This window comes from Xyrauchen texanus, chromosome 10 (assembly GCF_025860055.1).
Source record: "Xyrauchen texanus isolate HMW12.3.18 chromosome 10, RBS_HiC_50CHRs, whole genome shotgun sequence".
Taxonomy (NCBI): domain Eukaryota; kingdom Metazoa; phylum Chordata; class Actinopteri; order Cypriniformes; family Catostomidae; genus Xyrauchen; species Xyrauchen texanus.
Window position 1 is genome coordinate 40,078,283 of NC_068285.1, and position 51,897 is coordinate 40,130,179.

At 38.7% G+C, this 51,897-nt stretch overlaps 2 protein-coding genes and 1 long non-coding RNA gene across 6 annotated transcripts in view; 2 read left to right on the plus strand and 1 right to left on the minus strand.

The window, feature by feature from the left end:
* Positions 1–9,022, plus strand: part of LOC127650346 (solute carrier family 66 member 2) — a 41,392-nt gene extending 32,370 nt beyond the window's left edge. For all 3 annotated transcript variants that reach the window (XM_052135703.1, XM_052135704.1, XM_052135705.1), the window contains one exon: positions 8,000–9,022. In XM_052135703.1, coding sequence (XP_051991663.1) covers positions 8,000–8,207 — 208 coding nt within the window. In that variant the 3' untranslated portion in view covers positions 8,208–9,022. The remainder of the gene's footprint in view (positions 1–7,999) is intronic.
* A 10,042-nt stretch (positions 9,023–19,064) lies between these two features.
* LOC127650338 (potassium voltage-gated channel subfamily G member 2-like) lies at positions 19,065–50,483 on the minus strand. 2 transcript variants are annotated; one of them, XM_052135688.1, is made up of 4 exons: positions 50,372–50,483; positions 41,091–41,171; positions 39,958–40,848; positions 19,065–20,093 (listed from the first exon to the last, which is right to left on the minus strand). In XM_052135688.1, exons 3-4 carry the CDS (start codon positions 40,756–40,758, stop codon positions 19,254–19,256), a joined length of 1,641 nt encoding a protein of 546 aa, XP_051991648.1. In that variant the 5' UTR covers positions 40,759–40,848; positions 41,091–41,171; positions 50,372–50,483; the 3' UTR covers positions 19,065–19,253. The 2 variants fall into 2 exon arrangements, with proteins under 2 accessions (XP_051991648.1, XP_051991649.1); XM_052135689.1 differs by having other exon boundaries at positions 39,958–41,171.
* Positions 33,615–36,894, plus strand: LOC127650355 (uncharacterized). Its single transcript, XR_007971431.1, has 4 exons — positions 33,615–33,985; positions 34,528–35,174; positions 35,266–35,365; positions 36,224–36,894. It is a non-coding gene; the product is annotated as an uncharacterized LOC127650355 (long non-coding RNA).
* Positions 50,484–51,897: the final 1,414 nt, after the last annotated feature.

Below are 51,897 nucleotides of genomic sequence, written 5' to 3' on the forward strand. Positions count from 1 at the left end.
AAAATTGTGACAACTAGCTCTGGTTTAACCTGTATTTTTGCATTGTTTTATAGATGCTTTTCACTTGTTGCTATATCTTTGTTTTCACAGAAAGCCAAATTGGACCTAGACTCATTTTATGTAACCTGCATGACATGGTAAACTGTTTATCACATCTGATTAAAATCTACACAGGTCCACTGTGACCGGAGATGATTTGATTTCTCTCCCGGAGACAGCCTTGTATTACAAGATCAAATTAAGACAATTTAAGGCATCGCCCATCAAAACAATTTTGTTTCCCCCCTCATATCATATAACCTTCTATCTATTTCCCAGGCATCTATTTGTTTATTCATGCATTCATAATGTTTTATGTCAGTTTTCCAGTGGCTGGTAGTTAGAGTGAGTTGTTTGCCTGGTAACTGCTGTTGTGATAAAGACCCTTTGGCCATGTGCTACTCTACTTCATTGTCCATCAGTAGAATGCTAATGAATCACATTGGGAGGGAAACCGGTGACCCGGTTATAAGGTTCAATGCCTAAGTGTTGTTAGTCAGAGTTAGAGAACTGTCAGTGCCTTATTTAGCTGTCTGAATAATCTCATGGTCGCCCTGCAATTGCACCCAACTCTCACTTTATATATGTGTTTACCGAGCAGTGCGCTGTTTTGTATCCACAGGCTGCAAACAAACCATTCATTAAGTTGCATTCCTGCAGATTTGAGCCGCGAGTCAGGTGCTGGGTGGATCGAGCGCTCCCTCAAAAGGAAGTTGCTCTCTGTGGTTCTGTCAGGAGAAGCTGAGCAGGACGGCAGTATTTCACCACAGTGTGTTGGTGTTAACTGCTTTATGCCGAGCGATCTGTTTCTCTAGCTGATAGGATGTGTTAGTTGTCAATGGTGTACACAACACCAGCAGTCAAAGATGCTCACACATGATCTCTGATCAGCTTCAGTGGTATGTTCTACAGCTGCTTTGGATTTCTTACAATCCCAGGCCACGTACATTTATAGCATGTAATGGAATTTGTTGTTATTTTTGTGCGTGTGCATTAGAAAATGAAGTTTTGTTTAAGTCAGATGAAAGTTGTTGTAAAACATGATGTGAAGTCCTATTCATTTCTGTGAATCGGTTCTTTCGGACGGTGTGTTTGAACATACCAATAAAAAATAAAACTATTTTAGGGGTTCTTTTTCATCATTACGTAATGAAGTCACTAGTATGTAATTCTATCATCCCAGTACTATGATATTCACGCTGAAACATTCAAATAAAGCCAGATGTGAAAGCATAGAAACCCGAGAAGGAGGAGGCAATAAAAATAATAGATTTAATATAAAACTTAAACAAAAAGACAAACACACAAAGGTGTCAGACAGCTGTCTGTAAATCTCTCTCTGTCCCACTGCAGTCTCCAGTCGGCCTTTATCACTCTCTGAGGCTTGATTAGCCTGATTTGGGGCCTGGTGTGTGAAATCACGACCCGGCCCTGCCCTCTGCCCTGTCACAGATACATCTGTAGGTTTATACATTGTTTTTTTATTCGGCCACTGCCATTAACGTCTCATCACATTGCAAGTTCTTGGTAATCCTCTACAAACTTCGACAGTTAGTGGGACCGGCTCATTTGGTTCTTTTTGAGTCGGACTGTTCGACGTGCTGTGTAGCCAGTAGAAGTACTTCAGCTGTGTGTCTTGCTAAACTAACAATTTAGTTTTTTTTATTTATTAATTACTTGCTGAGAATCAGCCCAAATGTAAAATTCTTGGCCAAATGTTTGTTTTTTGTTTTTTTGTGCCAAATATTGAATGGAGAGGGGGAAGAGGAAATGGGAAATGATTGGGTAACAGTAATTTCAGCATCAGATGTCACAGCCACATTCCCGTTCACTGACCATCTGATGCATGTTCGGGAGGGTAATATCCACTGGTGGTTTAGCAATCGATAAATTTCCCCCACTGGAGCAATAAATCTCTATAATTTTGGACCTATTTTGATGAAATCCTTTTCCGTTTACGGCCGAGTAACCCACTGTCCAAGATATGATCAATACAAGCACAATGGTCCGTTTCAAGTCCATGACGTCAACAGACAATACAATACAACACACATGCACCACACAACTGCTCCTGGGAATGTGTTACATGTATATAGTTTAGCAGTCATTATACAAAATTATTTGACCACAGAATACTGTGATTGACCAACCAGAATCTAGGATGGCAAAAAGTGCTGTAAAATCAACAGATATCTATTTAGCTTTCTTTTGAGTGGGTAGAAGTTTTAACCTCATGAGAAACTCTGATCTTGTTGCGGATCATAACATTAGCAGGTCGCTAAACTAATGATTCAGTACTCTAATAAGCACAAAATCACACACCATACAATTATTGCATAAAATAATATATAATATAATAATAATTATTAGTTTATTTTATTTTATATCAATATTTTGCTCACAGCTCCAATCTGATAATGTAACCTATGAGTTATTCACCTGAATCAAGCTCATTAATTATTGATCTGAAATCAAATCTATAGGCCAATACCCTGCCAACCATCAACACAATGCTTGTGCTATATTAAGAGTCCCCAAGCATTTATTATCAACAGAGCGCTTCATTATAACATATTACACGGTGTATAATAACAGTTGAAATGAATGCACAGATAAACAGAAATTCATAGCATACTCTAAATATTTGGACAATGTGCATCATATCAAGCATCCCCCCCCCCATTTCTACATCAATTTTAAACTTTAAATCAAAATGAACTTTAACACATCCTATCAGCTAGAGAAACAGAGCGCTCGGCATAAAGCAGTTAACACCAACACACTGTGGTGAAATACTGCCGTCCTGCTCAGATTCTCCTGACAGAACCACAGAGAGCAACTTCCTTTTGAGGGAGCGCTCGATCCACCCCGCTCTGTACCATTTTTGGGAGTAGCATATATATATATATATATATATATATATTTTTTTAATATATCTTTTGTAGGAATCAATAAAAATGTTAATTACAAAAAAAAAAGATATATTCAGCAGTACAGTGACTTGGTGACCTCCAGAAATGTAATCATTGTCAAGGTAAAAACAAAGTTCTGGTTTTGTGGCACTTTCAAAGCAATAATGTGTTTTGTGCAGTCCGAAATATCAATGGAAAAGTATAGATTGGGACTACCTGTTTGTTTGAACAATGAAAAATGGCGGCATGCAAAAAGGGGGTGGTAGGAGTGTTTGGGATACCTTTTTGGAAGTTTTTGCAATTACGTTTGCTGGTGCTAGTGGTGCATAAATTATACACATTACCATCCATTATCTAACAGACTGTGACTGTGTTCATCATGACTCATGCTAATTAAACTCTTCTGTTGTGTGGAGTGTCGAGTGGTTTATTGGTCTGTCACAGAAGCTGATCGGTGTTGCCCGGTGGCACAGAGAGTGATCTTTCATCTCCCTCTCTACTTTAGGACATGCTGCTCTAATAAGCTCTTATAGGGCTCTTTTATCAGATGCTGTGGATCAGGACAGATTTCAGCTCTGGTTTGAGAGTGTAGTGCGGATTCTACCAAACAGAGAAAGTATTTACCAGAAATCTCTTCCAAGAACCATTTCTTTTGGACAACAAGAGATTTGTTTTGTCTCTTTGTACTGTTTTCTTTGGTCTTCTCTTCTAACCTAGTTGTTTAGTTTTACCCACCCTTTTGAGATGGCCTTTGGAAAGATGAATTTTCTCAATCATTGTGTTGCTATAACAACACATACAGTGTGTAGGATTCCTTTCACTTTCTGCAAGATGGAACGTCTCTGAAATAAGCACATTTTAGACCTTTCTGACTAAAGGATGTCTGGATTTGTTCACATGTGCTTTTTATTTAGATTCTAGTATGTCAGAGTGTGTGAATTGAGTATTTATTCTGTGCCATGTCTACTAAGTAGAATTTGACAAGGAGGGTGTCTTCCTGGATCAACATATTGTATTGGCCTTGGAATAACTTTCCTGTCCAGAAATCATTAGTCCCTTACCATAAACCATGGCTAAAATCAGATGTAAGTGATAGATTGATAAGAATGTTGTGCAAGCCTCAACCCAGTCACTAAGGCTAACCCTTGCCCTCCCGGCCCCTGCCAACCTCAACCCCTAACTCAATTTATTTAATATGATTTATTTATTTATAGATTGATTGATTGATTGATTGATTTATGACATTGTTTGATGAATTACCCAGCAAGATCAAAACTTTCTTTAATGTTATTAAGGAGAGCTTACTTGAGAGGTCTCATGGTTTTAAGTAACACAGATGAACATTAGACATCTCTATCTTGATCTCAATCCTATCTCTAAATTTAACCCCATCCTAAGTCTAATTCCCACCCTAGCACTACATATTTTCCTAATCCTACGTTTAACCTTTGTTAACGTGTTCTAAGTATTAAACTATATTTAACTTGACACAGTGACCTAAAAATGTTATGTTTATGAAGCAACACATCCAAGACGCTACAAGTATGTCTGACGCAGGTGTTTATTGACGGGTCCTTAAACAAGCCCTCATAATTGAATTGACAAATTCAATTCTGATTGACAAACTGATTGACAAATTCACTTGTAAAATGGATTGATGAACTGTGTGTCAATGATTGACTTATGATCAATAATATGTTAGTAAACAACACATTGTATTCTAAAGCCGCTTTTTGTATTGTCTTTAATGATTAACTCTTCTGCTACAAGAATGTAATGCATTTTAATTAATATATATATATATAAATATAAATATATAATTTTTAAATATTTAAAGATAACCATGTATCATTATTTCATCATTATATATTTAATTATTGTTATATGAGAGGCTTTCTCAGCAAATATTTGTATATGCAATTTATCGAGATTAATTAATCGGGACACCATGTAATTAATTTGATTAAAACATTTTATGGATTGACAGACCTAATATATATATATATATATATATGTGCATTCCTTAACAACATTCCTTAATTATGCTTCTCTGAATTGGAGAACCTCTGTGGGACAGTGGTCAAGCAGGATCTACTCTTACCTGGTTAATTTTATTTTCTTGGTAGACTGTTTGGATTTCCAAAAAGAGGTTTCTATATTAAAAAAAACTCATATGACCGAAAGAACATTTGTTTATTTTCAAAACATTTCACATCTTAATGTATTGACTGATGGTCTATCCCTACTGCCTCTGGAGCATAGTGGTCACAGAAAACAACCGAGGAACCTGAAGATCCAGGTTCAGTTCTGGGGAATGAAGAAAAACAGAAAATAGAAAAACAGTTTCAGGGAATTTAGAATTATAAGATTTATCATCCTTTTATTGTATAATCTCATATTAAATAAAATGTTTAGAAGTTGTCTTAAAATAGTATATTAATTTTAAAATGTAGTAACCTCATTTGGACTAGAGTGGGCCTTTGGCTATGGATTTGGGTTGGACTTTGTGGTTGAAGTTTGGGGTGAGGCTATGCCATCAGTGGTGAATGCAATAGCCAAAGTACTACCTAGGGTATCACGCAAGATGGACTCTTTCTGGGGCCCGGGTAGCTCAGCAAGTAAAGATGCTGACTACCACACCTGGTGTCGCAATTTCAATTCCTGGGCATACAGAGTGAGCTAGTCAGGCTTCCTAAGCTACAAATTGGCCCAGTTTCTAGGGTGGGTAGTCACGTTGGGTTAACCACCTCGTGGTAGCTATAATGTGGGAGAAAAGAGGGGAGAAAGTCCAAAAAAAATAAAATAAATAGATGGACACTTTCCATCTGACAGGCCTTCTAAACCTATCCCAGGATTCCCAGGCTTGACACTTATATTTCATTTAATATGATTACCTTTGAACAATCATGTACCCAGAGTCTAATAAAGGAACTTAATATTCCACCACTTCACCCTACCCTGATCCCAATCTCCAGCCCTCAACTCTCTTTCCTTATCCCAACCCTGAATTTACAACCTTAAATCCTTACCCCTAATCCACAAGCCTTAACCCTGGACCACCTCCTTTACCTAACCCATGTCCCTAATTTCTATACCTTATCCCTACCCCTGATTTCTAACCTGGATAATCTTCAACCCTTAACCCTGCCTTGGACCTCCCACCTCTTTACCCAATTCCAAAGTTAACAATGTTTAGTTTCCTGCCATTGACAGAATTGGCGTGTTTTGTTTATATGCAAACAAAGCATTTAACGTATTAAACAGTGCGTGCTCTCTCTGGACTGTAATGTAAGGGTTACCCCGAGAACGCAGGGCCGATAAGAGAAACTACAGATGAGAGAGATCGGAATATGGTTGAAGACGCATACCACTGTTTGTGTGATTTACACCAGAAAAAGATAGCCAACATATAGTAAAAGGACAAAGTATGAAAAAGATCTCACACACGCTATCAATCACATCATTAACAAGTAGTATTTCGGTTTGGTTCCGTACACACTACAGTTCATGCAATTGTCTCTACCAGAATTTTGGGGGAGTTAATTGGGTTTTAGAATGTGGTTGTCACTGCCTTAATTTACCTAACTGTGTGTGTGAAGAACAGGATAAAGCACTGAAAGGTGAACTGACAACCGTATTCAGCTACAGTTTGTACATTGATTATAATTCTATGTTGCACACTCTTAATGTCAACACATCACATTTATACTGAATTTCTTCACCACTAATATTTTTTAAGGTGGTTTTTAATCATAACCTGATATGAAATTTGTTTACATACATTTACAATTCATGGCAGAATGTCATTGGTACATCAGAAAATGCCAAATCAAAAAAATATTAGTGCAGTGAGGAGAGATGTATTCTGGAAAATCCTTCCTATATGAAGGAAAAGCTTCATATAAGCTTCCTCCCTGATGCGTATAAAATGCATGCACGAACACATTCTGTTTCATTCTTTCAATCTGCCAGTGGAAATGAAAGACTGCTTTGTGGTTCTGTGTGAAGTTGCTGATGCACCAAATATGGCTGCACAAAGAAAGTTTGTTTATCTGCCTGCTTTAAAATGTGAGCTGTTCAGAGGGCTTAAATAGGCTTGCAGAGGGGTTTCTACTATCAACACCACTTGAGAAAACCTTTTAAAGGAATAGCTCTCCCATAAATGAAAAGTCTATCATTATTTACTCGCCCTCATGTCAATGTAAACTTTCTTCTGGACTCAAAAGGAGAGATTTTGGTTATGCTGCTCTTGTCTAAACAATGAAGGTAGACCAGGGGCTGTCAAGCTCCAAAAAAACAACATTAAAGCACCTTTTAAAATACCTTTTAAAATAGTCCATGCAGATAGTCCAAGCTCGGTGTGTTGCATTTGGTTACAAGGTATGGAACAACCAGTTGCGTTTGGTGTCCCCTAGTTTTGCGAATGAGATTTTAGAGCTGTGGTGGACATGAACATTTTTTGCAAATAATGACCTAAATTTAGTTTTTTTTTTCTTGCAAAAGCTATTGTATGGCTTTAAACTGCTTGCATTATAGCACACAAGTGATATTTTTTGAGCATGCTTTCATTAAATTGAAAACTGCAGCATGAACATTCTTCATAAAACCCTTATTTTTTCCCCATGGTATAAAGTCATATTTGCTTGGAATGGCATGGAGTTGTTTTGATTTTTGCCTGGTGGATGATAAAACAGGCAAAATATATTCAAAGACTTACAAGGAGAAACCCAAGACATACCTAGGGAACAGATTATCATAGAGATTTGGGAGTGGGCTCATTTCACTCGAGCCAGTTAGCAACAAGTTAGCAAAATGAAAAATGATGCAAACATGAAATCAACCTACAAATGTACCTGTATTTTGAAAAGTGTTTTAACATCGAAGTTACACTCTTCATATTTAGGGTAACCCTGCAAGGACTACTATTACAAAGCTTTTCCTCTCTCCATTTGTATTTTCTTTATATTGATTTTCTTGTTTCTCTGTTTTACCACTTTTATGGTGATTTTTATAAATTTGTCTCTCTCGCTCTCTTCCTGTCTCTCCAGCATTAAGATGGTGTTGATGTGGACCAGTGGGGACACTTTCAAGACAGGTTACTTCCTGTTGACTCAGGCTCCCATGCAGTTCTGGATCTGTGGTCTGCTCCAGGTGTGTGTGGACATTGCCATCCTCTTCCAAGTGTACTACTACAGCCATTACCCACAGAAACCCATCTCACACACCACACACACCACCAGTGCCAAGGCCCTCTAAAACACACCCTCCCTCACGTATTAACAAACGGACACAGTGGACTTGGGCATGGGCATACACATAAGAAAAAACTTGCTTTCAAGTGTCAATGGATTAGTGGATGGCTTTTACCTGGAATATTTGTAATTTTTGTAAAGAACTGCTACACTTTGGACTGATATACAGTATGATGCATGCTGTACATGGGTACTGTATGTACAGTATATGTATGCTGATTGGATGAGGATTTTGCTCACATACACTGATCAACCACAACATTAAAACCACCTGCCTAATATTGTATAAGTCCCCCTCGTGCTGCCAAAGCAGCACCAAACCACATCTCAGAATATCATTCTGAGATTATATTCTTCTCACCACAATTGTACAGAGTGGTTATCTGAGTTACTGTAGACTTTGTCAGTTCAAACCATTCTGGCCATTCTCTGTTGACCTCTCTCATCAATAAGGCATTTCCATCAGCTGAATTGCCCCTCACTGGATGTTTTTTGGATTTGGCACCAACAATCATGCCACGGTCCAAATCACCTAAGATAATTTATTTTTTCCCCAATTCTGATGGTTGATGTGAACATTAACCGAAGCTCCTGACCCTTATCAGCTTGATTTTATGCACTGCAGTGCTGCCACACAATTGGCTGATTAGATAATCACATGGATGATTGTTGTCGTCAGACGGGCTGGTTTGAGTGTTTCTGTAACTGCTGATCTCCTGGGATTTTCACACACAACAGTTTCTAGAATTTACTAAGAATGGTGCCAAAAACAAAAAATGTCCAGTGAGTGACAGGTCTGTGGATAGAAGTGTCTTGTTGATGAGAGAGATCAACAGAGAATGGCCAGACTGGTTTGAACTGACAAAGTCTACAGTAACTCAGATAACCACTCTGTACATGTTAGGAATCAGACGAGGGCAGACGAGGAGTGAGGATCTACATGCAGTTGATTTAATGGAATAACAAAAGGTGAACAGGATAACTCAAAATAACAAAACTACACAGGGAACAAATAAAACATCCACGAGGAGAAAACAAACTATAAACACCAGAAACATCCACGGAGAGCAAGGCAGGACCACAGTCAAGGACAACCATTACATTTAACAACCAACCAAGACTGAACAAACAACAGGGCTTAAATACAAAAAGACTAATGACACACAGGTGAGAACAATGAAGTGCATTGGCAGTGATGAGGGCAGGGAATTATGGGAAGTGTAGTCCAGAACAGATGACAGGGGATCGTGACAGTACAATTGTGGTGAGAAGAATATCATCATCACCCAAAGATTCCAAGCACAAAATTTTAAATAGAAGTTTATGTTTTAAATGATTATACAATAGATTAAAGTGTTGGAAAAGTAGACGAAAGACGCAATCCCAGATATTTCTGATTATCTTAAAAACCTTGTGATCTAGAACCTCTATGATCAATACTTACATGCTCTGTAAATTATGAATTTCTTTAGGAAACTAGCATTTCTTTTTGGTGATACCCAGAAATCCATCTCATGAATGTCCAGAGTGTATAGAGCTGTTATGTTGACAAAGCAGCAAAACTATAAATACTTTTTAACATTTTGGACATTACATAATTCTCATAGTTCCAACGTAATATTCCATATTTCATTATTTCGTATGCAACGTCCACACTAATATGTTTTCAGCTGAAAATGCAGTGAGTTTGCTACTTTTATGCCTTTCATCCACACTGGAACTGTGTTTTTCAGCGTATTGAAATCGTTCTCCATGGACCCTTTTCACACAGTAAACAGTTGCAGGGTAAACTTTGATAGCAGAGAATGGGAGACCACGGCAAATATAATTTTTACTTACCCATCTGCTACCCAACATGAAAAGAGAAATGGCACTGTTAAGTTTCCACAAATTTCCAAAAAAATTAAAATAAATTGAGAATGATGGATTACAACCGCCACAAGCGATAAGATGGCAAATTTACCGTCACTCTCACAGCAGCTGTATTAGAAACCTCATCGCTTTGGTGATGACTCATTTTTAAAACTAATCTCAGGGTCATATAACACAAAGTATAATGTTATAAATTTACACAAGATAATAAAAATCTACACATTTTGATAGATATACCTTGCTTGATAAGGCAAAAGCGCATCATCACAGTGTGTGAAAAGGGTCCATTGCCGCATACTTTGGAACGTGACGTTATTAGGAAACTGAAAACAGAGTTTTCAAACAGAATCTCTTTGGTGTGAGCATGGCCAAAGTTTTGTTGACTTTACTATTATTATAAAAAATGAATAATAAAAAGGTTGTAGGCGTGTCCAAACTTTTCACTGTTAGTGTAAATGCAACTTACAGGTTTGATATTTCATCATCTAATGCAATGATGTTCATGCATTTTTAAATGTAACTTAAGTCTCCAAATACTTTTTTGGGCCACATGCATACATAGGAACAACTACATAATGCATACATTCAATATCATAAAGAAATGCAGTGATATTACAATTATTGTGGTTATAAAAACTTTTGCCTTACACTCTTGAATAGAAATGTATCTGACATCAGCTAGATGAATGTTATAAGAGATGAATGCAGTTTTGATTTATTTGATGTGGTATTGAGAAGATAAGAACTGTCTTTACCTCAGTAGGCTGCTGTAGTGTTTCACAGTAAAGGCCAAATGAAGATCACAGGAAGTGCCCTGTGACATCTTGAACCAAAAATTAAACCCTTTTCTTTTTGTAGTGTAGCTTGTATCAGACTTAGGAGACAATCCTCACATATCTCTCAAAACTTGATTAAAAATGCATATATTTATATAAAGGATTTTATATCTAGCAATCATTCCCTCAATCAGTTTCGTTGACTTATGCAATAATTTCAGCTAGTGTGACTGATTGTTGACTATTAAAGCAATAGTTTGCCTCAGAATTCAAATTGCCACCATTTCCACAAGTCATGTCACTCCAAAGTCATTTGACTCTTTCTACCAAGAACAGAATGTCCTGGCTGTAAATGAATGTCATTTCCATAAAATGAAAGCGAATGAGCTCCATTAGAACAAAATAATACCATAAAAGTAGTCAATGCGACTTTATTGCAAGTCTTCTAAAGCCACAGGATAGCTTTGTGTGAGGAAACTATGAAAAGTGAACTAGTTATTTGCTGAAAATCTCATTTGTGTTTACGTACATTTTAATATGACACTTCAGGACACGTTGCACCTGGTTTAGAATGACATGAGTGTGAGTAAATGATGACATAATTGTCAGTTCTTTTAAATACAGTAAATATTGTATATTTTAAATAGGAAAATATCTGGGCCATAAATGTATATTTTTATGTGACTTTGAGGCCAAGTGCTTCAAATGTCCAGTCAAACTTGTAGTCAGGGATGTATGTTTTCTTATGTTATGAATGAGGTGCTGTTTATAAATGTGTTCTATATATATAGTCAGAGTTAACAAGGAACATTTAAAGACCATTAATAAATGTTGTTTTCCATTCTTATTTTGCCCAAATGTCATGACGTTCTTTACGTCAACACTCCAGCGTCACATGAAATGGATGTCATCGGCCTGACTCAACTATCCCCATTCAGCTCAGAAAGACTCTTTAAAGGACTGCTTCAAGGAAAACTTTGCATTTCTATTGCTGTTATTTATTTATTCTATTTGTTCGGTGATATGTATTTGATCTGAGCCTCATTCAACTGTATGTGGTTTCTCTTTGGGCTATTACTGTTAGGTTATGATAACTGTTTGATTTAATTTGATGTTTTTATCCATATTGCCTTTATTTTAAACCTTTAAACCTTCTTGCCATACATTGAATGAAAGTAACTGATGTACAGTTCGCTACATCAGTAACTTTCTGTTCCACTAGCGATTAGTAATGTTCCTCTATAACTGCACTCCACACAGTATTGACATTGACAGTTTATGGTTATTGTTGGAGACCATTATTCACTCCACATATTTTCAATGCTACTTTTTATAGCAAGTTTTATGAATAAACATTTAAAATGTATATATATATATATATTTGTTGTTGTTGTTGTCATTTATACCTGAATTGATCGATGTTTAGAATTTTCATTAAGGATCAAGATTGGTGATAGCACTTTACAATAAGGTTCCATTGGTTAACATTAGTTAATGCATTCGAATGCAGTATTTATTCATCTTTGTTAATGTTAGCTAATAGAAATATTGTTTATTATTAGTTCATAGTGCATTAACTAATGATAACAAACACAACTTTTGATTTGAAATGTATTAGTATATGTTGAAATGAGCATCAACCAAGATTAATAAATGCTGTTAAAGTATTGCTCATTGTTAGTTCATGTTAAGAAATAGAATTTTATTGTAAAGTGTTACCAGATTCATGGACGGTTGCATTTGATGTTCACGGATCTAACAACTCTACACCAACAGTTATAAATAGATTTATTTGTATATATCCATAGGAATCTCATTTACCAAACAATGTTTTTTACATTTGTTATTAGTAATATAGGGCAAAACTCACTGAATAAAATGTCCAGGTTATTTATTTTTTTTTTTTGTTTAAAGCCAAAATCAAATATTAAAATAGAATTTTCTGGAAAATTTAACATATTTTGCATTTTTGAGTTTGCTTTTGAGTAAATATTAATTCTCAACCTAGATTCGTATTACTGTAATACAACCCCAATTCCGAAAAAGTTGACAGTATGAAAAAGGCTAATAAAACAAAATTGATTTGGAAATTCGTTTCACCCAGTGCTATGTTGAAAGCACTACAACTTCACATTATATGATGACCTTGTTTTTTTTTTTGTTGTTTTTTTTTATGTACAATAATTTCAAATCGGATGATTACAACACATTCCACAAAAGGTTGGGACAGTCGAGTGTTTTCCACTGTGAAACCACCGTTTATTCTTATAACACTTATTAAGTGTAAACTTGAAGACACAAGTTTATTAAGTTTAGCAAGCAGAAGTTTCCCCAATTAACCATTATGCAGATCTTTAGCTACACAATTGTGCAGAGTCTTGATAATAAAATAATAATGATAATAAAAATTTAGATTTTTTGATTTTGAAATGAAATATTACCACAAATTCTAATTAATCATTAAGCTTTATATTAATATAATTAAGAATTTTTCTTATTTAAAAAAAAAAAGTATCTGAAGTGTACAGTTATTTTAGTTTAATTGCTGTCTTTCACTGTCTGTAGTAACACAAGCTGGATCTTTTAGCTGTATTGCTTCAGTAGTATAATGTACAGTAACTGAATGGCCTAACTGGCATAATTATGATTATTAAAGGAATATTCCGGATTCAATACAAGTTAAGCTATATCAACAGCATTTGTGGCATAACGTTGATTACCACAAAAATGTATTTTGTCTAATCCCTCATTTTTCTTTAAATAGTAAAAATCGAGGTTTCAGTGAAGCACTTACAATGTTAGTGAATGGGGCCAATTTTTGGAGGATTTAAAAGCAAAAATGTGAAGCATACAATTTTATAAAAGCACTTGCATGAATTATTCCGTTACAACGTGTGTATTGTTTGATCTGTAACATTTTTAAATCATCATTTTTACAGTCCTTTTAGGTTTTAGGGTTTGTTGCCATTACATCGTCATGTAACGAAGTGGTCAAATTGGTTATGATATTAATATGATAAAAATCACCTTTGTGTAAAGTTATGTTTACATGCATATTGTTCATACTGTATCTTGTGGCTATACTTTTGAAACAGTGAGTATTTTAACGTTCAATGATTGGCCCCCATTCACTTCCATTGTAAGTGGCTCACTGGAACCCAGATTTGTGATTTTTTTAAAGAAAGGGAGGGACGGGTCAAAATAAATTTTTGTCGTAATCAATACTATGCCAAAATGTTTGTTGACTGACCTTAACTTGTATTGAACCCGTACTATTCCTTTAAATGGAAACCTGAGAGTTCATAATGGCTGTCATTATAGCAGTGTTTGTATTGGCAGAACACATGGCCTCATGCTTTTATAAGTACAGTACTCTCATTGGAATCAGTGTGGACATATCAGTCACTGATCATTGGTATAAATCCTTTACTGATATTTAACACCAGCTGAAGTAATCTGACCTCTTTACATTCAGACATCTAATCACTTGCTAGAACAGAACTCTGTATAGTTTATAGTCAGTATTAGTTTACAGAATATCATCTTCAAAAGTACTTAATTAATTGTGTTATTGTTTTTCATTTTGATTTGGTATTCAGAGCCTTCAAACCAGCTAACACTCAAGACCGTTTCAAAAATAAGAAACTTTTATTCCTTTAAAGAGATTTTCACCATGTTTATTACAACCGGCAGATTCAGAGACTGGAATCTAAAAGCAGAACTGTACAGAGATGTGTGTAAATGTGTTTTCATAAACTTTTTATTGCAAATCAGCTATATAGAAGCATCAATGAAAATTCATAAATGCATCGTCTAAACAGTGTAACAGACACCAAATGCTCTGTCACCAAAAAATAGCTCTTTGAAGGTGGATGCCAAATAAAATGGCAATCTTCACAGTCATACAGTTTTCACAGGTAGGAGCATCCCTCTATCAGGAACACCTGCTTAAAGGAACAGTTCACCCAAAAAGGAAAATTCTGTCATCATTTAATTACCTTCATGATGTTCCAACCCCATATGTCTTTCTTTCTTCTGTGGAACACGACAGCAGACTGTTTAAAAGCAGCTGGGGAAACCAAATCGTTTAAGTGAATTGGTTCTTTCGGACGGGCTGAAAATGGGATGAAGGGGTTTATTGTCAGCAAATAACTAGTTAAATTTCTGTCAAAGCTATAGTATGTCTTTAGAGGACCAGAAAATATCATTTGCATATACAAAGCAATTTATATATGATGAATAGTACAACACTGCCTGCATGATTTTTTTTTCTAATTGTTGATTTATGTAAACATGCACTAGACGGCCGTCTTCGTGCCTCTGTTTTGCAGGGCAGCAGATCAGGAGCGATAGAGGGGAGGAGGAGGAGGGGGGTCCTGAGTGGGCCCATTGCTTGACACTTAACTGGGTTCAAATGCATCAAAAACGCACATTAATTAGTATTGACATTGCTTGAACGGTTCCAAATATAAAAAATGCACATTAATTCATAAGGTTAAAGGTCACACCGCAGAGCTAACGCAAGTAACTAAAAATGAAGGCTTTTCTTTTAATTTGTTGTTATTGAAACATAAGTGTAAGCAGTCCAATTACTACAATAGCTGCACAGCTAAATCATAAAGTTATAATATAAATGATAAAAAAGGATTAAGATAAAGTGAGCCCATTTGAGTATTCTGTACAGTATAAAGCCTATGTCAGTCCTTTATATAAAAATAACATTGAAGGGTCTCCTCAGTGAATCCTGGCCATTTCCAGCACTGTTTGGACAGTTCATGTAAATGAACTAGTTCACATAAATGATTCACTGATTCACTTGAGCCTAAAGGGACTTTAAGATCTTCTTTTTTGAAGCCAGTACATTTCATGTATTGCTGCTGCTTATCACTATATTCTGATTGTGTTATATACAGTATGGTGTTTTCTAGTTTTTTAGTGTATATTAAAGCAATAGTTCGCCCAAAAATGAAACTTCTCTCATTTACTCACCCTCAGGCCATCCCAAAAGTGTATGGTTTTTTCTTCTCTGATATTACAAACTGTAATATTACAAATAAGAAAAAATATAACTATTCCCATAAAATGCAATGTAATGGGTCATGCAAGGAATTCTGGGAACGCCCAATTACAGTTTTTTTACCATAATTTTAACAATAATTTACCTGTACTCTCTTGTTAAACATAATATATGTTTATTGTATAGGTCACGAGGGGGACCTATACAATACAAGGCAGGTGGTTTTAATGTTGTGGCTGATCAGTGTATGTATCTAAATAATGTAATTTTTACAAAATTTTACTGTAAAATAACATGTATTGTTTTTTATATATATATCAAAATTTGCACAATATATTTTAAGGTAAGTAGTCGTTAACCAATTTACGTTTATTTACTGTAGAATATTCTGTAAATTTTTACAGTCTTTTACCATTAAAATATTTTACATTGTAATCTATGTGACTCCAGTAGTTTGATCCATGTCTTCTGAAGCGATCCAGTTGGTTTTGGGTGAGAACAAACCAAATTAAAACTCCCTTTTCACTGTACATCTTGACATTGAAGTCTTTAGGCATGATCATGATTTTAAGCTCGATTACACTTCCTAGTGCTTGATGCATGTGCAGAGCGCTAGATGATGCTTTAGGAAGTGTAATCGAGCTCGAAATCAGCCAAGGAGACACCTGTCAAGATGTACAGTGAAAAAGGAGTTATATTTTGGTCTTTTGTCACTCAAAACTGACTGGATGATCTCAGAAGGCATGGATTTTTAAGAGTTTTATGGATTACTTTTATGCTGCCTTTGTGTGATATTTGGACCTTAAGAGATCACCATTCATTGACCTACAGAGCTGAAATATTCTTCTATAAACCTTCAATTGTGTTCAGCAGAAGAAAGAAAGTCATACACATCTGGGATGGCATGAGGATGAGAAAATGATGAGAGAATTTTCATTTTTGGGTGAACTATCCAATTTGAGAATAAATGTATAACCAATTAAATGTTTTCACCCTATGACAGTGTTATGAAAATGAACCATGGTTTACAATAGTTATATTGTAGTATCCATTGATGTAGACCCAGGCCCACCCAACATTTTTGAGATTTTTCTGGCTTCAAATGTATATTTATTAGGGCTGTCAATCATGATTTTTTTTTTCTTCGAATTAATTACATGGAGTCCTGAATCGCGATTAATCGCATATACACATATTTGATGAGAAAGCCCCTCATATAACAATAATGTAATATATAATGATTATACATATTTATATCAATATATAATTATACATAGTTATCTTTAAATATTTAATAATATATATATATATATATATATATATATATATATATATATAGAGTCACTGATGTCAAGTTAAATATAGTTTAATACTCATCTTTAAACACATCTTGAGATCCCTTAGATCGCATTTGCGCTCCTTCAAGTGTTTTGAACGCAAGAACGTAACGCATGTCTGTGTTGTTCTGCTGCTCAAGGGTGTTTTCTTCACTGTATAAACTGCGCATTGCCACACAGCTGAAATTTCACTTACTGCCCTCTGGAGTAAACAGGTGGTACTACAAGCTTCATTTCTCAGGAATCTTCCATATTATGGTCCGGGGGGATTGCGATTAATTGCGTACATTTTTTAACGTGTTAAATCAACAGCCCTAATATTTATAAAATCGTTTTCAAAATGCATAAATTCTGATTTCTGAAAGTGTTAAAGAACTCTTGAAATCTGAAAAAAAAGGGACAAACTTTTGCCCATTCATTTTTATTTAGGCCCACCCAAATTAATTTCCTGGCTATGCCCTTGGTAGATGATAGAATTTATTTATCATGGTTTCACAACAGTAATAATGTAGTGGCTATTTAGTAATCATGGTTTTACTACAGTATTATTCTTAACCATGACTGTACTAACCATGGTTACTTTTGTGGTTACGATGGTTTTACTACATATACCATAATTAAACAATTTTGTCTGTAGTTAAACCATGATTCATTCAGGAATGTTACACTAAAAAAAATATAGAACTGATTGCAGAATTATAAATCATCTGATTGTTTTATAGTGGAACAATATTTTCTGTTTAAAAAGCTTCAATGTTCTACTTTTTTTAGTAGCTCGTAGTCTAGCTGACTACTTTTTAAAAAGAGTAGCATGACTGTAGTTTAACTACCTACTTTTATGATTGGCTTGTATCTTGGGAAGCTACAATATTAAATAAGCACATTCCATTTACACTTGGTCACATCAATGTGTCTCTGCCAAACAGATATAAATCTGATCTTTAATTCCTGCTATATGCAAATAAAACAGTTCACTTCTGTGATTAAGCTAATACTGGGCAACGAGTTAAAAATAAGTGATATTATTTGATTCCAAGTGATTTTGCCCAGTGCGGTGTGTGTGTCTGTGTGCATTCAGTGCGTTTCGTTTTTCCCCTCGGGCTTGTCGTAGTTAAGCTATGTCCATGCGCATCAGCTACACTCATTGTCAGTGTCAGTTTCATTAGCGTCAGTCTCTCTTACAATGTGCATCCATTTCTTAACTTGTTATTATATTTTGTATGATGGGAGCCATAAATACTTGGTTACAGCTGTTGTGTTTCACATTTCCCCCATGCTGACACAGTTCTATTTGGGCGGAGTAAGGTTTACATATGCAGCTTGAACAGCCAGATGCATTTACACTTGACCGAGTTTCGAATGAAATGCGTCTCAAACCACCTCTGGAGGTATAGGCCTACCTCTGACTTGAACCCGTCTATGAGGACATAGCAATCCGATCATCAAAAACGCATAAAGTTACCATGTTTAAATACTACCAAAGTGGCTTCCCTCACACTGGTTATGACATGTGACAAATGGCGCATCATTGACGTCAAACCTGGCACAACCTTAATGCGCCATATTTGAATACAGGACTATGAATGAGATGCCATTGAGTAGTGAATGAGAGCTACTGCAGAGGGAAAGATTTTCAGTGAATAACACCTTACATTTTGGTGTGTTCCTCATACAAAACAATTCCATATTTTATTTCATAAGACTTTGATGGTCATTTTAGGAGCTTGACAGACCCAGCCCTTTCACTTGTATTGTATGGAAAAGAGCAGCATGAACATTCTGCCCAACAGCTCCACACAAAATTATACAGGTTTGGAACAACAAGAGAGTGAATAAATGCTGACAGAATTTTCATTTTTGGGTGAACTAACCCTTTATATAATTGTGCTTTGGATTTACAAACCTGTCCGTTATAGCACCACCTTCCCAATGTCTTTTATTGTTAAGTCACCTGTTTCATTCAGATACAATACATATAGCATCTCACCTGTCCCACATCTTTGTAAGTGTTATTTCTTTAAAAAGAGTCTTACAGTCCGCTGTGTGCATTAGGATTTCAGTGATCTCCTGACCAGTGGGACCCCTTGACTTGTCATAACAACAGATTTGCGGTGGTGTGCACTGATGGCTGTCGTAGGTTCCGTGATTCCATGTATGGAAATATCGGTGTCCTGGGAATCCTCACTATTCTGGGACTTGGTGCTGTCCTGGGAATCAGGCTTGTGCCTGGAGGCCCGACTTTGTTCCTCTTTAAGCTCCACATAGGAGCGCGAGAAAGTGTGAAATATAGATGTGACTGGGAACGCCATGAGCAGTATTCCGCTCAGAATGCTGCTGAGCGCCACCACTTGACCCGGAATACTGCGAGGAACCATGTCCCCGTATCCAACTGTCGTCATGGAGATCACAGCCCACCAGTAACTCCCGGGGATGCTAGTGAACTCCTGCTTGGCACCCAGCTCACTCTCGGCCAAGAAGACCAGCGGCGAGAACAATGCCATGGCGACACACAGGAAAAGCAAAAGCAGTCCAAACTCGCGAGTGCAACGGCGTACCGTCAGCCCCAGCGTCTGCAGCCCTAAAGAGTGCCGAGCTAAACGCATTACATAGAAGATCCGCAATGCTCGAAGAACTCGCAGGACCAATCCAACCTTCTCCAGGTAGTTGTTTCCTGAGCCAGTGGGCCGGTCGCTCACGGACAGTGAGTCCACGATCAGAGTAACGTAGTAGGGCAGGATGGCCACCACGTCAATGATGTTGAGTGGTGTGCGTAAGAAAGTGCACTTGCTCTGCGTCTGGATGAACCGCAACAGAAACTCCAGGGAGAACCAGCCCACACAAACCGTTTCCAGTACAAAGATGTTGTAGCACCTCTGCGAGCATTCACCCTGAAGAGAAAACATGCATAGAGTTCAAATTCAAGGTATGAATCCATTATGGACTGTTTCACATTTTATTGCACCTCTGAAATATCAACTCTCTCCTCTAAATTACTTGAGTCGAACTGTGTGCAGCTGATTTATTGCATGTGATTTTAGAGTAAATGCAATTCTATCGGGAAGACACGCAGGCTTGAGTGAAGTTTAAGATTCCATTTATTTGATAAATGTAAAACAGAAAGTAATGTCTCTCTCTTTGGCGTAGGACTCGCCCGGCGGTCCGAGGGAGTTGTACCCAGAACCGTCATGTCCTGCCAGAGATAGGAGGCAGGGGCGAGGAGCCTACCCCCGTGCGAGACAGGGCTCAACTGGTGGTGGTGGGGTGGTGGAGGTTGCCGTGTTAGCACACCGAAACAGCAATGTGATAGATTGTGAGCAGACTTATAAAGCAATGGCTTACATGCGATTGGCTAGGAGTTACCCAGCTAATGATGTGATGATGTACAGCTGCTAGTCTTCCGCTAGAACTACACTGCGATTACATTTACTATGTACCTGGGCACATGTAAAGCAACTGTCCAAGGCAATGCAACATATAAAAGATAAATAAATGTTCTATGGATGATGGAGACAAGGTTTTTGGGAGGCAAGTCAGGGCATATTATCTCAAGCCCTTTCGACGTTTAATCACATACAGGATATGGGTTATAGATATAGGTACCGATACAATGTTTAAAATAACAATTTGGCCGATAGCCGATAGTGATTTTTATTTGTTTATTTTGTGTTTGTTGTCATTTAATTTTAATTAAAAAAAAGAAAATGAGCTGTTTTAAGTCTTTCAGCCCTGCATCACACTGAATGAGCACAAATTCAATCATACAAATTTATGAAACAATGTTTAATATAAAATTCTTTCACATGACAAAGCAACACATTTTTTTTGTGAAACATAAATGTAATTACATTTAAATGTAAAAGTAATTATAAAAGCAATAAAATATAAAAGTTAAATAATGAATAAATACAAAAATAAATAGGGCTATCTTGTGTTTTTCATACAGAATACAAAGTTCTTGTGTTTCCATTAAGCAAAAACTTGGTTGAAACATGGGGCTGAACATGGGCCTCTTCACCTGCAGCTGTACGGCAGTACGCACTGTGGTACCATGAGCGCTCCGACTGACCTGAGAAACGTTTACTCCGAATATTTCAGCAATCATGAAGTGATTTCTCATCCACACCTATTGCATCACTTCTGAAGATATGGATTTAAACACTGTAGTCTTATGGATTACTTCTGTGTTGTTATTTTTGGAGCTATAAAGGTCTGATCACCATTCACTTGCATTGTATGGACCTACAGAGCTGAAATATTCTTCTAAATATCTTTGTTTGTGTTCTGCAGAAGAAAGTAAGTCATACATATCTGGGATGGTATGAGGGTGAGTAAATGATGAGAGAATATTCATTTTTGGGTGAACTATCCCTTTAAGGGTGAAATACCCCTTTAATATGTTAATAAAAAGGTAGAACAACATATAAAATGTAATGCTATGAACTGATTAGTAGATGAAATTTGCTTAATGGGAATGTCAAGAATTCCTCAGCGAATATTCAAGTCATACTTGATCTGTTTGACACATCACACCGTTTCAGAGGGAATAGACTTGTACAACCCTGCAGGCCATATTTAATTAAAAATTACTTTTGGGAAAAATAATCAATCCACTCTGCCCTGAGTGAAACTTATTAATGAGCTTCATCCAGACAAATATGTTTTCCCTTCAAGGATCCGACAGGCAGTTAGAAAGCAATGTCTAATTTATAAAATGCTTCATTTTTATTCATCCTTAATGCTTCCTTAATACTGGGTGTTCCTACCTCAGAAATAATGCATTTTACCACATGCAGTTAATGAATTCCATTAATATTTGAAGGTATAATTACATGCGATTATTGCCTCATAATGAAACAACAGCTATTTGATGAGGAGAGTGGGCTTTTTTTTGCCTGTTATTTGTACATTTTTTGATTGCGAGCCAAAGTGGGTGTCTGTAAAGGGAGAGTTCACCCAAAAATAAACTTCTGTTGTGACATATTCACTCACATGGCATTACAAACCTGTGTGACTTTCTTCCTCTGAGTAATACAAAAGGAGATGTTTAGCAGAATGCCCAAGCTGCTCTTTTCCATAAAATGAAAGTTCCAAAAAGGAAAATAAAAACAAGTCTTATTAAAACATTAAATAGCTTTGTATAAGAAACAGACTGAAATATATATCGTTATTCACTGAAAATTTCATCATCCACTTTCATTGTATGGAAAAGAGCAGCATTAACATTCTGCTAAACCTTACCTTTTGTGTCGCACAGAAGAAAGACAATTATACGGGCTTAGAATAACATGAAGATCAGTAAATATCATCTTTTTCAAATCATTGAAAACATTTTTTTGGGTGAACTATCCCTTTAAGTAAACAGATTTGGCATGGCATCGATCAGTTTTGCATGTTACATATTTTGCGGAATCTGTGAATATGTTATCAACACAACAGCGGTGTGTTTCCTCAGAGCTTCCTACAGGCACATTTGGCATGAGGTAATGTGGAAACAGTAATCAGGAAACAACCAGATATCGGCATCATGTTTTTGTGTTTGAGCATTATGAACAGAGGTTCAATGTAATAAAATTGCCTGATAAGTTAGTAAGCAATTTTATCACCCTAAAATCATGTTAACATATGCTGTTTATTGTTAACATCTTGTGACTAAACTTTTGAAACATTTAATTTTTCAATATTTATGGATTGGCCCCATTCACTTCCATTGTAGGTGCCTTCCTGTAACCACACTGTGAAGCTTTTCCACTAAAGAAGACACGGGAAACAGCGTCAGCTTCAAAGGTAAGATTCTTTAATTTTAATTTTTATAGACAAAGTCACTGTACACTATGTTTCTCTTCTTTTGCCTTGGTGTCGGGTTCTCTCTCTCGAGGCTCTCTTGCTGCTGCTTTTTATGCCGCTCTCCTCATGCTACTGCAATTAGACACCGGTGTTAGACATAATTTAGCTCAGGTGTGAGCGCCCTTACCGCTTTTCTCTCCCGGACGGGCGCTTGACCACGCCCCCGCTGCCACACACACTTATATATACACACACTGTACATATAAACAGTATATTTATGTATACATATGGGTTATATGTATACTGTGTGCTGAATGTCAAAATGTATGATTATTAGCAATGGATTATGGTAATTATTTATGTTGCAAAATTTGTGCTGGTCTAATGAAAATCATCTGTTGTCTTACTGTGTTGAATTTCTGCCATTACAATTTAAATTTAAATTCCAACTAGTGAACTGAAATTTTCCCAAACCTAGACAACACAAGCTGCCAAATGCATTTTCATTGTTTAGAGGCTAATGTGTGCGTGCATATGTGCATGTAGTGCGTTCAAGAGGAAATGCATTTGCAATCCATTAGGTCCATTGCCTGAAAACGCTCGTTGCGGTTTTATTGTTGTGCTTTGATCGGAAGCTTTTTGGATGATGGCTTATTTTTTTCACTCTCCCTCTCAGTAACACAGTGATAAAATTAAAACTAGACAATTACCCATCTGAGCAAACATGGGCTCCTGATCCTCTCTGATCCCAAAACAACAGGCCTGTAATGCATGTACTCAGTATTATTCAGCATATGTTCAGTTAACTCACTTTACTGCACATAAGAGAGATGATATGTCTCTTTCCCCTCACCTTCCTATCTCTCCTATATACAGTATTTATACTGTATACCAGACTGAAATTAAACATAAAATCTGCACACTGCATCACAAATAGGGCGTTCCATGAAAAAAGTATGCTGGGCACTCATTCTGCAACTGTGTCTTATATCTGAAACCTATTAAGTATGCATTAAGTATGCTTGTGGATGTGCAGAGAGATGCTTTTTATGGTTATACTGTATCTATCATATACTGTATAGTACTTATTGATTCACAGTACCGTGCAAAAGTCACAAAATCATCAACCCACAGAGCCCGGGTCTTAACATCGTGTCAGTCTGGGATTACACGAAGAGACAGAAGCAATTGAGACAGAATAAATAGATAGAAGAACTGTGGCAAGTTCTCCAAGAAGCTTGGAACATCCTATCTGCCAACAACCATAAACAACTGTGCACAAGTATACCTTGTAGAATTGGGGGTGTTTTAGAGGCATAGGGTGGTCACACCAAATCTAGATTTTTTTTTTTTTTTATTTTTTTGCTGGACTTTGTATGAAGTTAATTGATAAATAAAAAAATATTCATGGCATTATCTATGAAAACATCCTCACTATAAAATATTTTTCACAACTGCCTGAAACTTTATATACAGTATGCACTGTACTGTATATAAATGTAAAGTAGGTTGATTTTTTTATACTTTATTATAATTGTGTGTCTGTGATGGAGTTGTCAGAGGGTGAATTTCATGAATCCGGTCAAGAGCATTTCCAGATCATATTAAAATAATGTTTGCATTGTGACATTATTTTCATGACAATATTTCACCGTGTTTTCCCCTAAATTCTCTACTGTACTACTGGTCTTTTATAATGCAGAAAAATTGTATTCTCTTTACTGTAATGTGAAAAAGAAATACTTTGTTTTAATTGGAAAGTATGCATCTGCAACATATACATAAATATATATCATATTAGTATTTTTCATTCTTAATTGAATGTATGCTAATTAAAAAATATATATTTATTAATTTATTTTTGCAGACCAATCACACTGTAAATTCGGTGACAGTAGGTCAAAAGTTCTTCCGCTGATATTGGTCTGTGATTACCAAAATTCTAATCACTGCCCCTAGTGGCCGAAGCTGTAAGTGTTGTTGAACGGATGGGCATGTGTGAGCTCCATTTCTGGGTAAAATATCCACTGAGTGGCAGTAAAAGGTAGTTGTATTTTTAGTGGTAAATTATGTAAAAGTCAACCGAAATGCATATTTTATTAAATCTACCTTCTAACCCAAACCCCAACCCCTTTGGGTAGTAGGGTAAAAAAATACAACATTTTAGAGCAAAAGTGTAACCTCCGAATAACACTCACAATTGTTTATGTGAACGCAATTACGTCCTGTGTTTCTGAGAATGCTCGCGCAACATGCTAACAGTAGTGCCAGACGGAAAGGTAAACTAATTTGAATTGTTGCAAACACTCTGATGGGTGATGACGCATGTCAGTAATTTGGCAGAATGGGGTTGATTTCAGGGAGCATGGACATTTGGATGCAACGTGTCGATTTCCTGTGTGATTATGTTTTTTTTGTTTTACATTAGAGTTAAGAGACCTTATGGGTAATTCATGCTTATTTGCCATGAAAACAGTATTGCAATGCAAATGTAGCCAGTACACCACAGCATACAAAAATATTTTTGGGGGGTTTAATCAGATGACGGTTTATTAAAATGGTGAAAAAACAGAGGTGCCATATTATATAAAGAGAAAAAGAAGGAATATAAAATGGAATACGGAAATGAAATCAGTTACAATGAAATATGGTAGAGGCCAGTCATCACGTGTGCACAGAACGTGTTCAAACACCACACATGCAATCCATATGCCTCCCAAAGAATTCTCAAACGATGAACAAAACCAGGAGCTCTCTTGCCCAAAGCATGCTCTCACATTCTAACCAGCACACACAAGTAACACAGAGTGCATCGCAAAACTCTTAAAGGGGCCACGACCAATTTATGACCAGAGTTAAATTAAATGAAAATTCTCCTCTTGGCTACACAAAGAAAGAAAGAAAGAAAGATAGAAAATCTTAATAGTCCTAAAATAGGCTTAATTTTCATTATGCAACATATTTATGGGATTATATACAACCTAGGCATTTCATTGTGATATTCACCTATGTCCTTGTCTTGCTCAAGTAGACAAGTAGTGGCTGTTTGTTGTGGTCCTGTGGTCTTGTGTCCATCATCAATCTTTTCTTTCCTTCTAAATTGAGGATCAATTTAGCACTCATCTTTTACACAGCCCTCTCATCTGTCTCTTGCTTTCTCTTATTCTCTCTATCAGGGTCAAATCATTCCTGTCCTCTACACGCCGAGTGTGTTTTGAGTGTGTGGGCATGTCTGACTGGATCGGCTGTATTTTTGTACTCCAGAGCCCATCAAAAAATTTTCTCTGTTCTGTGCTCACTTATGGCTTTGATGTAAACACTGTAAAGAGGAGTGGGTTACATGTTTCAATATATTCGTAAAGGAACAGTTCACCCAAACATCAGAAGTCATAATTTACTTACCGTCTTCATTCCGAACCCATAATGCTTTTATTTGTAACACAAGAAGAGAAAGCCCCAAAAAAGAAAAAAGAAAAAAAAAGAACATTAAGCCCATAAGTAGTCAATATGACTATAGTATGACTATTTTGCATGTCATAAAGCAGCAGTAATATTACAAATCTTCTGGAGCCAAATCAGTGCCAAAAGCAAGTTATTAAATGAGTTGCAGTGAAGAGGAATGCATGTTTTATAAACTGTAACCGCCAACCCAAACCACAAACCTGAACCTGACTGTAAAGGGATCAATGGAAAGAAAGGAGGCTTTTCAATATAAATAATAGTTTTAATGATAAACTTAAAAGACAACATAAACACACACATATGACGGACAGGTCGGTAAACGATCTCTCTCTCCCGCACGATCCTCTGCAGTCAGCCTTTATCCCTCACAGAGGCATAATTAGCCTAATACGGGACCGGGTGTGTAGGATCACGACCCGGGCCCGCCCTGCCACATTCCTCCCTCGTTCTCGCAGGCTGGGGAGCCCCCGGCCTGACGTACATCCCCCCCCTCTTTCCCTGGGGGAGGGCGTGCTTTACGTCTAGTCTGCTAACAGGTCATCCCCAACAGTGTAGTACCCCTTTGTAAAATTTAAAAGAGGGAAAAGGCCAACGCAGAGTGACAGTGAGAGAGAGGAGAGAGAGATAAATAAAAAAAAATAAAAAAACTCGCCAGTTCTCCGATATGCCGCAGCTTGTTCCTCGGCCACTCCTCCACCCTCTATCGGACAACAGTCGTGCCTCTCCGGGCGGATCAGAGGCAGTCCTCCAGCCCCTGTCGGACGGAACGCCCCGCCGCGTTCTCGGGGAACAGAAGGGGTCTCCCTTGCCCCTGGCAGTGGTTCTCCCGCTCCAGGCGCTCGCCAGTGAGCCCCTCCCCGCTCGCGGTCGGCGGTCTTAAACCCTGTTGCGTTTCAGCGGCTGGTAGGCGACTCCTGCGCCCCTGGCAGCAGCCCTGACCACTCCAGGCGGTCGGTTAGGAGCCCCTTCTCCCCTCGCGGTTGGCGGCCATCGTCCTCTTTCAGGCGGCTGGGCTTCTCGTCCCCCGGCAGATGGCTGCGGCTGCTCCATTGGGGTGGATGGTAGTGGCGAGAACTCTACTACAGCGTATCCCTCCTCCTTCCTGGGTTTCCGGCACCAGCGTAAAGGTATCAATGGAAAGGAGGAGGCGAGAACCGGCTTGACGATATAAATAATAGTTTAATGATAAACTTAAAAGAAGACACAAACACCCACATGACGGACATGTCCGTAAACGATCTCTCTCTCCCGCACGATCCTCTGTAGTCGACCTTTATCCCGGAGGCATAATTAGCCTAATACGGGAACGGGTGTGTAGGATCACGACCCGGCCCCGCCCTCCGCCCTGCCACACTGACCATCAGTGTAGTGAAAATTTTATGTTAAAATGCAACCTCTGAATCTAGCTCATCACTGATTATGCAAACGTGATTACTCACTGGTTTCAACGCTGTATTGGAACCAGTGTCTCCCACACTGTTGATGCAATGCGCTTCCGGTTTTGCTATAGGGGAAGGTAAGCATGCTGGAGCCAATGCATAAACATCTGATAGGAGATGCTGCTAAATCCTAGCATACCGGAAGTATCGGAAACAACATGCTGATCCTTCCATGTGATTATGTTGGCATCTAGCCCATGTTCATATTCAGATTCAAAAATAGCATGACAAATTCACTGATACCATAGGTTTTCACATGTACATTAACTGAAGTGACAGGCCATGTTTCAATTCTGGATACACAGGCAAGATACGAACTTTGGGGAAATGTAAGAATATTAGTGAATAGTCTTGGCCTTGATGTTCCACATTTGATCTGAACGCAAGGGTGATTAAGATTTGAGGGTTACTGCAAAGAAGATTTTTACCAAATATACATTTCTGACTACAGTACTTTAATGGTAATTTAATTGTTCTTTTTGGATTTATTTCTTTTTAGAGGCTTGACAGCCGGTGTCACCATGAAATGCAAAGATTTTTACTTTTAAGGTGCACAGAATAAGTAACAGCACACAGGTTTGGTGTAAATGATGACAATTAAAATTTTTGGGTGAACTATTACTTTACTTTTTACCATCAGTCTGCCATATTATAGATAAGAAGAACTAAATATTTTATTGTTGTGTGTACAATAAGGCTGTCCTTCTTTACTCCTGCTGTACTCTATCGCTGGGTCCCGAGGGCTGCTTTAGACATCATAACTCAGGGTCAAGCCCTGCCTAAATAGACTGACAAGTATGATATTACTCTCTCTCTGTCAGAGCTCATCCCGTATCTCAGAGGGTGTTTAAGCTCTATTGGACGGGAGCAGTTGGGCTTGATATAAGGGTGTGTGTGTTCGAGTGCAAAATTGTTACATTAATTTTTTGTCTATAACTGTTTAGAGTAAACGTAGAACCATTTGCACTAGTGGTCTCAGATTTTTGTGCCCCACTGTATATATGCAGAGAATCTGTGTTTAGCAAATTTCCAAAGGATTTAAAACCTGTATATTGCACACATCCCCTGTACCTTACTTGTTTATTTATACATTTTTGGGGGTAATTTGATAATGCTTTCAGGTTCCAACTCTAAACTCTATTTAACAAAATTCCACATTTAAATATATTCCACAGAATTCTGCAGATTTCCCCCACAATCAGCGTGGAAGATCTGAAAAGTGGAAAGATTCCATCAACCCTCACTGGTCATGGATTTACTAAGAATTTTGGATTTACAAAAGCTGTGTGTACACCAAAACATCCAACAACAGCAATCAAGAGCACTCAGAAAACATGGCTTGAAAACATTTTTCATCAGGATGCTTCATCTCCTGTGCGAGAAAAGCAATTCACAGGACTTGTCGAGTGTTTCCTTTCTTCTGCTTGTCTCCAAGCCTCTCTAATTAATTTTATAATTGAGCCATTTAAGTGCATCACAAACTCATTACTGACACCAGCAGGTTTCCTGCCTCAGATCATGTTTTTAATGTGATAATGTAATTGTTTACTGATGTATATAATGAATGTACTGACAGCTAGGTCAGGCTTTGAGTTGTGTTTGTATTTATTGAGACATTAGCATAGGGCTGTGTGCAACTTATCATCTCATAGAATAAATATAACTATAACTACATTTCAGTAGTTCACAAGTTAATGTAATCCTGCATTGAGGATAGAGTAAACATGTTTGGCTCGCTGTCCAAAGGGCTCGAGACTTGAGACTTGACCCGATCTTGAATCCCCCCTCACCTGGACTTAGAATAGTTATAGATGAAATAGATAGGTGGACATGGGGAGGTGGAGGGATGCTAGAAGGCTCGATGCCATGTAGAGGTAAGCAGCTGTTTATATACGCTTGCTCTGGCTATGTGATTGGTCGGATTAAATTAACTTGCTCCTCCTGAACTTTGTTAATGAAACTCCATTTCAGTAGTTTGCACGTTAATGTAATCCTGCATTGAGGATATTGTAAAAGTGTTTGGCTCGCTGTCCTGGGCAAAGGGCTTGAGGCTCGAGACTTGACCCAAGCTCGAATACCCCCAAAAAAAGCCAGGAAACGGGACAGCCAAACGTTAGCTACAGAACCATGTAGTACAAAGTGATGTTTTTATGATGCCTCATATTTCCCCCAAAAATAGACAAACTTGAAACGATTTGCTAAGCACTTTCTAAGACCTGTGTGAGATGGGCAGAGGTGCCAAAGATGATGGAACGAGCGGAGCCACTAGTGGAGGCTAGTGTCTGCTCAGGGGATGGGAAACTGGGAGGTGCAGGATAGGTAGAAAATTAAGAATGAAAATAGGCTGAAGCACTGAAGAGACAGTGGCAGTTATGACTGCATGGAAATGAGCTCTTATGCACTGGAGTGGTCGTTATAGCCGAACATGAGGGCCTCCCCGACCATAAGCCCCCCTCCAGAAGCAGTTGGTTGGACGGGATGGGTCTGAGCAGCGAAGCGTGTAGGAAGGGGCTAGGCGGCCACATGAGCAAGCAAGCCCAACCTGTAATTGAACGGGTGCCCTCACTGCATTTGAACAGGGGAGTCCTCCCAGAGCTTCAAACAGGAGAGCCCACGATACAAATGATGAGTTAGCTCACACTGCATTCAGACGGGAGAACCCCTACTGCATTTTGAATGGGAGAGCCCTTGATGTGATTGTGCTGGAGGAGTCTGTTATGCCCGAACGCTGGGGTAACCCCAAGCGGAGGTGTGAATCCAAGTAATTCTGACCCAACCTAAGCCCCCCTCAAGACACAACTGGTTCGACTGGATGTGCCCGTGAAGCAAGCGGGCGAAGCTCATAGGAGAGTGGCTTGGCTGCCACTCAAGCGAGCGAGCCCAACCTGCCATCGAATGGGGGCCCTCACTTCCTTTGAATGGGGGAGTCCTCGCTGCGTTTTGAATGGGAGAGCCCATGATACAAATAAACGTGAGTTAGCTGGCACTGCATTCGGATGACCAGTAGCCCAGTAAGCGTGTTGTGAGTATTTGATCTGTATTCTTCTGACTCCTTTTTTCGCACTTAAGCGGGTTGCAAACCGGATGCATCTGACACGGTGTATTCTAAAATTCAAAACAACTGTTTTCAATGAAGGTACGCACACCGGAGCTACCGCTCGGTGCCTGTCGGCATTGCCCAGCCATGACACCGGAGGCTGCACAAATTTCTGACGCGCATGCATATTTTCCATTAAATTAATCCCAAATAACTGCCAAAGTTCATAAGTATTTACTCTAGCGTTGTTCATTCTTGAAGACAGGAAAAACATTGGTAACTTTTGTTAGTACTCTCTGTCACCTGCACCACATCAACGTGCCCTCTGTTTTATATCTGTGCCTAGCTAAGATGCACCGTGGCCCGGCACTTCTCGTCCGATGTGCGACCATCTTTACACTTTTGGCACTGGTTTTTCACCTAATTATGGACAAAAACATTACAAACCTGCAATCAGCAATATGCAAGCAAATAAAGTGTGTCATGAACAGCAACATGGATTGACCCCGTCTACGTAGAATCAGTCGATGTCTAAAAAATAAACATTTAAATGTGTGAAATATTTTCCCAAAATAATACAATATACTGTACATTGTTCCTTCTTCCCTTCTTTAGGGCAGTCTATTATTGTGGTGTCCATTAACTCTTTTACCAACCCATAATCAGCTTGTATAAACAGAACAAACGTTGGTTGGTTGCTTTAAATGTCAGTTTAACAGTCTCATCCTGTCTAATTGGGCAGTTCTTGGCTAGAATTAGCAGTAAATGTGACTAGACTTTATACTAAAAGTCAAAGTCTGGCAACGTGAAACTAATGAAGATATAATTGATATAGCACGAAGTTCATTTTTTATAGCTGATTGTCCCCATCATGGCAAGCTGCCCCTCAAAGATGTGCTTTAAACAGACTTTTACACTATATGATTAATATTGGCTTTCTTGTAGTATTGTGGGGACGATTGTGCTGAAATATTTATATATTAGCCAGATTCACAAAAAACACAAACCCACAGGCTGCAGATAAGGGATTCAGTGCTCTTTTCATCTGTCTCTCAGCCAGAGCCCTTAGGTTAATATGGGACAAGTGTGTGTGTGTGTGTGTGTGTGTGTATATACCGGGATTTGAGACCTCTCAAGATCACATATATTGGTATTTTCTGTAAAGGTACACAGTTTATTAACACCATGCTACAGCTGATAATTACCTGAACCAGAGGTCAGCACAATATTTTCACCATTACAGTGAATTCAAGATTTCCATGCATCTGAATGGCTACTTCTCCATTTTGGTTCATTAAATTGGACAGTCTGGATCTTGGTGTGACAGGTCATGGTCTTGAGTTTGGCCTGGAGGGGTCTAGTCTGCGTCTAGAGGTCTTACTCTGCAGTATACTGTATGCATGTGTGTGCATATAGATATTCATAATGTTTGAGTTTGAGAGTGTGTGTGTGTGTGTGTGTGTGTGTGTGTGTGTGTGTGTGTGTGTGTGTGTGTGTGTAGAGAGAGAGAGAGAGAGAGAGAGAGAGAGAGAAAAACTGGTGTTCCAGAGCACAAATCGATCGCAGTGATTGATTCTCTCTTTGAAGTAAAAAAAACCTGCTGTTGTTCAGCATGACTCTTTGATTGTGGAAGACACCTCAGTCTCTTTCTTCACTTTAATGTTCACCATCCTTATTGAAGTTATGTAGAGGGCTATGTTCAAGTACACAAACGCTCCTTAGGGGGCTTTCACACTAGCACTTTTGGTGCGCACCCCGGTTCGAATGACGTCAGAGTTCGGTTCGTTTGGATGATGTGAACGCTGTCTTCCGAACTCGGGTGCGCACCCGCGAACCGTACTCGGGTCCGCTTAAAAAGGTGGTCTGGGGTACGGTTCATGTGAACTCCAGTACGGTTTGCTGCTGATATGAACGCAATCGAACCAAACCGCGGAAGTGAACCGCTATTGATGACGTATAACGTGGTCGTCAGTCTCACACGCGTCACTTTCAAAATGAGCGGAAAGAGTTTACTTTCGTGCGTGCGTGCGTGCGTGCGTGCGTGCGTGCGTGTGTATATACACTTACCTTGACGAAAAGCGGATTGATGCACACGCACTGCAAGCAGAGAGATGATTTCTGCTTGCCTTCGCAAAAATTGTCTTCGGCGGACAGCCCGCTGTCTTTTGAACGATTTCAGTATTTTTGCGGCAGACAGATGCAAGTGTGTTTCCGTATCTTGATGTTGAAAACAAAACCAAAAGGTTAAAAAAAAGAACAAATGTGAACTGAGCAAGTCTATTCATTGAATTTTGACGCCTTTTCATTTCGCGTTTATCAAGCAACACGATTACGCACCAGCTGCAGCTTGATGACGCAAGCGTACCGCGGTTCGGATACAAATATATAATGTGAACACAGTCCATCGGGGGCAGGGGGGAGCAATCGAACTCGGGTTCGGAACAGGCAATCGAACCAAGTGTGAAAGCCCCCTTAGTTACAACTCTGAAAGCGGCCCTGGACACATTGTTGGTTGGGTTTTCCCAAAGTCTCTGATCTGATGTCTGTTTTATCAATAATGGGCAAGGAGTGTCTGATAGGGTCCTATAACATGTCTGAGGCTTGATTAGCATTTTATATTTGTAGTGTGTTTGAAGTTCACTGCTTCAAGTCACTTCAGATACATTTTTAATTAGTGTGAGAAATAGGCCTCAGATGGAACAATGTGACCTTGATGCTTGCTAATCTGCTTTTTATGTTTTCGGCACTGTCTTGAGCACAAAATGTACTTGATAAGAATGTACATCTGTAAGCGAGAGGAAACATCCCCATATATGGAGGATTGAGAATGTTTGAGGTGGGGGGGTGTAACCAGCCTTGTGTGACAAGAACCATATAAACCCCTTGTTTGCTTTTAATAAATCAAAGAACTGTTTGTGACTTTCTGTGTCCATGCATTTCTTCCCACCGGTGAATTCCATCTCCTGATCGAAGAGTGACTGCGAGGAAGGCAGAATAAAGCAACCGAATCGAATTTTACTAACAGTCCTGGTGTCAGAAGTGGGATATCTCCAGACAGGTAAGATATTTTTATAATTTATCTGCCTGTCTGGGAGATGTCTATTAAATATTGTTATAAAACAATTCTCCTTGTATCTCTACGATGGTCAGAATCCGTCTGTGACACAACTGCAGGTTTCCACGAGAGGGGTCATTCAAAAAGGATGGGGCGACCCAGAATGGGATTATAAATGTATGAAAAATCATTTGAGGTGACCGAGAAATAATTAATTGACGATGTACCCGAATTGGCTAGCACACACAATCTACCAGGAATAAAAATGGAAAAATAAACCAAATCCACGAAATTAAGATCACAAGAAAAGATGGTAAAATAATGTTAAAACGATCACTAGATTTTAAATGGGCACAGATGTTCAGACAAATGACAGAATTTCTACACAAATAATCAGAACATAAACAAGATCTTTTGCCAGATTTGTTCAAAATGCACGCTTTTGTAATCATAACAGACTCTCCAGTTTGTTTACTGTGCCGAGATCTATTGCATAAAATTGGTGCTCAAATAGTTTTTGACAATGTTTCCTGCTGTGTATTCAGTGACTGTGCCTAAAAGATGTGTGGGGGAGAAAGTGAGCGGACAGCAACTGCTGGAGGCTGATGAAGCAATAATTAACCCCAGATTCTGGGCTCAGCACAAAGACGAAGCTGGCCTCATAGATGTGAAACTGCCACCTGACACATGCCTGTTGCAGTATGCCGACAACATCATAGTTACTTCAGAAACATCAGAGGATTGCAGAAAAGTATTGATTGTTAATTGACGCTACAGTGGTTCAAACAAAAGTTTGAATACCTTGAACATGTGCTAACAAAGGGGACTGTACGCATTTCTGCAGATTGAATCAAGACAATTTTGCAAACTGAACAATGATGATGCAATCCAATGGACTACGGAAATGGACTTGGCATTTAAACATCTGAAGTAATGCCTTGGGAAACCACCAGCGCTGGGTCTTCCGTACTACAGAAAACCTTTCCATCTGTACGTGCACGAGGCTGGGGAGACTGCTGATGCAATCCTTGCCCAGGAGCCCGGGGGTTCTTACTGCCCGGTGGCGTATTTATCTAAAACACTGGATTCAGTTGCAAAGGGCTTCCATGGTTGTCTGAGAACAGCGATGATGGTACAGGATGCAGAACGAGTTGTGCTGTCACATCCTCTGACTGTGCACACTACTCACCAGGTAGGTGTTATTATGCACAATATTTCAACACAACACGACTGCACAAAGATGGCCTGGGTATGAAGCTATTTTAAAATCTATTTTGGTTCAGGGCACTTTTGAACATGACACGATTGTACGGAGAGAATACAGGTTTCCACTGCATGCAGACTAGATGTTTCTGCATCCACTCCGCAAGATGGATGACACTGGTATGTACCAATATATAACCAAATGACAATGTGTACTGGTGTGGTTACACAATTACAAAGTTACCTAATCAAATTATTGAAGCATACTCACTACCATACAAATCAGCACAAGTTGCTGAAATAGTAGCGTTAACAAGAGCCTGTCAATTGGCAAATGCATACATTTATATATAAAGATTAAAAGTATGCATGATTTTGCTACATTTTGGCAAGAAAGAACTTATAAAACTCTGGATGGAAACCCAGTATCACATCACAATGTGATAGCTGATTTGATTAAAAGAGCCTGCTGCCTTCAAGATTTGCAGTAATCAAAGTATCAGGCCATGCCACTGGTGACTCAGAAGACGCAAAGGTCAACAGGCTAGCAGATGAAGTAGCAAAGTGGGCAGCAAAATTATTAATTCATAGCCCACACATAGGTGAATGGGATACCAAAGTGGGCATCATACCAATAATGCATTCCACTTTGACTAGTGATCTAGACATCAACATTTTGCAAGCAAACCCAACAGCACACAATTTAGAGCATTGGGCAGCCAATGAGGTATCAGATGATAAGGGACTGCTAAAAGACAAAACAAAATCAATTGGCACTACCAGCATCTGCACTAGTGCTGTTGTGTAGACATTATCATGGCATATCACATATTTCAAAAGAAAAGGTGATACAGATGATCAATGGATTGTATTGCATTGCAAATGTGAGAAAAACAGTGTCTTTAATTCTAGATGCATGCTTAGTGTGTGCACAAACTGGTAGTAAACTGGTGGTAGTAGCTGATTACGTGGATTCCCTTGTCAAAACATTGAATAGTATATATAGTGATGTTTCTTTTTCTCTCCCTATGCCCACAGAAAAGCCCACTCACCCATTTGTTCCAAACCAGAAGGTCCTAGTAAAGTGTTTGAACCAACAAAGCTCAGTGAGCACAAGCATTTGGGTCCAACAACGGTTCTGGCGGTAACCAGGATGGGGGTAATGACAGATCTGCAACCACAGTGGATACATGCAAGCCACGTGAAGCCTGCACCTGGGGAGAGCCTGACTATTTTGAAATCGAACGGTGAAAGTACTGGAGGAGCTGAACATGCAGCACCAGTGCCTAACAGGGTTCTTGAGAATTAGAAGGGACGAAGACATGATAGATAGATGAGACATGGATAGATGATGCACCACATACCTATGCTACCAATTTATGGTGGAAACTAGCTAACGTTGATTTATTGACATGGTTAAATGGTTGAACTTTTTCGGTTGAATGCTTAAATACCTATAGGAGTCATTTTAATTGTTATAGCATTACTGATTTGTTGTGTGATTCCATGTGCTAAAGCATTGGTCAATAGGACCATTGAAAATGCTTTGAATGCTAATTACGCTCTGATAAACCTTGAAGATGCTGATAGAAATGGTTATGGGACACATTGGGAGGAATATGATGGGAATGAGAAGAAGATAGAATGTAACCAGCCTTGTGTGACAAGAACCATATAAACCCCTTGTTTGCTTTTAATAAATCAAAGAACTGCTTGTGACATTCTGTGCCCATGTATTTCTTCCCACCGGTGAATTCATCTCCTGATCGAAGAGTGACTGCGAGGAAGGCAGAATAAAGCATCCGAATCGTATTTTACGAACAGTCCGTTACATATTTAAACTACTTAAGAGAATAAGCCTCTTGTGTTCCAGACCAAAAAGCACAATTGATCAATTGATAATCTTGTGTTTCCACAAAGTTAAACATTATTTTACCATGAGGAAAAGGGCTTTATTGACTGTTGTATTATGTTCTCATGTTTTAATTAAATAGAAAAATGTTGGATAAGGGGAAAGGGGCATGGGTATGTTTAGGGGATAGAAAATATCATCAGCTCAGAATAAAAAGAATAGATGTCAAAAATAACTCCTCACAATGATATAAAACAATATTTGTGAGTACTAGTGAGTATTACCTTGCTTTGCTAAACATCAAAGAAAATGTGAGTGGTGCTTGCCGTAGCAAAATGCACAACAACAATGTCCAACCAAGTGCCTAAATACACCGCCACAAGCCCACCCCCATTTTTCTACAACTTTCTGGTGCTGATATATGCATTTTGCTGTACAGTAGCTTGGGTGCTGTGGATGGTTGCTTGGGCATGGCTTGGCAGTTGCCAGAGTGCCAGTATCCTTGGTGCATTCATAAGTAGCTTGTTCACACTTCCTTGCGCTTGATGCATGAGACAGTTTCAGAAGACTAATCTAAGATTAAACCACTTCATATGGATTACCTTTATGCTGCCATTACAGTATGTCCTTTTTGGAGTTTGAAAGTATTTGACAGCATTGAATGGCATTGTGTGGACAAACACACATCATGCTCTATATTCTTTCAAATATCTTTGGGCTCTGCAGAAGAAAGAAAATCATATAAATTAGAGACTACACAAGGGTGATTAATTATGAGAGAACTATATGTTTTGGGTGAACTATTCCTTTAAAGATTTTTGCTAGCTCAAGTCAAATGAGTTTCTGAGACATTAAGATCTGGAAATACGATCACTTTGATAATTTTTAATGTTTAGTGTAAGGGATTTTATCAGCAGTCTTTAGTCTGCCGGACAAACAACGTATCTTTTGTACTGTACAGTAAAAGTCATAGCACACCTCTCCTCAATAAGGCAGCCGATTCATATCTGTAGCACAAACGTCTGGAACGAGTTATATAATGACATTTTTGAATGGAAGAAGATTTGGGTTAGGGATTTTAGAAAATCCCTAAACAACAGCCAGAGCAATTTTAATATAATAGTAGTGAACTAATTACTATTTAGATGCACTCCAAGCACCACTAAATAGCTTAATATTTGCTCAATACCCTAACCTTACCAAAAGACAACAAATGTCAAAGATATGTCCTCAGAAATGAAGTGAAACAAACCTGTGGGTGGGCACATATATGTAAGATAGAGGTACAGTACAGCTGCCAGGCTTTTACATTAGTTGCATGGAATATGGCTTTATGTTATTCATGAGTTCGGCACTGGACTTGAGATGCCATCCCCAAGGCTGTCATGCTTGTTTCTGTTGGAAAAAGCAACCCCTCCCCACAGTACACAATCTCACACACATACACAGACAATCTGCACTTACACACACATCTGGCACAAACATCTCATATGTGTGAATTGTTTGCACAAAAAAATTATTCACAGCATAATAGATGATGGATTAATCAGCTTTTGTCAAATGCCAAACTGAGGGCCAGTATTATGAACAGAAGTGCTTTGAGTGGCTATAAGCTCCTTTACTCATTCTGAACTCAAAGTTATCTTTTCATTTTTTGAGCCCAAAAAAAGTTTTGGTGCAGTTTTGATAAACATCAAACTTACATTTTTGTATTATGATTTGCTGTTTGAATCTCCTATTGGCATCTTAATTGTTTATTCATTGGATCCCATTAGCAGATGCGTGGTCTTCTTGCTATTAGTGCCTTGAGGAGGGGTTGTACCGAGTTCTTCCCAGGGGCTTAATTGGATGTTTGGTGGTGGGGGAAACTTAAAGTCTGGTATAGGCTACATTAATACATTATAGGTGGGGATTTTTTATTAATCCTTGTGACATAAGCCTTTTAAATCCATTCACCAAAAAGATTAGTTCAAAAACAAATATTCGTTCACAGACGAAACATCACTGTAACTTAGGCTAGGGTTAGTTTTAGGGGTAGAGTCAGGGTTAAGGCCATATTATACTTTGGTTGTCAGCAATGCTGTTCGTAACACGCACAGTACGTGTGACACAAAGTTCGTCATCAGCACAGTCTGCACGGACTGTCCGCGTGAAGCCCATACTTTATCAAAATGTGGATTGTCCTTGTCTTTGTGCATCATCTGCGCATGTGTATGGGATTGGCTGCAGCAATACGTGGGTCCACTAGGTGGCAACATTTATATTGGAGTAGTTGCTTTTAAGTAGTCAAAAAAAGATACTATTAATACAAATATCAAAGTAGTAGTAGTAACATCAACAATAGATGGGCACATTGAGTTTTTTGTGAAAAGGTGAGAAGTCACCCCCATTCATACAACTCAAGTCATGAGGAGTATAAAGACGACTTTCCGCTTATGAATTCATGGATACAACTCTGTGCTGTCCTCTACAGGTCATGGTAGGAAAACAGTCACCATCTGTACTGTACTGAGTCAATGGAGTATACTTTGAAAACTCAGTTGACCAGGCACGATTCAATTCGGAACATGGAAAAACTAAGTATTCACGGGCCTTTAGGGTTAGGTATAGGGCTAGGGGTTAGGTGTAGTGTTTCTGTGGGATTCCAAATAAACACGATAAACACTGAGTATGAATGTCGCATGCGACTCTCACAACTTTCCACAGCATGACAGTTCCTATTTAGACAGAACCGTAGTAATGAAAGTCCAGCTGACTTTATGGGACTTTTGCGGGGCTCACTCTCAACCTGGCTGTCAGATTGCTGCTGCTGCATGGCGTGTCATTTACATAAGTTAATCATTGACTAGTTTTACAAGATTTGTCAACAAAAATTTGCTTTTGCACATGCCTTGGCCTGTAATGTTAAGTGCACACTCACCCTCTCTTCCTCCTCCCTCAGGTCAGGCATGGTGCTGACACACAGTGTAACTGCCGTAATGGCCACAAAAACTACCGAGAGGCAGGCGAAGATCTTCCCAGGAATCCCAGAATGAGGATTCTCCACCATGTCTCTAAGGCTGTGCATGCACCCATCCAAACGTCCCTCCTCTTGGCTCCCGTCACAAGGCACCTCCTCATATGACTGACGCGAAGCAAGCTCGGTCTCTTCCTCCTCTTGCCGAAGTCTCTCCCGCAGCTCTGCTTGCCGAAGACGCAACTTTCTCAAGCAACACCACTCCAAGCTTGCCTCCTCCACACCCCAGTAAAGCAACTCCTCCTGAAAAGACAGAGCACACATCTCCCGAAGGAGACGAAGCTTTCCGGCCGCCAGGAACGTGACAATGGAGCGGAAAGCAATTGGGCTTCGGTCGAAGAAGAACTCGTTGCAGTGAGCGTCATAGTCATCACACAAGTCGAGGATCTCCTCGGCATTGCTGCAGCTCCGTAACTTTCCCAGGCGTGTCAACGGAAACTCCTCGAGAGTGGACCATGGTATGCGATAACGGATGCCACCCACGTTAATGATGGCAGCAAAGTCAACTGCATCATCCTTGTCCACGCTACCTGCACGATGCCGGTAAACCTCATCCTCCTTTCTAGGCTTGTGCTGCAGTTGCACTCGTTTATAAAACACGCCCTTTTTGCTGCTGATCTCATGGGGGTTCTCCAAAGGGTTGAAGTGGAAGGTGGTAAACTGATGATCAGCGCTGCCGGCTAGAAATGCCACCTCCTGGTACATCTCTTCGGCGTGGCTGTATAGAGGGGTGTACACTCCACAGATTCAGAGTTTACAAGGCCACATTGGTCGAATCAGCATGTGTATGGCATTCTGAGAGACAAAAGAGTAAGATTGTAATTTAGATTTACTCAACAGTTCATGATCCAGAATCTAGGTTTTGAAGCAAAACACAACAAAATTAGCCCAGCAAACAATGGTCCACAACACAGCAGAAAGCCACAAGGCAACCAAAGAAATTCTGCTTCTGTTTATTCTGTAGTGGCTTGACACTGTTAGGGGTTCATTTAGGGTTAGTTCACCCAAAAATATAAATGTTGTCATCATTTACTCACCATCATGTCATTCCAACTCAGAGTGTCCGAATTGTTCTTTTCCAGATAAAGAATGAGGATAGTGATTATACATCCAAGCTCCTAAAAAGACAAAATGCACCATGACAGTTTCTTAAAAGTAGTCCATACAACTTGTGCCCTATATTTTACGTGTTCTGAAGTTTTATGTTAGCTTTGAGCAACAGACTGAAATTTAAGTCATTCTTCAAATATTACAAATCATTCACATTATTCTGATGATGTTAAAGATTGAGTGAATATAAGTACACATTTGCACGGATCCCGAATTTACCATTTGCAATCCAACATTCAACAAGATCTGGATCCAGAATGCTAATTAACTTCAGCATACGTCGACTAGGCCAATAATACTCATTGGAAGTACGCAATGAACGCATTACAGCTGTCAAACTTCAACCCTAATGCCACAAAATGTATACTAATATATTCTTCTGAGTCCCCTAATCCTACATTGCATTCTTCTGACACCATATTTGCATACTTTTTTGAAAACAGCAGTAAAAATAGGTTCTCCCATGGCTTTGGAAATCCTAATTGCTCACATTTCTTGGGATAGAGTTAACTCACATCAAAACAAGTTGAATCCCAGTGCGGAGAATTTAATTATGATATTTCTATTCTCTTCATGGCTAAGTTTCTAAATGAGCTGTGTACTCCCCTAAATGGCAGTGTAAGGTCCAGTGCTCTCAAATAAATATTGGTGTAATTACTGTGTTTGCAATATTTGATAAATGAGATATGAGAAGGTACAATATTAGGTACAATATAAAAATCAATAACATTTTTTATATTATAAATGATCATTTATGTTGTATCATGAATGTCTTTTCCAATGAAATGTGTGATTAAGTGTTTTGAAAACAATTTGAAAGTTCACTATGACTTTCACCAAGGAACGAATTTCAACAATCATATTTACAGGTTGCAGACAGTGAAAAAGTCTAGTCAACCTTTGTGAAAACCAAGTAATGTATTCATACAGAATATTTGTTCAAAGGGGCATTTGTTACACCCTCAAAAGTGCCATCATAGTGGCAGTGGTAACTTAACAGCTTCCGCCTAAAATTTCATACAAAAATGCAGCAATGACGTGTTTAATATACTGTATGTACAAATCTAAATATATTACATATCACTCTTGATGCATTTCAATTTGTAAATGAATAAAGGTGTAATATACCCACAATATCACTTTTGTGCTGTTTGTTCAAATGACAATCTTATCAAAGTCAGTGGACACATGGCCCCTGGAGCCCCATTAAAGACATGAATGCTTTTTTAATTCTAAATTACCTCCACTTTAATTCAACTTATATTACAAATGAAATCCCAATTAGAATTAGTTCTCTAGGTATGATATAAGCAATTAAAAACATTTGAAAATTATACATGATGCAACTTCAGCCCAGACTGGGCTTTCATTTCATTTCTTAGCATGTTGCCTGGAGCCTCTGAGAGTCCAAATGACTCACTGTAGTCTGTTTAAGTGAAAGAAAGCTAAAGAAAGATGCCATGAATTATTGCTCAATCTATGAGTCAAAATATGACCCAGCATATCCCAGCGTGAAGCTCAAACTTGCACATAATATGTTAGTTATAGCAGATGCCAAGACATTTTAAATATTCAAACGAGGCAGACTTTTATCCTTTGCAGAGATGAGACTAAGAAGCAATGCCTATGACAATGAAAAGTTCCCTATCTGTCACTCACTCGACGTTGTGTCGATGTAGTGACACTAGGCGTCACTCTTGAGAGCCCGAGACGCCTCTGATCTTTGATAAAAGGCCAATGGGAATTGGCAAGTGGTATTTGCATGTCCCTCCCCTGGACATAAGGGTATAAAAGAGGAAGCATGCATACTGCTCATTAGATTTTCTCTTCGGAGCCAAACGGTCGATGGTTCAAGCTGAGTTTTCCATCCTTCACCGCAGCTGGATCACCCCTTAGCACTTCAGCAGATCACTTAGAGTGTATTCTAAAAGAGTATTTTCCCTCCTAAAAGAGTATATTCTAAAAGAGCGGCACACATCGGAATGTTTTTTTCAAGACGAGTCTTTTTAAAGATGTCTTTCCGATTGTGTGTTATTCCTGGTTACGGTCGATACCTCTCGCACTCTGACAGCCACGATCGCTGTCTCTCGTGCCTGGGCACTGCCCACGCCGAGACAGCTTTTGTGGATGCAACATGTCCATGGCAACGTTGCGGTCATGGCTCGCTTTCATAAGAAAGCCAGCCACCCCACCGGCTCCCTGCCTCAGCCCTTCTACCTACGGGTTTAAGGCAGCACAGAGAGCACTGGGGGCGATTTGGGGACCACAATGGGACCACCTCCGCCAGTTAAATCCCTGCGGACCTCCCATTCCCCGGCATGCTCGTTTGCTCTGGTTAGGCATTCGGATAAGTACAGCCGTCACCCCGACCACCATCTTCTATCTCTCTTTTGCAGGTCCAGCACCCTGACGGCAGTCTCCCCGCCCCTGTGCACCAAGCTGTGACACAATCATACTCAAACTCGGATGGGACCGTGGGGACGAAACACCCCCTACCCTCTCCTCGACCGATCTGCCGATGAGTATCAGGAGTCAGGTGAGTGCTTTAATGTCTCTCGACTCTGAATCGGGCCTTACACAGACTCCCGTTCAGGATGTTGACGCTAAGGCGCATTCTAGCGAGTGTCTGACATCAAGATTGGTCAGCGGCGATAGACCTGAAGGACGTGTACTTCCACGTCTCGATTCTACCTCGGACCCTTCCTGTGGTTTGCATTTAAGGGTCAGGCATACCAGTACAAACTCCTCACTTTCGTCCTGTCCCTGTCCCCTCATGTCTTCACGAAGGTCGCAGAGGCTGCCTTTGCCCCGTTAAGGGAAGTGGGCACCTGCATTCTAAACTCCTCTATGAGGCGCATGTATGCCTTGAAGTGGCGTCTGTTTGCTAAGTGGTGTTCTTCCCTACAGTCAGCTCAGTTCTTTCTTTTCTGCAGGAGAGGTTGGAGGGACGGCTGTCCCCCACCAGCTTGAAAGAGTACGTAGCGGCCATAGCTGCGCACCATGACACAGTGGACAGCCATTCCTTAGGAAAGCATTACTTGATTATCAGGTTCTTGAGAGACACTAGGAGGTTGAATCCCTTAAAGTCAGTAGAGCTTAAGGCACTCTCCTTGAAGACTGCCCTCCTGATAGAGCTCCCCTCCATCAAGAGGGTAGGGGACCTGAAAGTGTTCTCTGTCAGTGAACCGTGCCTGGGTCCGGGCTACTCTCACGTGATCCTGAGACCCCGACCGTGCTATGTGCGACCCCTTTCAGGGACCAGATGGTGAACCCAGCCTTTGCGTTGCTGTGCCCGGGACACGCTTTACACATCGCGCCGCCGATCCACGTAACCCAGTTCAGCTAGTTGTGCCATTTTTGTAGGGGACCCCTAGTGTCACTACAACGACACAACGTTGAGTGAGTGACAGATAGGGAACGTCCTGGTTACTTTCGTAACCTCCATTCCCTGATGGAAGGAACGAGACGTTGTGTCCCTCCTGCCACAATGCTGAACTTACCGCTGAATTGGCCGGGACCTTATTCTCGGCTCCTCAGCACAAAAACTAATAAACACATAAACTTTTATACCTGTATGTACAGGGGGCATGCAAATACCACTAGTCAATTTCCATTGGCCTTTTTTCAAAGATCAGAGGCGTCTCGGGCTCTCAAGAGTGACCCCTAGTGTCACTACGACACAACGTCTCGTTCCCGCCATCAGGGAATGGAGGTTACGAAAGTAACCAGGACAATATTTATACACAGCACCACAATTGAGTAAAGGAGACAACATTAGATGGGTGATAAGAATAATGGATCTTGCCAAAATGAGGTGTCTTTCATGTCAAGTGAATGACATTAGACAAGAAGTACCAGAAAAAAAAGGTTTTGGTACCAAAACATGCCATATTACAATGATTTTTTTGGATATGGTATCATGGTAATATTTTTTTTGGGCATGTTATATGATATATACTGTATACCATTGTGACAGGGCGGAGGGGTGGCCGGGTCGTGATTCTAAACACCCGGACCCTTATCAGGCTAATCAAGCCTCAGAGAGGGATAAAGGCCGACTGCGGACGGTGGTGCGACAGAGAGAGAGAGAGCGTTTACTTGCAGCTGTCCTTCATATGTGTGTGTTTGTGTCTTTTGGTTTAAGTTACTAAGATAATCTAAGTAATATTCTGCTTCATAATGTCTGCTATTGTGTTCAAGAAAAGTGCTGCATTCTGCAGTGGCCTTGCACATTAAAAAAAGCTTTGAAGATCTTTTTTATGATCAGACTGTTATGTCACAATGCTAATTTGAGTTTAATGCAATTCTCTCTTCATACTTTCATTTTCTAACTTTCTTAATTTCTCCTTTTATTCCCTCCTTCCCGCTTTCTTTCCTTTTCATACTTTGTTTTCTTCCTTCTTGCAATTCCATTTATCTTTCCCTACCTTCCTTCCTTATTTCCTTCCTTTTCTTTTCCTTATTCAGCCTTCCTTCCTTCTTTTAGATTTATTCCTTACTTCTTTCTTCCTCCTTACCTTTTTTCTTTCTTTCCTTCCTTCATTCTTTCCCTTCTTTTCCTTCCTTCCCGTCTTCCCTTATCATTCCGTATTTCCTTTCTTCCCTCATACCTTCTTTCATTCTCTTTCTATATTTTTCCTTATCTTATTTCCTCCATCTTTTCTTTTTTCCTCTCATCTTTTATCCTTCCTTCCTTCCTTCCTTTCCTTATATCCACTCTCCCTTATTTCCTTCGTATCTTCTTCCTCCATTCCTTCCATTCTTCTGTTCTTTTTTATTTGTTCATTTATTCTTTATTTTTCTCTCTCTCTCTCTCTCTCTCTCTCTCTCTCTTACCCCTGCTCACATGATTCATGCAGTTTTCACTGTCACTGAGAAACGTATTCCTTCAGTCCCATGAGTCTGTTTTGAGATCTATGAAAACTATGGTTAAAGACCCTGGAGGCAGTCATAACTATTAGCAATCAGCACAGATCCATACCAAGATGGCTGCAACATTGACTTTCCTTTCCGGAACTTCATAGCAACACACAGGGGGCTGGAGGTCACAGTATATTATATTAAACCATATTAAACCACATCAGCGCAAACTCCTCAGAGAAGACAGACAACAGCTTAATATGAACAGGCAGTGGAGGTCCTATGGAGCAATGACTGGCAGTGACAGATGAAAAAGAACTTGTTCTTCTGCAGTACAGGAATCTGTATGATTGATGGTGCAGATGATGAGCACTGTGGTGCCGTGCATCTCCTGGGGAAGATGAAATTCAATAGTGCTGATGGGGAATTTCTGCAATGGTACTTTGAGTTAGAGTCTTATAAAGGCAATCATTACTCTGTATGAGGTATTTGCACTTGTTCTTAACAGATGCTGGGATTATTCAAACTGTTGTGGTGTAAAATGAATGGGAAGACAATAAGTGCATTGTTTTTCAGTCACTAAAAATTTGTGATAAGACTGCACTTCCTCTCAACTGACTTTGTAGCAGTGTCATAATTAACAGGGACATGGTGCATATGGGGGTTCATATAAATGCTCCCATATTTATAATGTCTGATATACAGTATTACTTAATATTTTATTCTAGGCTTATATATACAGTTGAAGTCAGAAGTTTACATACACTAAGGTTGAAGTTATTAACACTATTTAAAAAAATGTTAACCACTCCACAGATTTAATATTAGCAAACTACTGTTTTTGCAAGTCATTTAGGACATCTACTTTGTGCATGACACAAGTAATTTTTCCAACAATTGTATACAGACAAATTGTTTCACTTTTAATTGAATATATCACAATTCCAGTGGGTCAAAATTACATACATATATACATTAAGTTGCCTTTAAGCAGCTTGGAAAATACTAGAAAATGATGTCAAGCCTTTAGGCAATAATGCCTTAAGGTTACACGTTCATCTGTGCAAACAATAGTATGCAAGTATAAACATCATGGTCCACAAAGCCATCATACCACTCAGGAAGGAGACACATTCTGTCTCTTAGAGATGAATGTAGTTTGGTGCGAAAAGAGCAAATCAATCCCAGAACAACAGCAAAGGACCTTGTGAAGATGCTGGAGGAAACGGGTAGACAAGTATCTATATCTACAGTAAAACAACTCTTATAGCGACATAACCTGAAAGGCTGCTCAGCAAGGAAGAAGCCGATCCTCTAAAACCGAAATAAATCCAGACTACAGTTTACAAGTGCACATGGGGACAAAGATCTTACTTTTTGGAGAAATGTCCTCTGGTCTGATGAAACAAAAATGTAACTGTTTGGCCATAATGACCATCGTTATGTTTGGAGTAAAAAGGATGAGGCTTGCAAGCCGAAGAACACTATCCCAACCGTGAAAAAGTGTGTGCGAGCAAGGAAGTCTACAAACCTGACTCAGTTACACCAGTTCTGTCTGGAGGAACGGGCCAAAATTCAAGCAACTTATTGTGAGAAGCTTGTGGAAGGCTCCACAAAACATTTGAACAAAGTTAAACAATTTAAAGGCAATGCTACCAAATACTAACAAAGTGTATGTAAACTTCTGACCCACTGGGAATGTGATGAAAGAAATAAAAGCTGAAATAAATAATTCTCTCTACTATTATTCTGACATTTCACATTCTTAAAATAAAGTAGTGATCCTAACTGACCTAAGACAGGGAATGTTGTCTACGATTAAATGTCAAGAATTGTGAAAAACTGAGATTAAATGTATTGGACTAAGGTGTATGTAAACTTCTGACTTCAACTGTACATAATATTGCATTAGCATAAAATATAATTACTTAAATAGTTAATTTATGTTAATAAATCAATTAAATTGAAGTATTAGACACTCAATTGAAAAGCTCTGTACTTCAATAATAATTCATTGAAATCATGAGAACGTATGAAAATACAATAAAACAGTACTATACACAAAAGATTCAATCGATGTTATACAATGTAACATGCATGCCTGGTTCCAGATCAAAATCACTGAGGGTGCTTCTGAAAATATTGAGGGTGCTCTGTATAAAGTATAATTACATATTTTTTTATAGATTAAATCATGTTTAAATGCTACTTAAACAACATAAAGAAACATTTGTTTTTTTAATGTACAAAACATTTATTGCTTCAGGAGTTTTTCCCCATGATCTGTCGCTGAAAATGACACCAAAATTCTGCGCCTGCAGATAAGGACTTACTGATTTGCAAAATCATACACGTTTATAAGTTTCGATGCAAGGATTTTTGTGTGTTTGCTGGTATTCAAGGAAATCTGCTTGCCAATTTACTGTATTAGTCTTACATATTCAAATGAGCAGGGGTGTGCAATTGTTTTGGTGCAGGGGACACATCAGCAGTTAGAACATGGAAAAGAGAAGATTAAAGTTTCTTCATAGCTGTATCTTTTAAGCCCAGACATGCACTCAATGAGTGATGCACAATTTTCTGAAGTCTATACTGATGGGACCATTCTGCGATTGCTTGAAGTTTTGTTGCTATACTTTCTATCATGTGTTAGTAAAATTGAATAAAGCTGAATACAATTATTCATTGATTATTTTATACTACTTCAATGCAATGTTAATTTAGTATTCAATTTAACAGTCTTCAGGTTTAATGGTAAAATACAATTTTTGGGAAAGAGATTCTAAAAGCTTATTTTAATGTTGGCCACAAAGTGGACCCATTTACTTTATATACTAAGAACATTATTAATGATTACATGCTCATGGTTCTTGTCAATGTTTGGCATCCAATTCAGCACACCACTGAATAAAACAGGCTGCATGACACTGATAAATGAGTACTGCCAGTGTAACATTCACATACAGGTGTACGGGACTTCAGCATTTTACAAATAACACAAAGAATAAATATATTCCTCTCTCTGACCTCTTTACTTGCGTGTCCCCTCCACGCACCATTGAGCGCTGAATTGTTATTTAGTTTTTGTGAGAGAAAGCACGCACTTGTATGTATGGTTGCCAGATTGCATAACTTAATTATGACAAAGCGAAATATGTCCAATTTGTGCAAGTATAAATCTCTGACTGCGGTGTTGCATATATTATCTGGCAACCCTGAGCATTCTAAAAGCTTGTGGATACGCCATAGGTCCCAAAGCCAGATATATGAAAGATCTAATAAAAAACGTTGATGATAAATCGACCCCTGGGCAGCAGTTTGGTCTGCAATTGAGGGTGCTCTAAGCTTCAAGCACCCCGTAGAATCGGGACTGGTAACAGGGGGCCTCTTCAACCAGGGGGTCCTTGCCTGAAAAACCCTGCTATAAACCAAGTTAATATATGTAGGCCTATAAATATCTTTAAGAGATGTTACAGTAATAGCTATGTATCAAATGTGATTTGTTGTGTTTTTAAGTAGGTGCACTAGACTGAGCCAAATAAGCCAAGAAGTGTCACCTACTCAGCCAAACAATAAAAATGCCTTAAAAAACTGATATAAAAGTCGACTTTTACTATCCATTCTATCTCAAATAAACCTGTTATAATTGGTTAAATGAACCAAGTAATAGCTTTCTCTTTATAGTTAATAGCACTTTTTTACTAATCATTTCCGTTAATGATACTTCAACCAACATTATTACTTAAAGTAAAATTATGTACATTTAAATATGTATAGGCATAAATAAAAGTGTATGAATCAAATTTAAAAGGCATTTTGCATGTACAAATAATTATGTCAAGCATCTACAATGTATAGGCTACAATTATAAAGTGTTCATAAACCACACACTGTGTAAAGCTTTAGTCGTCTGGGTGACTATTTCTCAGCTTTAATAACATTAGTATTTTCTTAAAAAGCTTCTAAATTGGGGTTATTTTTCATTAACGTAACTTTAAATCGTTTGTCACCTTAAGGATTACATTTGGTACTCCTAAAATCGCAGTCAAACGCATGTCAAACTATTACTTCGCATAGTTTCAGCTACAATGCAGCAGCAGAAGGAATAATTAAAGTGAAATCGACGTGAAATAATGCTGTATCTCAGAACCCACAGAAGGCTACTAGCTGTCTGCAGCATTTCTAGAAGGCGCCAAAACGCGCCTGCATCTGCCACAAAACCCGCTCGTTAGGTAAGACAAAACCAACGTGTTTTATTTAGTTACCTGATACGGTTTGGTTACGATAACGTTCGCAGGATCAAACATGCAGACACCCCAAACATGAACAAATCCAAACTGAAACTTACCCGTTCTGACTGAGTTAACGCCATTGATTTAGAACTGCTTGGAAATGTAAGTTGAGCTGTGGAGCAGTCGCACAGTTAAATTTAATCCTTTATCCGCATATCTGACTGATTTGATTCCAGCGTCATTGCGAGTTTGAGCGCATCGGTGCAGCCTCAGAGCCGGATTCAAACTATTGAAGTTCCTGTCAGCATGTCGATGGGTGTTTCTGCCGCTGCTCTCCGCACGTCCCCATCTCACCTCGAGCCTGTTTGCTCTGCGAGCACATTACCACCATTAATAATGCACAACTACATGAAGATCATCACTTTCTACTGATCTCACGGGGTCTTCATTACATTATTCTCATCATGTGTAAGCAGTTCTGCATAACAGCTCATTAGCGCATGAATTCATGTGGACGAGATATTAGAGAAGCTCTTTCATGCAGTTTAAGACAGTTGGCTACAGCTGTGAGGAAAAAAACATTTACGTTTTTATGTTACTATTCATGTTGTTTATTATCTCAATCAGTTAATTACTTTTACAATTATGTTCCATTGTTTGAGCATTTGCTCCATGACATAAATTAATTAATTGTACGCTAAAACCAAGTTAACCAATCAATTTATTATATTTGATATTGCAATGCAATATTTTTATATTAAAATATAAATAATTTTTTATACATTTTGAATATTTTCCATAGAATATTAAAATGTGGAATACAGTAATAAAAAATACAATACTCTAAATAAAAAATGAACAGAGCTCCATAACATAGATTGTATACATTACAATGCCAAAACATAGTATATTGTATTGTATCTCTTTCATATTTTTCTATTATTTACATATTTTGCCCTGGACTCACACTGGTCTGGCCACTGAGGGGAGACAGAGAAGTCTATTGCTCTATCAGAGAGACAGTCAATGGTCTGTAATGCCCCCCTAAAGTTCACATAAAAAAAAATCACCTGGTCAAATAACCTCGGTATGGTGTAAATATTGCTTCTTCTTTTTTTTTTTTTTGTTATGGCTTACACAGGTTGCTGTGATGGACTGTTAACCTTAATGTTGTCATTACTTGAAAAATCAAGAAAGTACTTGAAATGTCAAGCTTTGGGCTCATAACTCAAATATCAAGTTAATTGAACTTTATTTTTCTTAAAAATCCATAGACTTAAGATTTGAAGTGTTAATGACTAAAACTATCGAGTACAAAACATCTAGGATACTGAAACATAATCCAAGTACCCTGAAAGGAGGGAATGAGACGTTACTCATGCCAAATGATGACTAGGGGTCACTCCTGAGTCCCCTATCTTTCTGAATAGTTTTCAATCATGCCAGTTCTGATTGGCAGATGTCTTTCGGGGTCCCGCCTCCATGCTCAGTGAGCATGTAAAAGGTGGGAGAAAGACGGGCTCATCAAGACCTTCTTCGACTAAAGCAACGAGGATCTCAAGCAACTTTTCAGCAATAATCAGTATCGTGGCAGGACAAGGTAACATCTCATTCCCTCCTTTCAGGGAACCAGGGTTAGGTT

Bases quoted from the DNA above. Each gene is read 5' to 3' on its own strand.
- LOC127650338 (XM_052135688.1), bottom strand. From the start codon at position 40,758: ATGTACCAGGAGGTGGCATTTCTAGCCGGCAGCGCTGATCATCAGTTT. The intron at 20,094-39,957 runs GTGAGTGTGCAC...TTTTCTCTTCAG, and splicing joins TGAGGGAGGAGGAAGAGAGG to GGTGAATGCTCGCAGAGGTG.